The sequence below is a fragment of the Thunnus albacares genome, chromosome 5 (genome assembly GCF_914725855.1).
Source record: "Thunnus albacares chromosome 5, fThuAlb1.1, whole genome shotgun sequence".
Taxonomy (NCBI): domain Eukaryota; kingdom Metazoa; phylum Chordata; class Actinopteri; order Scombriformes; family Scombridae; genus Thunnus; species Thunnus albacares.
The window spans coordinates 33,539,693-33,611,781 of record NC_058110.1 but is presented as its reverse complement, the minus strand read 5'-3'; the positions used below and the strand labels follow the sequence as shown (position 1 = coordinate 33,611,781).

Here is a 72,089-nt window from a genome sequence, read left to right as displayed (position 1 = left end):
CTTCGCCTTCCCGTCCTCCCTCCTCCAGCTACCACATGTAAGTCTTTGTTGTGTCGATTTGGCTCCCCGTCGCCTCCTCCTCCCTCTCCCCGCCCTCCCGCTCCTCCTCCTCCTTGTCGTCCTTGTCCTTCTCGGCCTCGCTCTCCCAAAGCGTGATGAGCGGCGGGTACAGCTCGTTCAGAGGGATGGACGTGGCGTGCTGCATGTACTTCTTCAGCGAGTGGCCGCAGGATTTGTGCTGCTGCACGCGGCGGCCCATGTAGACCACCAGCAGCGCCATGATGGACAGAGCGAACATGGAGCCCATGACGGCCGCCAACGCCACGCTGCTGCGCCGCGACGCCACCAGCTCCACAGAGAAACCCGCCTCTTTAGTGGTGACGTTGAGGCAGGAGGTGTGAACAGGAGAGGAGGAGGAGGGGGAGGAGAAGGAGGAAGAGGAGGAGGAGGAGGAAGTGGTGGCGGTGGGGAAGGAGCTGGGGGAGGAGGAAGGGGAGGTGGGGGAGGGAGGAGAGGAGGAGACGGTGAGGCAGATGTGGTACTCTGTGGCAGGAAGGAGGTGAGTCAGGTTATACTCCTGAACATCCACAGGAACCTGGAAGACAAAAACAAAGTTACGGGAAATGGTGCAACTGGTTAAGCAGGTAGGCTCTAATGAAAGACACTATCCAGTTGCATTATGGGAAATGTAGTTCCGGTGTTTTGGGAGTTTAAAAGTCAGGACATCTTGACCTCTGCTGCAGAAATTTGTACAGTTCTTCCATCTTTCTTTAGTCAATCTCTCACAAGTAAATAATTAGAAATACTAAATTACTGGAATGGTAGAGTAAAGTAAAGTAAGTTGAGTTAAGTTAAGTTGAGTTTAGTTATGCTGAGCTAACTTAAGTTGAACTAAGTTAAATCAATATAAGTAGAGTCATTTTTTGCAGGCAAAACAGCAAAGCAATGAAAAATATTAGCAGCTGTTGGCCTGAAACCTGCCATCTTACAATCAGGACAAAGAGCAATAAAATAGCATAAAGACAAGAAACAGAGAAACATGTTGGACAAAATATTCTTCATTCTTCATTCTTCATACGTATGGGCTGAATCACAAACATATTTTTTTTAGAGTGAATACTTGAAAGAATTTGGCAGAAAATAGCAGCAAAAATCATGTAAATGTATACAAACAGGATTTGAAGGTGATTTGGTTATTAAAACATTCTGTTATTGGTCACAATTTTAATTAAGAAGACGGAGTATTTCTAATGTAATATGAGATTTTATTCTTAATTTTAGTGATATAAAATATGTGCAGAAAAATAAAATTTGATGTTGTAATAAACTTCAAATAACGCGGAATGATCCTTTAATTTTGACTCATATCACTTGAAAATTTTGATTCGCTCTCAGGCCGGATGTGTGCTGCATGGAAACCAAACACAGACTCGGTTTTATAAGTCAAATGAACGAGCCAATCAGAGCCGCCTGTGGCTGTGATGCAGTCGATGTCAGACAGATGTGAAGTCTCTAATGACCTTTGAACTTTCATGAGATATTTGCTCTTATTTCTCCATCTGAAGTGATTCTGACAGTACTGGAGCTCCCTCCAGTGAAGCGACAGCATTAGTTCACATGTGGACAGGTGGAGGGAGGGCGGATGCGTTCACCTTGGCGGTGTAGCTGATTTGAGGATTGTCGATGTGCACGGTGGCGCTGGTCCAGCGGGGCAGAGGTAGGGGGGCGTCCTGCTGGTTCTGACCCACAGATGAAGCTCCTCCGCTGGGATACAGCTTCCACTCCAGCACCACCGACTGGGCGTGCACCACCTTGCACAGGAAACATGTTAATCTCCACTGATGAATTCATTCAAGGAGCGTTAATGATGTTAATAACATTATTAATTACATACAAAAAAGATTAAACACAATGTGCTTCACAAATGCTGAAAAACACACAGCAGGTACCTTCGCCAGCACGACCAGAGAGGCTGCAGCGCTGGACGAGTTCCCCAGCCAGGGCTGCTCTCGGCCGGGCTGACCACCCTGCCAGCTCCCCCTGTCCGACCACGAATCCAGAGACCCCTGAGAGTCCACAAACACCGAGACGCTCTTTGTGTCTGCTCCCTCTATGTTCCACGCTACACAGGTATACACACCTGAGACACACAGAGAGAGTTTTAATACCACAACAAAACTGATACTGATCGGCTCCAGTTGGTGTTTCATTTACATGTGAGACTTTGAGTTATATATCGTTAAAAACTTTATTATTTTTAATGTGGAAAACGGTATTTTGCTTCAGCATGCAGCTTTAACCTCAACACAGGACAACGGAGCAGTGAAGTGTGAGGAGTCGCTGTTCTTCCTCATTCTGCATTCACATCGAACACCGAACATAGAAACTCTCCTAAACATGTGCTTTAGTTCCTGACCTGCGTCTGAAGGCTCGGCGTGTTCGATCACCAGCGCTCCCGGCTCAGACACGCGATGCTTCTTCTTCTTCCTGCTCAGGCCACGCCCCTCCTCTGATATGATTGGTGCAGCCACGGCCTCTGAGCTCACCTGACCAGGAAGACAGAGGAGGAAAGGTTTGTTTGGGTGATGAACATGATTACCAACCAAAACACACACACACACACACACACACACACACACACACACGACCCCGCTCACCTTGTCTCCAGTGGGCGTGACCCAGTAGAATTGGGGGGCGGGGTCAGCGTCAGCCCAGCACTCCAGTGTGATTGGCTGTCCGCCGCTGACGTTGATCGCAGGTGGAAACGCGTGAACAGAGATGTGCGGCAGGCAGCTGTTGGCTCCGGGTCCTCCGCCGTCGGCCCCGCCCCACGCGACCGCCACCACCTCCTGCAGCTCCCGACCAATCAGGTGAGGCGGGGAGGAGCAGATGGTGACGGAGGACTCGAGCAGCTTGAGATGTGATTGGTTGCCGAGGTGAGGACCCCAGGAGGAGAGACAGTCACAGCGCAGAGGGTTGGAGTGAAGAGACACCTCCTCCAGGGAGGGGAGGGAGGAAAGGAGGTCTCCAGAGAGGAGGCTCAGCTGGTTGTTATGGAGGAGGAGAGTACGGAGGGAGGACAGGTCACTGAGAGGGGGAGGAGGAGGAGAGAGGAGAGGAAAGAAGAGAAGAGGACGAGAGGATGAAATTAGAGGAGAGGGGAGGAGAAGAGGAGGAAAGGGATGAAGGGAAGGAGGAGGAGCAGCAGAATGAGAAGCAGAAGAGGAGAAGAAAATGGAGAAGAATGAGGAGGACAAGGAGGCGATAAGAAGAAAATGAAAAATGGAGAAAAAGAATAAGGAAGAGAGTTTAGATCTTCATCTTTATTTGTGCAGATTAGTTTCTTCTTTCATTTGTTCTCGTGTAAAATTAGTTGTAAACTTTGTGAATTTGTCTCCATGTGACGAGACAGTTTCTCCAGTTATTTCCCAGCAGTCACCTGAAGGCTTGCGGGTCGATGTAGGACAGTCGGGGGTTGTTGCAGAGCTCCAGTTTGGCGATTTCTGGAAGGTTCTGGAAAGCTGCTCGTTCCACCATCAACAGCTGCTCCATGTTGTTCAGACTGAGTCAAACACAACTAACAGTTATTACTGAACACAACACGCACAACACTCTGAAATAACACGACATCACAGCAGAATGTTTAATTTATTTAATATCATCACGCACCACCACCACCGCCTCTGGGCAGAGATACAGGTACCGCAGGGTAAAAAGTAACAGGTTTAAATTTTCCTTTGTTCCAAGTGCAATAAACTGGACTATACTGCTAAACAGCACATTAATACGACTAACACTCCAGTGTTTGATACTTTTAACGAACAGATACCTTCTTTTTTGGTTGTCTCAGGTCTTCCCACAGGCCCTGAACACTGCCGTCATCAAGCCACTATTAAACACTGTAGACACTTCACTAATGAGCAACTATAGGCCCATATCAAACCTTGTGGCACTAAACAACTGTTTTGATGTCTTCCAGTCAGGATTTCGACCACACCGCAGCACTGAGACTCTTGTTTAAGTCTTCAATGACACACTTAAACACTGACAGTGGCAGTACAGTATTAGTATTACTAGATCTCAGTGCCGCATTTGACACGGTCGACCACAACATATTACTAGACAGACTGGAGAACTGGTTGGGACTTTCTAGCACAGTGCTGGTTTGAATCCTACTTAAAGGACAGGGACTACTTTGTGTTTATAGGTATTTACACATCTCAGTGGACAAAAATGACGTGGAGTTCCCCAAGGCTCTATTCTGGGGCCTCTTCTGTTCAACATCTACATGTTGTTCTCAGTTTTTCAAGTGTCTTAAAACAACAGTCAGGAGCCCAAATGAACATTAAAGCTGTTTTTCTTGCTGTAATCATTCCTCCTGTTCATACTGACCATTAGAAGATCCCTTCATAATGACCTTACAATGGAAGTGATGGAGGACAAAATCCACAGTCCTCCTTCTGTGCAAAAATGTATTTAAAAGTTTATCTGAAGCTAATATGAAGCTTCAGCATCCAAATGAGTCAAATCAAGTAGATATCTTTCAACGTTACAGTCTTTTTAGTGCCAAAGTTCCTCTTTTTGTTACTATACTTCCACCTGCAGCTCAACAGGGAAACACTGTGCGAGGAAACACAAAGAGGGAATTTGATGCTAAAAAGACTGTAAATGTGTCAGATATCCACTTGATATGACTAACTCAGACTGATGAAGCTGAATAGAAGCTTCACAGAGACTTTTAAATGACTGTGTGGACACACTGTGGATTTTATCCTCCATCACTTCCATTGAAAACACATTTGAAGGATCTTTTAATATCCAGTATGAACAGGAGGAATGATTACAGCGAGGAAAACCTCTTTCACTGCTCATATGGACACCTGACTGTTAAATATAGTGAATACGGGGACAGTACATTGTGACTCACCTGAGCTCCTCCAGGTGCTGAAGGTTCTGGAAATCTCCCTGCTGGACTCGGCTGATTGGGTTCTTGTTCAGGTCCAAGAACTTGAGGTTAGGGAGCATGCTCAGAGCGTCCCGGGGAACAGACCTGTCAGGAGGACGGCAGGTCGTCAGTCATCGCTCGGCGTCTCAGTGAGAGAACGTTACAGACAGCAGCTCCGCCGGTCAGACTCACCTGAGCCGGTTGTCGTAGAAGGAGAGGCTCTCCAGGTAGTCGAGGCCCAGGAAGGCGGCGGCGGGGATGGAGGCCAGTCCCATCCCGGCCAGCACCAGGCTGTGGAGGCGGGACAGAGGCAGGAAGTTCTTCTCCTCCAGACCCAGAATAGGGTTCTCCCCGATCATCAGGATCTCCAGGGAGGGCAGGGACTCGAACCAGCGGCTGTCGATCGCCACCAGACGGTTTGAGTTCAGGTGGAGCCTGAGACACAGAAAACACAGTCAGACAGAGAGGAGACCTGCACACCTGCAATGCATGCTGGGTAAAGTTCAGACTTGTCTACTTGTGAGCTGGAACTAACAGACTTTTTACAAAGAAAATATGACCTGACAGTGAGATGCAGTCAGTTAATCTGTAATGTATATTAAAATAAAATGAAATGTAATACAGACCGCACTGCCTCTGTTCATGTTCACGTATTGATTAGTGTGAAATGTGTTGATATCTGTTCATATGAGAAGCCCACAGAGGCAGCCATAATGTTCTGTCCAATAAAAACATGAAGCTTCACTTTATCTTCAGACAAACTAATGTGGCAGCTACAAATATTAGATTTCGTCTGTGAGACCAACATTTATCTTCTTGTTCGTCATCCGGCTGCGATGCAAACTGCGACTACAGATTTGATTTGACTTTCTGACCGAGGAGACAGAGTTGAGTAATCCTACAGTGCAGGAGGCCCCTACATCACCCTGATCCACTCCAAAGATATCTTGTCTTGTTTTCCACAATACCAGCACTTAAAATGAAGTTGGAGCTGAACAGAAGAAGAAGAAGAAGTAGGAGTGCGAGGTACCGCAGCAGGTTGGTGAGGCCGGCGAAAGCTTTAGGTCCGATGGAGGAGATGTGATTGTGGTTTATGTAGAGCTCCTCCAGGCTGGACAGGTTCCTCAGACTAAAGTCCTCCAACTCCTCGATCTGGTTCTCCTCCAGGTAGAGAGTCACCAGGCGGCCCAGAGAGGACAGACCCATAGAGCTCACCTGGACACACAGCAGCGTTTTTTAACACACCTCCACAAAGCAGCAGACAGAAAGATCAGGATTATGTGGACTGAGGATGAAAATTAATTCATTAAAGTAACAGAAATGTAACATGAGGTGGAGACGTAATGTTGCTGCTCTGTGAAAACTGTATTTTCAGAAAAACAACTTGATTAGTTGTTACGGTTGTGATGGTTCAGTTTAGTGCCAAGGAAGGTATCATGTTAACGAGGGTCCTCACAAGTGTAGAAAGACAAACGTGTGTGTGTGTGTGTTACCTGTGTGAAGTGGTTCTGTGATAGGTCGAGCTCCGTCAGGTTCGTCAGACTCAGCAGTTCAGTGGTGATGGAGGAGATGTTGTTACTCTGCAGCAGCAACACCTGAAACACACATACATGACCACTGACATGACAGGTGTGACTGTTACCTGTGTGATGTCAGTGTTACCTGTGTGATGTCAGTGCTACCAGTGTGATGTCAGTGTTACCTGTGTGATGTCAGTGTTATCTGTATGATGTCAGTGTTATCTGTATGATGTCAGTGTTATCTGTATGATGTCAGTGTTATCTGTATGATGTCAGTGTTATCTGTATGATGTCAGTGTTATCTGTATGATGTCAGTGTTACCTGTGTGATGTCAGTGTTACCTGTGTGATGTCAGTGTTACCTGTGTGTCGGCAGAGATGTTAGCTGGGACTCTCTGCAGGTGGAGTTCGTTGCAGTCGACGGTCCTGGCCTGGTGATACACAGACTGCGGAGTGTACCAGGGCCGCGTCTCACACACACACTGCAGAGGACACAGCACGGCGCCACCTGCAGGACAAAACACACAACCAGACTTCTGTTTAAAAACCGATGATTCAAACCAAAAATCATCCGCACAACTTTTAACTGTCCGTCACCTTGGCTGGCCCCGCCCACTCCCACACACACTGATGACGTCACCAGGGAGGAGAGGAGCACAAAGAGGACTGCAGATCCCATGGTGCACTGGGGCCGGGTCAGAGCAGAGAGGAAGTTCTGGCTAAACGGTGACGACGACTTCCTCCGTTAGATCAGAGGGGGGCGAGTCACATCTGCAGCTGGATGGAAACACACAGAGGACAAACAAAAGACTTTGAATAGTTATACTTTTATAAACTTTCATTCCAACCAATTTGTTTCTAATTTGTTTCATGATTACAGAGTAAAACCTCACAAGAATCTTTTTTTTTTTTTTAAATGAATAAAAAAAAATTGAAACCAAAAAATGACCTCAATGGAAACACTTACAATAAAACTATAGCTGAGTGTTTCATTTGACGACAATATTCTTCACTTTTCTGTCACTGATTGCAGTTTCTATTTTCACTTTTGTCAGTTACGTTGCTCACGTGTGGGCAGGTGTTACAGCGCTGCATCCCTATTGGCCAGTTACCTTTTGAGAAGAGATTTAAAGTGAGACAGTGTCTAATGTGCAGCGGTTCACTTCTGAGCTTAAGCCTCGCTTCAGGCACCGTCAGGAGCAGCTGGTCAGCTGACCTGAGAGAGCGGCTGGGAGTGTCTGGGTGCTGCAGCTCAGAGAGGTAAGGTGGGGCTGGGCCGTTCAAGGCTTTAAAAGCAAATAAAATAATTTTAAAATGAATCCTAAAATGGACAGGCAGCCGGTGGAGTGAAGCTTAAATAGGTGAAATGTGCTCGTACTTGCTGTGTGCCAGTTAAAAGACGCGCAGCAGCATTTTGCACCAGTTGAAGACGAGCAATGGAGGACGCACTAACCCCCGTATAAAGTGCATTGCAGTAATCCAGCCGGGTGGTCACAAAGGCGTGGATTACTGTCTCAAAGTGCCGTCTCTGAAGGACTGGTTTAATTTTTGCCAGCTGCCTCAACTGGAAAAAGCTTGACTTCACCACAGCTTTAATCTGGCTGTTAAATGTAAGGTCTGTGTCCACTTTTACCCCCAGACTGTGCACAGTTGGCTTGTGATACTGTGCCAAAGAACCCAGATCAACCAGGTGGGTCACTAAAGTGCCACCAAAGACCATGACTTCTGTCTTTTTTTCATTCAAATTTAGGAAGTTTAGAGACATCCAGGCTGACTAGGAGTCTGACTTTTTTTTAGGGGGACATAGATCTGACTGTCATCCGCATAGCAATGAGAAGAAATGCCATGTTTCCTGAGAATTGAACTGAGTGGGAGTAGATAGAGGGAAAATAAAACTGGGCCGAGCACAGAGCCCTGTGGTACCCCACATGAGAGGGGAAGCAGTGGAGGACACAGAGTCATCAAGGCTGATGCCCACCCACTGCTGCAACCGAGCAATCAGGGTTTCATGTCCACTGTATCAAAAGCTGCAGTCAAATCTAAAAGGACAACACAGTGACCAGAGTCAGTAGCTAAAAAGATGTCATTAAAAACTCTTAAAAGCGCTGATTCGGTGCTGTGCAATGTTTTTAAAACCGGATTGGAAAATCTCAAGAATATTTTGTTCATTTAAAAAGTCCATGAGCTGAGAATAGACAACCTTTTCTAAGATTTTAGAAAGGAAAGGTTTTTTTTAAACAAAGGTTGCACAACGTCATGTTTAAAATGAACAGGAACCGCTCCAGAGGACAGACTGCTATTAATTACTGTGAGAGAAGATGGTCCAACATCAAGTCTAGAAAGGTTCATACTGGCGACACTTTATATTCTATGATGTTTGTGCAATTTCATTTATGTCGGTAAAAACCAAAAAGGTATTTAAAATAAGAATCCATGTGCATAAATGTGCGATTTTGCAACATGGACATGAAGCGTTCAGTCACTTTGCATTTTAATGAGCATAAACATGATGTCAGCCACCTCAGATTTTGGGTGTGTTAAAAGAATTTCTTCATAATGACCGTTAAACAATAGAGACACAATGCATAACACAGGATGAGGTAACAAAGAAAAAGGCTTATAAGAGGGTTTTATACACCTTAAGTGGGCGTTACAGTTCTTCTCTTAATCTATCAAAATACAGACTTATAGATAACGTCATGTCTGTTTTCAGTTCTCCTGTCCAACTGACCCCTAGATGACATGTCTCATCCTGTCTCCAAACAATTTTCATTTTAATTTAAATATAATGCTGAACTTCCTTTAACCTCCACTGATGAGTCTGCTGATGTTGCAGAGTTGCAGGACAAGACGGGAACAATTCATCATGATCTATGTAAAATAGTAACACTCATACACGGTGTAATCATCATTTCTATGACAGGGCGTAGAGGAGATTAATATGTCTAAATGTTGACAGATTGCAGAGCTTCTTGAATAGATTTTGCAGCCACATTAAGTGTTTAAATGAAGATTCCTCTCTGACATCTTTATGTAAAGATTCACAGGGAAACTTTGTATTGATTGTTTATTTCCTTGTGTTGCTGACTAATCAGTCTACTGCCTTTGTACACACTAAACATCACAGGATCAATATGACATCACTGCAACACTGAGTTAACTGTTAACACAACGAGTTTTAACTAAAAACTGTCACAGATTCATTGTTTCTTGATCAGAGGAGAGAAACGATGAATGTTGGGTTTAAAAACAACAACTGAGAAATCCTGCATAGTGCACCTTTAATACAGCTGCACACACACACACACACACACACACACACACACACACAATGTTCATCCTCACGCAGCTCATTAGCAGTAACTGTGTCAAACTCGTGTTGCAACAACCATCGACATGAACCAGCAATTAGTCTGACAACACTGAGTGTGTGTGTGTGTGTGTGTGTGTGTGTGTGTGTGCGGAGAGGAAGAGGCAGACTGGTGACAAATATCATCAAATCAAAGTCTCTCTACGTCTTTCTGCAGCCGACAACAAATCCCTTGTTAATTTCTGAAAAAGACACACACACACACACACACACACACAGCGGGGCAGAAAAAGGGGAGACACCTTGCCTCTAGTGCCATGGCAACCAGCCAGGAAGTGACATAGGAGGAGGGGGGACGGGGTGGGGGGGAAGGGGGGGGGGGAGCAGAGCGACCTCTGAGCTGCTCTGCTATTGGCTGGTCTGTGTTTTCACACTGATTTTAGAGAAACAGTCACATCAGTCAACAGAAGTGACCCACATTCAGCGGAGAAACAGGAAGTGATGTCACAGCTCACATGTGGGTAATAAATAAATAAATATTGACAGTAAACAGTGAGAGAGTGATGTATTTTAGACTTTATTTTATTTAGTATTATTTGAGACTTTATTCTATTTATTATTCTATTCTATTTTATTTATGTTTAATATTTTTATTTTTATTTTTTAAATACATTTTTTTTAATCAATTTTCCTTTGATTGAAGGAAATGAGGAAAAACAAATGAATGTTCTTATGTATTGTATATAATGAGTCATATATCTGCTGTAATTAAATCTTTACTTTGTTCAGTGTTTTTATCACTTTACTCACAACAGCTTGTTTGTGTTTTATGATATTTGTAGTTTGTTTTATAGTTTGTGTTTTATTTCACTTTATTTTATAATTATTTTGTTTTACACACTTAAATCTGTGTTTCTTGTTTTGGTTTTCTTTTTTTGTTGTTTTGTGAATATTTGGACATGTGTGTTATTTACAATAATAATAATAATAATAATAATAATAATAAAGGCTTCACAGGATAAAAAATAAGAAAACACAGCTCCAGATTGAAAACTAAAACAATACAAATAAAGACATGAAATCAACACAGAGACAAAATGTAGTGAAAGTAACAAAAAGAAAGAAGACACATGGTTGTTAATGACAAAACAACAACAACAACAAATGTAAAACATTCTTAATATTCGGAGTAAAAGGCAAAAACAAAAAGCTGAAATCAGAGCAGACAGCTGGCAGGTCAGACAGAAATAATCCTCTACCTGCTGTTCTCCCTGAAGGAGACACACACACACACACACACACACACACACACACACACACACACATGTGACCTCAGACACAAACATCAGCAGAGATTCTTGACCACAGTTGTACTATAAGAGCTGTTTACTGGACTCAAAGATGGCGGCTGATCAGTCGAATAAGAACCGTTTACCTGACTCGTGAGCTGAAACAGTTTCTAGCTTCCGTGTTTTCAGGGATTAATAATCCACAATACAGAGAATAATAATTGACTTTATTTTTTAGAGGAGTCCTGTCAACAGTTTTACAGACGTCTGTTTTATAATTAGACGTCTGTGGGATTTCTTTCACTGCAATTCGAGGGAAAGTTGGTAGCAAAGCTGAACAGCGGCGCCGTGTCCAGAACTCTAAATACATCCACGCTGTCAACGGACAACTGTGACCTGCAAAGAGACATCATGTGACCCACAGGGGGTAGCCGAGCTAGCGCTACTGCTAGTGAGCTAATCTTGTTTACTACCAACTGCTGTGCGAGCTGAAACCTTATCTTATAAACCACACAGACTGTGGGTTTCCAGATGTTGATTTATGAGCTTTTTATTAGAAATGTTATAACAGACACGTTATATCAGGTTTGTTGTGTTTTTTTCCACTTTAGCTTTGAGTTGTGTCGTTATTATCTTGTCTCCTAGAAACTACATTCATATAGAAATCATTCTCCAAATCATGTTGTGTTCGCAAACGTAATCTCTGCCTGGATGATGTTTACAGTAATGAAGCTACATTTCTATGTGTCTCTGCAGTGGGGGGGGGGGGGGGGGGGGGGGGGGGGTCAGGGTGGATGGGGGGATGACAAGATGCAGGACTCTGACAGCAGAAACCCGGATCGAGACTGGAGTCCTGCGTGTGTGAACCGTGACCTTTCTCTGACCTTAACCGAGAGCTGCCAGAGTCTGAACACAAACCACAAACACGTTCATACTGCTGCAGATGTTTTACTGCAACATCAGACAAAAACAACAACCAGCTACGTCGTCTCTGAACATTTTTACAATTTGCCAAATACGTTAATTAACATTTTCTCATCATGTTGAGAGAAAATGTGATTCAGCAGCGTTATTTGAATCAGGCTGAACATCTGTCACATCTGTTGTTGTTTGACGGGCAGTTTGAGGTCACGACGTTATAATCAATCACCTGATCGATCAACAGTCTGACCGTCGATCGGTTGGAGGAGACGCACACACGCTGGTTTTTCCACAATAACATGAATCCAAGTTAACTGATACAAGAACGACTTCTTCACCATCAAAGCCTGATGGGAGATATAGTTGCTGCTGAGCGTTAAAGCGCTGAGGTGTTCAGGTGTTTCTCTTCTGTCAGGAGTCGATCCGAACAAAAAAAACCCCTCAGAAACGTTTCATCTCTTCACAAACACAGATGGAAGAAAACTCTGCGTGTGATGAGCAGCAGCTAACGAGGAGGTTATGTCAGGACTTTATAGAAAACAGGTTTTGATTTTTATGCTTCTCTAGCAGGAGTTTCTACTTTCCCAGGTTGAACCTGAACGCAGCATGGGGGCAGAGCACTGACAGATCGTTAAAACATCTGAACGGTCCTTCTTCTTGTTAACGACAGACTGAAGGCGGGTTTGTCTCTCTGCTCCAACATCTGAACACATCCACCCCCCCACCCTCCACACCCCCCCCCTTTGCTGCTGCAGCTGAGCAGATGGAATATTGATGAGATGATATTAATTATTTAACGAGCTGCGAATGCCTCGTTAAGTGTCCTGCTGCAGAGGCTGTGATTGGAGGAGAGGAGCAGGAGATGCTGGTTAATTAACTCTGAACGGTCAGACGGATGGACACACACACACACACTTACACACACACACACACACTCACACACACACACACACACACACACTCATAGCCTCTTCAGGTGGGTGGAGACTTAAATATAGAACAAACAGCCCACGCTGCTAATGAACTCTCTGCAGCTCAACACAACAAGCTCAGTCTGATCCGACTCCAAACTGACAATACAAAGATTTCTTTACAATAAAACAGAGTCCTGCATTTCTTCATGGTCACAGTATTTCACAAAATTAAACAATAAAACAACATTTTATAGTCTAGTTGTCTGAGATAAATCGTCTAAAAAGTGGATGATGCAGTTTTGTCCACTAACGCTGATTCAGGAGAACCTGAGACAGAAGAAACAACAACAAGAGAAACACTAAATATTTTACACTTTTGTGAAAGATGGATGAAACTATTTTAAAGTCCTAACTCTTTTTAAAAAACACAGAGTCACTTTTACGTAAGAGTCCAGAGTCAGTCTTCCTTTCACTGCAACACATTTATCATCTTAATCTTCATCAAATCACTTTAACAGACGATGAAAAGCTGTGAGAGAGATTCTCCTCCCATCAGATCAGCCTATAAAAACTATTTACAACCACAATAATAATCTATATTTGACATTTTCATTCAGAACAGCCGCAGGATGAATAAATGAATCCTCAGCTTTACAGACACGTGAGCTGAACGTCCTGTCATTCAATGTTTGTGTGCATGTGTGACTTTATAAAAAAAAAAAAAAAGTCTAAAAAATAACAATAAATGATGAAACCGATGTGAAAACGCAGCAGTGGATTCACTGTGAGCAGTGCTGCAGCCTGAAGTGTCGGCTTCCTCCTGATCACAACATTTTAACTCACCGCTGCTCTCAAATATCAGCGAGCATTAGTGTCTCTTTACTTAAATGTTCTGTCATGTCTGAATGAAGCTGTGAGGAAAAGTCTCCTCATGTCTGTCTTTTACTTGTTAGCGGTTCTTGGAGGAGAAAAAGTCACAGTTTTATGGACTGAACTCTTCTACAATCTCACTGAAAATTAAACAGGAAGCAGCAACAAAACAGCTGCGACAAACACGCTGATATCTGACTTTCATGTTTATCTGCAGCATTAATGTCGGCAGTCAATCATCTAAATCTTCCTCTACTGTAGACGTTCACTAAAGAAACATCATATGTGTAAAGAGATAGATCCAGGACATGTTTTGCCTAGCTTAGCACAAAGACTGGAAGCGGGGGGGAAACTGTTAGCCTAGCTTAGCACAAAGACTGGAGGCAGGGGGGGAAACTGTTAGCCTAGCTTAGCACAAAGACTGGAAGCAGGGGGGGAAACTGTTAGCCTAGCTTAGCACAAAGACTGGAAGCAGGGGGGGGAAACTGTTAGCCTAGCTTAGCACAAAGACTGGAAGCAGGAGGGGGAACTGTTAGCTTAGCTCAACATCTCTTCTGATTTACATGTTTTTGTCTTCATTTCCAAACTGCTTTGTGTCTTTTTTTCCTCTCTGCCTCCTCTGCTTCTGATGGAGGACAGAAACTGTGAATCCACAAAAAATTTCCCCCCAATTTCTCATTAATATTCACGTCCTCCTCCTCCCCTGAACCTGCAGGCCAAACAGAGGACAGACAAAGACACACTTTCATTATTCTGCCTCTTTACAATTCTAAAGTCAAATCACTTCATTATATGAAAATCTGATTATCGTTCCTGTTTCAGTCCTTTAGTTCTGCAGACTCATTTGGTTTGCAGCAGAGTTTTAATTGGTTGAACAGACGATAGTATAAATGAACTATAAATCACATACAGAACTTAACATTTCTGTCATTTTTATATAAGTATATTCAACATTTCTCCTTCTACATATCGTGTATTTACATATATATCATATATATGAACGTACTGCCACAGCGTTGTCACACCATAACATTATTCAACGGGTAACTTGCTAATATGCTACGTTTGTAGAAATGTTGATATGATATATAATTCACGTGTTGAAACGTATATATTCAACGTTTTCTTCTGGCGACTGAGTTGACAAATCACAAATTCGCCTCAAGGGGCTTTAAAATCCTTAAACCCTCGATTCAAATAAGGACAAACTCCCCCCAAAGTACCTTTAATGCGTCAACATGATCCTACGTTAAAGGCAGCAGGTGACGGTTACTGCTGTTACCAGCCAAAAGCACTAAAGCTTTACTGTTTACATGCACATCTCTGGACGCAGACACCTGTAACCACACCTGACGACGTGTGATGTCATGACGTACCGGAGTACACTTCTACATCAGTGCAGCCAGGTGAGAAGTTAAACAACTGCAGGTCAACAAAAAAACCCAACTTTCAGCACGTTGAGTTGCTCTTTAAAGTTCGTTGATGATCTTATAGAACATAAAAGAAGTCTGAGATTTGATTGAAACGTTTGGGAAACATCAGGGAGACTCTCAGATACTCAAAGATTAGATATTTAATTACACTTCCTGGTTAATAATTTCACAGTTTGCTGTCTGATCCTGTTTCTTTTTGTCAGTGGTAACTCGGTCAGTACAACGTTATTATTACTGATAGAAACGATGGATACAGAAATAAAACCAGACTATAAATACACCTGATTTATCCTTTAAGACATAAAGAAAGCAGCTCATCGGTGATTACATAAAGCAGAGATGTTGTTACTGTGGAAACCTTCTGAATCTGAAACTCTGACCTACTTTCCTCCAAGAGTTTCAGAACAATTATTACGCAACAACAACTCAACTCACCCTACTTTCTGTCTGAGTCTCCACCCGTCTGTCAAAGTTTTACTTTCAAAACCTCCTTCAATGAATCTGCCTTTCTGACTCACCGTCTCAGAGGAGGAGAGAGGAGGAGAGGAGAGGAGAGGAGAGAGGAGGAGAGGAGAGGAAACAAGAGAGGAGAGGAGAGGAGAGGAGAGGAGACAAGAGAGGAGGAAAGGAGAGGAGAGGAGAGGAAACAAGAGAGGAGAGGAGAGAAGAGGAGAGGAGAGAGGAGGAGAGGAGAGGAGAGGAAAGGAAACGAGAGAGGAGAGGAGAGAGGAGGAGAGGAGAGGAGAGGAGAGGAGAGGAGGAGAGGAGGAGGAGAACTCTTGTTAAAATGCTCCAAATTTAGTTTGAACATCTGAAGCTCTGTGACAACTTAAACTCCATCTACTGATGAATCCTGTGTGACAAAGTCAGAAGATATAAAAGTCTGCAGAGAAACCAGCGATGCTGCAACTGAACCAGACACCAGTTTCATATTCAGTTAGTTAAATAACGTAAGAACAACGAATTATAGAGAAAAAACACAAATCTACACTAAAATAAATGAGTTCTTACAGCCAGCGAGATGAAAGGTTATTTGAGGAATGTTCCACTTTGTTGGAGATTTAATTTCCATGTACTTCAACATCTAAACAACATCTAAACAACATCTAAACAACATCTAAACAACATCCATCAGACAAGCATGTAGTGCAAAAACAGATCAAGACAACAAGATAAAAGATAAATAAATAAACAGAATACACAGACGAACACAAAGAGCAGCAGCAGACAGATACTGAACATGTTTCCAGTACGACGTCCACGTCATGTGACCATGAAACTAAAAAATAAATAAGAAATGCAATAAAATACCATCAATCATCAACACATTCATATCTATGTCTTGGTGCTATTGGTAAGTCTAATGGAGGATGAAGGACAGTTGTTGTTGTTGTTGTTGTTGTTGTTGTTGTTGTTGTTGTTATGTGATCATGGTCCAGAGTCAATAAATAAATCAAAACTGAAACTGAACTGCAGAAGTTAGACTCACTAAATTTAGTGTTTAAGCAGCGTAGAGACACCATCACACTTCCCATCATGCCCCTGTGTGACCTTCATACAGAGAAACCAAACAAAACATCTGATTGGTTCAAATAAAAATAAACGTTTGCTTCCCTCCTGAGATGAAGAAGAAGACGGATATCGAGACGACAGTTTGTGGTTTCAGGGGGAGTTACACGCTGGGACTATTTCTTGACAAACAACAGTGTATCCATCCGCCGAGATCCAGTTTTCAGTCTGTGTAAAAGTTTAGAAGATGTATTTTTAAACTGTGGACAGAGACATGCTAACTGTTTCCACCCGCTTCCAGTCTTTATGCTAAGCTAAGCTAAACACATGAGACTGATTGATCATTTATCTTTATTATTATTATTACTAGTAGCAGCTATTAGTCGTCTTCTTTAAAATCACTTCTTAAAACTCATTTTTATTGGCATAACTATGACTTTTATTATTATCCTCACATCTTTTATTCCTTTGTTTTTATTGTTTCTACTATATAAAGCATGTGATATACAAATAAACTATTATTATTATTAAAGTTTATTTTAATTATTAGTTAAAGTCTTGTAAATATCATCTGTTGTGCTCGTCGTGAGTCTGATGTGACGTTGATATTTGTCTGAAATCAGATTCCACTGACCTGCTCGTGTGGTCATTAATAAATAATTGATTAATTGATTAATAAATGATTGATTGATTCAGTCATTCACTTGTTTTACATCTCAGTTTTATAACATTTGAAACTGAAACACAAACATGTTTATCATAAATTACACTATAATCTGATAGATCAACTGATAAGAAGTTAGCAGCATTTGGTTTATTATAATTAGAAATCTAACTAATTTATTGTGAGTTGTGTTTAAAGAATCCTGCAATAAAAACCTAAAATATTCCAGTTGTGATTCTTTTCCTTCAATCAATAAACAGTTTCAGACTTTGTGCTGTTTTCATCTTTAATCCTCCAGTAAACAGAAACACTTTGTAATCTGACTTTCCACCTTAAACTCCAGCCTTCACACCTGCTCTGTGATACATGTATAATATTCCTGTAGTGATTCTATAATATCCTCATAATATTCTTACAGCGGGATTAAAGCGCTTCACAGCGACCTGAAAGAGTTTTTTTTTTTTTTTTTTTTAAACTGGCGGTTTTGGGAATAACACCGGGATAATCTTCCTGTGTGCGCTGGAGGACAGACGCCCATGTTCTCACCTTGCTCCTCCTGCCTGCAGCTCCTCCTGCTCCGCCGCTCCGAGCCGCAGCAGCGGGACGACAGGCCCGGGGGGGCGGGGGGGGGGACGGTCACACTGCAGCCCGGGGCTGGTGGTGGTGGGGGGGGGGGGGGGGGGGGGAGAGTCTCACAGAAGCCGGTAGAAACAGAGCAGCAGAGTCCGGTGAAAGCGGTTCCCGGTTCCGCAGTTTCTTCAGGTTTCTGATCCAGATGAGGGCGGACTGAGTTCTGCTGCTGCTGCCGCTTTTATCCGAAGCATCCCTGCCCTCCCTCTCTCTCCTGTCCTCTGTCAGGTCCGCAGCAGCTGACCCGGAGTCAGCCAATGGGGTTTATAGGCCACCGGGTGATGGACCAATCAGAGCTCGGATGCTGCACAGAGATGATGGAGGAGGGATGAAGGAAGGAAGGAGGAGGAGAGGGGGGGGGGGGGGGGGGGGGGGGGGGGATGCTACCATGACGTAATGCTCCAGATTCTCCTTATGACTCCATCTCTGTGATTCTCTTGTTATCTCTTTCTACTTCATTTCTTCTCTCAGCGTCTCGCTTCAGTCTGACAGCAAAAACAATAAAAACACAACCTCATATTCTCTGGAGAAAGTCTGAGAGATGTGACTTATCAGAAATAATCAATATTTAAAGAAAAACATGAAGTCGTGACAATAAATTTAAATGATCATGATACTGAGATCATGTCCTGATCATGTAGTTGCACATTCATCACACACGGCGAGTTTTTAAAAGACTGTTTCTAATAACTTTTAGATTAAATATGATAAATAAATAATACAACGAACAGCATTTATATTCTCTAGAGTTAAAGTAGATGATATTTACTGTCCGTCATAATTTTAGAAGATAAAAGTTAAAAAGCAAATGACTGAACATTTAATTAAAGACAAAAATATTAATGTCTGTTGTTTTTTTTTTAATGAAAATGATATAGAGTTTGTTTGGTATCATCACGTATCAGCTCTGCAGGTCGTTGTGGATATTTGGAGCGATGGTCAGCAGTGGAGACTTTTCATGTCTTAATGCTGAAAGTGTTTATTGGAAGCTCTCGGCCAAGTGGAGAACCAAAAACAGGAAACACCAGAGTGTTCTGCTCCGATGCCGTCTCTGAAGGTCCGAGTCCTCGTCTTCATCAGCCTACGATATGAAGAATTAGTCTGATTGGTTCACTAGTTTCTAAACAAGGGACTGCACTTCACCCCTGACCAGCCTCCTCTGATCTCGGTAACCATGGAGATGCTGATATACTCTCTATCAGAGAGGTTCCTGCCTTCCCCAAAACATCACAGACAGCTGGAGTCTCACGGAGAAGATATCTTCATCTCTGATGAAGAATTACAGTGTGACCTCAAGGGCCAAGCTTGACCCGAGGAAACCCGATCTGTAACCTCTGAAGATGTTTAAAGTGTTTTACTGATGACAAAATAAACAGAACTGTAATTAAATCCCCAAATATAGTTGTGAAAACCTGAAGAACTTTAATGCAATAAATAAATGAACAAGGTTGTGTTGATGTCAAATTTCAAAGTTACTCCAACTTTAATTAACAAAAAGTTACAAGTTTGAAGTTTGAAGTTAAAAGCAAAATGTGAAACCGTCTGAACTTCAGTTTTAATCAGTTTGTTTCCTTTAAACTTTGAGTTCTGGCGTCCGAACACTGAAGAGACGTGTTTGTAATGTGAGACGCCTGCTGACATCATCAGCCATGATGTCACAGTGATCCAGTAAATACCGGAGCCTGACTCAGCGTTACTGTCGGAGCGATGAAGAGACGAGGATGACCACGCTGAGGTGAAGAAGGGTGAGATCAGCTGAGAGGAAGGAGGAGGAGGAGGATGGTGGATCATAATAACAGTGATGATGATAATGATGATGAAGCAGAACAGCATGGTGATGATCAGGACGATGATGAGCATAATGAGAAAGATGATGATCAAAAATGATGATGATGAAGCTCAGTGTGTTGGTGGTTCTTGTCAGTGATGATGATGAAGAAGTTCAGTAAGTTAAAGGACGAGTTCACAGTGTTTCATGTGTCTTAAACCAACAGTCAGGAGCCCAAATGAACATTAAACCTGTTTTTCTTGCTGTAATCATTCCTCCTGTTCATACTGACCATTAGAAGATCCCTTCATAATGACCTTACAATGGAAGTGATGGAGGACAAAATCCACAGTCCTCCTTCTGTGCAAAAAATGTATTTCAAAGTTTATCTGAAGCTAATATGAAGCTTCAGCATCCAAATGAGTCAAATCAAGTAGATATTTTTCAACGTTACAGTCTTTTTAGTGCCAAAGTTCCTCTTTTTGTTACTATACTTCCACCTGCAGCTCAACAGGGAAACACTGTCCGAGGAAACACAAAGAGGGAATTTGATGCTAAAAAGACTGTAAATGTGTCAGATATCCACTTGATATGACTAACTCAGACTGCTGAAGCTGAATAGAAGCTTCACACAGACTTTTAAATGACTGTGTGGACACACTGTGGATTTTATCCTCCATCACTAACATTTAAAGCACATTTGAAGGATCTTTTAATATCCAGTATGAACAGGAGGAATGATTACAGCGAGGAAAACCTCTTTCACTGTTACTATGGACACCTGACTGCTGGTTTAACACACACTTGAATAACTGTGAACGTGTCCTTTAATATAGTGAATGATGGATTAAGGAGACTGGATGTTGTGTCATTCATTCCTATGAAGGTAAACCAAGAAGGTTTTTCAGGTTTTCTGTGTTTTTGGGTCCATAGAGTCAGTAGAGTCCTTCTCTGACTTCCTGTTGGTTCCCAACACACATGAATGACTTCACAAGGTTGTTGTCGGATGTTGCAGCTTCAGTTTATAAAGTAAAATGTCTCGTTCAAAAATAACTGATAGAAAAACAAGAGAGGTTGTTTAAGGATGACTGAGCTGAAAAATACGAGTTTGTTTTGCTCGAGGGAAGTAAAACATCATTCTGTTTTATCTGCAATGAAGAGCAGGAACACAGAACGCCACTAAGACGCCAAACATGTCTGTTCTGAACAAAACTCGCAAATCATGAAGGTAAGAACCACAAAACTGAACCAGTTGAAGTCTTGACATCAAGACTTCAGCAGAATAAAAGTAAAATCAAACATTTTCAGCAGTGAAGAACTCACTAATGAACTCTTACAGCAGTGCCTGACATCACAGCTTTTATGCTCAAGTTTAAGGACTTTGTATAAAGAAGGTTTCACGTCTGCAGTTAATACAGAAATGCTGTTTATTTGCAGAGTTCTGAGATTAATCATCATGTGATGCAGCTTTACTGGACCTGTGATGTGGTGGAAATGTGGTTAGTGAACCTCTGAGACTCGTTTTATTTCTATTGGATCAAATTCAGTTAAGAATCATTTCACTGCTGTTAATTCTCTAATGATTGTGGAGGGAAACGACCAGAGTGCATCATGTGATCCTGCAGTACCGAGCGTGACCACTGCGCCAAAATCACCTCACGACCTCGAGAGAGTCCAGTTGTGAGCCAATGAGAAGAGAGAAGAGACGCCAAACATCACACGCCACACAGTTCTGTAACATCTGTGTAAACATCTGCTGCAAGTCAAATAAAAATACAAGAAAGCTACAAAAAGTGAAATGTTCAAATATTACTGCAAATATTACTTGATCTTTTGTTAATAACATAAACATTTTAATATTAAACTAACACTAATTGTTAGTCAGCTAATGTGCTGTTAAAGATGAACTTGAGTTTGGTGTTTTTGTATTTGTCAATATGTTTTTTTACATTTCTATATATTATAATAGTAATTGTATATATGCTGTATGTGGTGGAAGTTTACTGAGAAGCTTCTCTGTTGGGTCGTTCATGACGTTCATAACTGTGTGTTTTCTGTCCTACAGCAGTAAAGAGAAGATGTGTCCTTGCAAAGAATCTTCTTATATTGTGTCACCAGGTCACCGGGTCACCAGGTCACCAGGTCACCGGGTCACCGGGTCAGTAGGTGGGAGGTTAAAGGGAATCAATGAGCCTCATGGAGGAACGTTTTTGTATTTTTATCCTAAAACGCTGACTTTTCTGTGCTTGTACAAATGTTCCAAGTCAGATTCATAAACTCTCTTAAAGGAGCTCTTAAGATTTCTCCTCTGCTCTTGGATTTTTTTTGTGCAACAACTCTGTCAAAGTCCCCCAACCAATAGAAGGCCTGGTTTAGTGTTGACCAATGAAATGATCTCTGCCGCCTTGCGAGCTTGTTCTCTTTACTTCTCAGAGCGTCCTGTGCAAGCACATAATTTGAGCAGAAACAGAGCACTATACACTAATTAAAACATACTTATGAATATTATATTCCATTTCTCCTAAGTCTGTTCCTCTTGCTGCCACTAATTTCTACAAACTGCACCTTTAAATCACTCGTATATGCATCTGAAGAACAAATCTATTCGTACGACTGCTTCTTGCAGGAGGAGATGATTCACTGTGAACATTAAACATCCTGTTTTGTTCACTTTGCTTCCTGAATCCAGAATAAATGTTTTCATATGAGACAACAGAGACCAGAGAGTTTTATTTTTATACATCACTGTAGATACAGTAACACCCTCCAACCCAAAGTTACAATAAAAAGTAAATAAAATCCAAAACATAAAAGACAAGATAAATTAAAGGTGTAAGCAGCGTTGTTCGGGACCTCGCACTCTGGCCCGTCGGGATCAGATCATTTTGCTTTTTAAAAATGAGGGATATTTCTTACAAGTGTAGTGTGCTTTTATTTTGAAAGTTTGATTGACATGTGTACTGTCAGGTGTGTAGAGACAATAAGTAACTGCAGCTGGATACAGAAAAATACTCATATATTTGAATGGAGAGTGTGAGCGAACCCACACCTTTTTGAACATTTACTGCTTCCACATAGTTTTAGATACAAACTTCATTTGAACTTTAAATGAGTCACGAGACTTTGACCTACAAATCTTGAATTTACATGTGTTTTCTATCTTTTATTGTTTTTGAGATATTAGAGTGTGAGTTTTAAAGTCTTTTCTTGCTCCTCCTGTGATTTTATAATGAGTGTGTATTGCGGAATGTTTCACAGCACTGAGGGAGTGACATCACCAGGAGCAGTTGGAGAGGAGGATTTTAGAGTACGCTTCTTGTGAAATATCCTCATAAATCCCATGACTTTGGCCAAATCTAACATTAAAAATCATATTTTAGTAGGAAATTTTGTGGTGAATCCATTGATACAGGTTTGAAAGTGGTCAGACTTATAGTTTAGACGTCAGAAGCCTCTGTTTGACACAAAGTTCATGCCCATTGATTGCCTCCCCATTGGTTTACATTGTAAGGTGTGATGTGGCACTCTCTTATAAAATCCAAACCGTTCGAGTTATTACAAAGTTTTTAACAAATTTTTTTCAGCACAGTGTCATAAGTCATCTATTAAAGTTTGAAGGAGATAGCATTTGTTCGGGGGCCAAAATTGGGGCAAAGTCTTATTTTGAAAGGCTAATTGCGGACTTCCTGTTGGATTAAGGTCAGGGGTGTCAGCGTATGATTTGTAGGTCTTGATGAGACGAATAATTGAGTTTTGGTTTGATCTCTCTACGACATTCCTACGGGCCGTGGCGGCCATTTTAGTTACATAGGTGGCGCTAGAGAGCACATTTTGGCAATTTTGAGGTTCATTTTTACATTTTATCAAATATTTCACCAGACCTGATGTTCGTGCCAAATTTGGTGAGTTTTTGAGCATGTTTAGAGGGTCAAATTAAGGGTTTAAGTGGCATAATAATAAACAAACAAACAAACAAAAGGGGGGCGGTCCCTAATAATTAAATACAATTACACAAACTGACATTTAAGAAAAAGGCATGTATTCATTTTAAAGGCAGTTTGAGTTGAAGACTCTCAGTCATCAGGTCGGGGTTGAGGAGGGTGAATCAAGGGCAACTGAAGACGTTTCACCTTTCATCCAATGAGCTTCTTCACTTCTGACAGGTATTTAACCTCTTTGTGGTCGTTATCAAGGTCACTGACAGAACTTCGTTTGGCTGTTGTAACGACAGTCACTGCAGTCGTCACGAGGCCAAATGTGAATAGTTATTAAATCTCCTGTGAAGGGATGAGAGGACGTTATCGTAGGTGGGGGGGGGGGGATAAGTGGTGACGGAGACCTCCTTTCTCTACTTTGACGTAGACGACCTCCTTCAAACCATCTGTCCTCCTCTTTGGATAAGGAGGACAGATGGTTTGAAACAGGAGTGAAGGAGGTCATCTGTGTCAAAATAGAGAAACTGTTTATTTAAGGTCTGACGTACAGGTGTAGAGAGAACAGCCCACTATGTTTATAATATGTTAATATGTTCTGTTTATTTGTTTCTAATTGATTCATTAAACAGTTTTAGGGTTGTATCTGAGGGCAGATGTCATCATTCCCATTTATAAATTACAGTAGCTTATGTTAACATTCATGAGGCAAAAAATGACTGGAAATGTAGACATTTAATTGATAACTTATGCGCAATAAACAGTGACCTGATTTATTTATAGTTGAAGCAAAGAACTGTAACTGACACAAATCTGTTCTGGTCAGTTTGGCTCAATTTATGTAGATTTGTTATGCAGTTTTGTTACAAGTCATATTTATCGTGGTTTAAATGAGTCAATGAGTGTCTCAATACACTTTACAGCAGTAAACAATGTTAAAACAATCGACAATTATTAAGAGAATCGAGGAGGGATGACACACACACACAAAAGGAGAATAATAATAAAAAAAAAGATAAATTTAAAAGTGGTCCACAGAAAAACACAGAAAAACATCTGAGGTAGCTCATCATGTGAAACATCACATCAACATTATCACATCGCTCAGTGTGGTGAAAGACTATGTCAGTGTTGTTAAGGCGGGTCATATGATCGTAAGAATAAGTATGTTTTGAGTCTAGATTAGATGATTATAAGAGGTAGGGAGTTCAGTAGGAGAACGCAGTAAGATATCCAGCATCATGTGATCGGAGTGCATGAGGGGGAGTATCAGGGGTGATGAGGTCAGGAAGATATGATGGTTTATAAACTAAGAGAAGCACCTTAAAATCAGATCTGGCTTGGATTGGGAGCCAGTGGAGGGAGATTAGGATTGGAGTGATACGGAGAGATCTGGCGGCAGCATTTTGCACAAGTTGTAATTTTTTAATAGTGCAGCTGGATAGACCAGAGAACAGGACGTTACAGTCATCCAGTCTAGTTGTTTACTGCAGATTTATGCAGAGTCGTGTAAAAGATCTGATGTTGACTATAAAAGCGGAAATATTTAGTTAACATGTGACTCCAGAACGACACATCGGAGCGTTTTCTAATCCAGCGTCTCTGTCAGCATTAACGGGTTTACAGGTGAAGGTTTGTTATAATTAACTAGTCACAAAAACCACCTGGTTATGTTTAGGGAAAGATGACGGTTCTTGGTTAAAATGATCACTTTGTTAACTGATCAATTAACAACTATTGTGTTTGTATCAAAGCCTGATGTATCTGATTCCTCCATTGTTGTTCCAGAAAACTATTGAAACACGTCAGTTTGTTAAGAAACGGCTCCAAAGATTAATAACAGCTGAATCAGCTGATAATCAATATGATCGCGACCAGAAAGACTTGATCAATACATCCATATCCATATTAGTTATAGTTATGTAAAGAAAGAGATTCAGCGAGGAGACAAAGTTTCATGCATGTTTTCAATGTTTTGAGAATAATTTTAATTCATTTATTAAAGAGTTTAATGATTATTTATTAGGGCAGATGTTGTTTCCTCTCATCAATAAGTGATTAGTTACTTATTTTAACTCTGATTGGATGAAAATGACAAACATAGACTGTGTAGATGTGATTGACAGGTCGTTCACAGATGATAAACAGAGACCTTATAATAAACTTCATTCCTGTTTGTGTTTAAGACGTTTAATTATCAGTTTGTTATTAGATGATACAAGCTTGTATTTATTGAGCCTTCATATTGTTTTCTACTGTAGATTTATAGACTAACTCCACTTAAAATAACATCTTCTTTCTTCTTGTTCCTTCAGTCGGATGTTTGATGCAGTTTCCATCAGCTGAAGGAGGAACGTTTCTGAGCACTAAATCTGATTTTTAGCAGGATTTGTGACATCACAACTAGTTTGGAGCCGATCGTGATCCAATATGCAACTTACACAAGTGTGATGTGGAGACTTGAAGCCTCCAGAGCAGAAACACTGAAGGAGGAAACATCTGGTGTCCAGCAGGAAAACCATATTTACAGATTCAGACTCTGGATTTTTAATGAGGGAGGAGGGAGAGACGATGTTTTAAGGTTTTTAAAGTTGTGATTAAATCTTATTTGTGGGGGAAAAAAACCATATCAGACACATATTATTGTTCAAAGCAGAGTATTTTTATGTCTTAATGCGCGTCTGAGAGGATCTTTATCTTCAGCTTTCATCAGTGGAAAAATGTTTCTGTTAAACGGACGGATTTGGAACACAAGCTGGTTATTTGCCGACGACTGCTGGAGAGTTTTTCAGCTCTGAAAGCTTTAATACCTGAAACTGTATCACTGCTACACACACACACACACACACGCACACACACACACACACACACACACACACACACACACACACACTCCTGACTGGGTATTAATGTTTACTTCAGTGTTAATCCAAACTAAGCTGGATTTCAGAGGCAGCAGGATTGTTTTCAGTTCAAACTGGGAAACTGTGTCTCTTTCTCTGTGTGTGTGTGTGTGTGTGTGTGTGTGTGTGTTGTCGGGGGGGCAGAAGTCAGGACAGTGAAATCACAGTCACAAGAAAAGAAATGAAGCTAAATTGTGGGATAATTTGAGAAAAGGTTTAACATCTCTCCGTTCTCCCAGGCCCCCTGAACTACACCTGCTGTAAAATATTAACCCCTCCCCCCCAATATCAATTAACCAATCACAGCTCTGAAACTGTAACTAGGCAAAGCATACACGATGAGGTGAAGAACTTTATAATTAATGAAGTTTAATCAACAAAAACAATCATTGTGGAGAAAATCAGTTTGTCGTTTGTAGTTTAATAATCTGCCACCAGATGTTACTAAAGATCCTGAACTGTACGGAGGCTCAATCCTGCCAAGAAAAAATAAAAAAAGATGAAATGTTAAGAAAAATAATAGAACATCTAAATTATAAGAGTGTGTAGTAGTTTTTTAGTCCTTTAATGCTGATTATCTGATAGTTTTGTGTGATATTTAGTTTACAGCAGCAGATACAGAACATAACGCTGCTTTAATATGTATCTGACTCAATAACATACAGCTGTAGTTGTTTTCATTGTTGTTATTATCTGACTTCTGTGTGGTTATTATGCTTTTATTGTTTTTACATTGATATTATGTGTTGTTACACTTTTTATTTATTTTATATTTTTATTCTATTTTATTTTTCTCTCGTTTTTATTTGCATTGTAAAGCACCTTGTTACTCTGGTTCTGAAAGGTGCTTTATAAATAAAGTTTACTTACTAGTTACTAACTTTAACACACCTGATATTTACTATACATGTCACCCAAACACTTTAAACTGTCTGCAGAGGAAAATTAAACTGTAAACTTTGTGGTAAAAATTAATTATTGTCTGTTTTGAGCTCATTTTAGACTTTAGTATTTGTTTTTATGATTATCTCTGCTCTTATTTTAGCCTTCATAACATTAACACCTGTTAATATCAGGCTTTGAGATTTATTGACAAGAAGAAAAATACAGAAAATCACCAGAATTATTCTTTAAATAAAAGATTAAAGGACGAGTTCACAATATTTCCAGTGTGTGTTAAACCAGCAGTCAGGTGTCTATAGTAACAGTGAAAGAGGTTTTCCTCGCTGTAATCATTCCTCCTGTTCATACTGGATATTAAAAGATCCTTCAAATGTGTTTTCAATGGAAGTGATGGAGGATAAAATCCACAGTGTGTCCACACAGTCATTTAAAAGTCTGTGTGAAGCTTCTATTCAGCTTCAGCAGTCTGAGTTAGTCATATCAAGTGGATATCTGACACATTTACAGTCTTTTTAGCATCAAATTCCCTCTTTGTGTTTCCTCGGACAGTGTTTCCCTGTTGAGCTGCAGGTGGAAGTATAGTAACAAAAAGAGGGACTTTGGCACTAAAAAGACTGTAACGTTGAAAGATATCTACTTGATTTGACTCATTTGGACGCTGAAGCTTCATATTAGCTTCAGATAAACTTTGAAATACATTTGGAACTTCATATTAGTTCATAATATTCACTGAAGAAACTTGCATTAGAGCTGGAGACACTCAGGTGAGTCAGTGATGAGACAGACCAGACTGTACAGAACAAAATAGTTTTATTACAGTCCTCCCCATGTGTGTGTGTGTGTGTGTGTGTGTTAGCTTGTAGCTTCACCTCGTAGAAAACAAGAGGAATCATCTGTAGAACATTTACACCAACAAAAAGTAAAGTCATGTCCATAAAAAATAGCTTTTCTTCTTGTTTTTTTTGTTTGTTTTTTGTTTCCAGTAAATACAGGTAGAACATGTAGAACTCAGTCTCAGAAAAATAAAGGCAGGCCCCGCCCCGTTACATCAATAAACTCCTCGGCCAATCACAGCCGCCGAGGAGGGGCGGGGGCCCTCGCGGGATTATGACAGCGACAATAGGCCACGGAAACAACACGTCATCATTAACAATCTTCAGCCATTGGTCAGGCCTCTCACATGTACAGAATATATTCATTTATATGTTCAGACGATATTTAGATTTCATCTTTGTACAGAAAACATCCTGCTGATAGAAAAGCTCTTTACAATTAGAAGAAAACTCTGGACAGGAAACAGCTGCTTCCCAGAGCTTTCTGTCTGATCCCCACACCGCTGCAAAGGATCATGGGACATTTTGAAGATTGTCAGGGCTTTCTGAAAAAACAAACTGATACTGACGGATATCTAAAGTTCGTTTGGATATTAAAAGGATTTGGCTGGTTTGGATCAAAACTAACAATGAACTGATCTACTAACAAGTATTGTGTGTGTATCAGAGCTGATGTATCCGATTCCTCTGTTGTTGTTCCAGAAACTATTAAAAACACGTCAGTGAGTCACACCGCTGCACTGGGTCACATGTTCCTTCATGATGAAGAGTTTGGTCACGTTAGTTTGTTTATAAACGGCTCCAAAGACTAATAACAGCGATCAGGTTTTCAGTCTCTGGACAGTATTTGTGATAGACTGTATAAAATATGGACGTAGTTACCGTGACGTCACCCGTTGGTTTCTGAAGAGCGGTTTTGAAGCTCAAAGCGAGCCACGTGACGCTGCCTAACTCCCGGCCAATCAAAAATGGGCAAAGAGGCGGGCCGAATGGCTGAAACAAGCCACCTAGCGGCTGGCGGACCTGTCACTCAAAGCAGCCATGTCCTTCATTATGCAGAACTTTACGCCTTAATAAAATTTAAACGGGTGAGTTATAAAAAAATTCACCCCCCGTACAGTTGTCATGAAAGAGGAAATTAGCTCCAGAGACCAAAACCGTTGTTTGTACCAGACTGTAAACATGTTTATTTCTGCTGTAAAGTTGATATTTTATGGGGATTGACTCGCTTTTGGAGCCTCAAGTGGTCGTTCAAGGAACTGCAGTTTTTGTCTTCATTTACAGCCGTGGAGGTTGCTGCTGGGGATCCAACAGGAAGTCAGTTCGTCTCTACTGAACAACATCCAGGTTAATTCTTTACAGTCAGAAGATGATTTTTTTGGCTTAACGCACCACTGAGCAACTCTCATAGGAATGAACAGGACGCCATCTTTGAGTCCCGTATCCAGTCCTCCTTAATGCATCCATGGTCCTCATGGACAGGTTTTAGGATTAGACCTCTTCCTCACACAGAACTACTCTCCTGAGACTGAAAACCTGATCACAGTTATTAGTCTTTGGAGCCGTTTCTAAACAAACTAACGTGACCAAACTCTTCATGATGAAGGAACATGTGACCCAGTGCAGCGATGTGACGTGTTTTTAATCATATATATCAGCTGATACACACACAATACTTATTAGTAGATCAGTTCATTGTTGGTTTGGATCCAAACATGAAGAAAAATATAGAAAATCAGCAGAATTGTCCTTTAAATTTTAGTGTTTTTTAGTTTGTTGTTTTTTACAGCGTTGACAGAGTTCAAATAAAAATATACTATATGGCCAAAAGTATGTGGACACCTTGAAGCAACTGATTATTTCAAGAACTTGTCAAATAAATTTAGAACTTTGAATAAAACTGACTTTTGGATTCTCCGCAGTAACAGCAGCCGTGTTGACGTCTGATTGGACAGAAAGCTCCAGATGTCAACAGATGTTTCCCCTCACCGGACTTTTACAAAGATCTACTTTTGTAAACGTCACGATCTCAAACATCAGTAAGTGGTCGGACCGGCAGCAGAAGGGGGCGAAACGCGAGCCGAGATCTGCGACATGAAATCATTTTTTTGGTCTTGCCTGTGCGTGAAACGTGCGAGAAGACTCGCACAGAAGTTTGTGTTTGTTTTTTTGCGGTTTGTGAGTGACAATCATTTATGAAACGAGACGCTGCGGCGCTGGATTAACGAGGATTATTAAGACGACTGTGAAAGATGATGTGCCGGTTTTAAATCTCCGTCGTCACGGCAACTTCCAAACTTCATCTCAGTGTCGATAATTCAGAAAACATGAAAGATTTTAATGTGCTTCTGCTGAATCATGTTTAACTGCAGAAGTTTTTACATTTTACAGGGAAATTTTCATATTTTGTGACTAATAATATTTGTAATTCAGTCGTTTTGTTTCATGGAAAATTTACACATTTTATTATAATAAAAACGGAAACACTGAAGTTTTAGTGTGTGGTATCTGAGCAAAGAGCTGATCAATTATTCAATATTATTGTTTATAAAGTTTCCTCTTGAATTCATATTGTGATGATGTCATCGCAACATTTTATATATTTTTCCATAAAGTTTCTAAAACTAAATTTCTAAATCAATCATTCTGAACAAGAATGATTAATAGAGCTGCAACAATGAGTTGATCAATCGATTATTTGCCAACAATTTTGATGATCGATTGATCGTTTGGTGTCATTTTATAAGAAAAAAACGTCTAAATTCTCTGATTCAGCTTCTTAAATGTGAATATATTCTGTTTTTTTTAGTCTTTATGACAGTAAACTGAATATTTTGGAGTTGTGGACATTTGAGGGACGTCGTCACCGTTTTACAGATCAAACCGCTAATCGATCAATTGAGAAAAGAATCACCAGATTAATCAATCATTAGTTGCAGCTCTAATTATTTAAATGTGTCGTCAGAGACGTTAATGTAACGTTAATATTTCTGGTTATTATCAGATCATTGTGGGAAATGTTTCAAATCAATAATCAGGATTGATTCATGGTGACACATTTAATTGATCAGATAAACCAGATTCATTTATTTCCTATAAAAATACGTTCATACTGATATCATGATCTTTACATGTTACATATATATGTTAATGTATATTAATGGAAAGTATCCTGATCAATACTCTGATCATGTTTTCAGTCATTAATCAGCAGCAACATGTTTGTGCTGTTTAACGTGACACATCATTTTTTACAGCGTACTTCCAGCAACAACTAAAAAAACTGACATTTCGCTCAAAACGGCGCCTCGAGTCGAGTGGCGGCGGGCAGGTTTTATAAAACGGGAGTGTGGACATTACCCAGAATGCAACGCTGTTCAACCTAATGAATATAAAAACATTCTTCATGTTCTGCTGGTGAGAGAAACGTTAGCTTGACGTTAAAAGATGCGGAAACCGTCGTCCGAAGCGCGTAAAGTTAACTGAAGTTCACCGTAAATGGCTTGTTTGTTCATCACACATGCTGAAAGATGCACAGCCACGATTTACTTTTTACTTTTCTTTAATATAAAAACGATGAAGATGCATCTTTCTTCTGCTGCTGCAGCTCTAAAATCTTTAAGGCTTCGTCGCTCTTTAAACTTTATATATATATATATATATGTATATATACACTCAATATAAACCACGTCGTCATCTGATAGAAAAATAGAGTCATGCTGTAAAAGGAGAGAACAGTCGAACACGATGGCTTGGTGCTGCGTTCACGTCACTGCTGAGGGCTGGGAAATCACACCGCCGGGAACTGATCAGAAGCTCAATTCACACTGAAGTTATCTGATTTTATATTAACAATAATTATGATGCTATATTCTAATTAGGCGTCTCCTCTTACACTTTTTAATACATTTAAAGAATAATAACCAGATTCAGGCTCTGATGGTTGGTTAAATACCAGGATTCTCATGTTAATTTAAATGTCAAACATCATAAACTGCAGATTATATCAGCTGTAGATCATTAAAAAATAATTCAAATAAGTGCTGGAAAATGACGTCTCCAAAGATCATCTATTGTCTGACTGACTCATCACTCTGTCGGTCTTTCCGAGCAGCAAACAGACACAATCTTCTCTAACTTTTGTGTCCCTCTAATGTTTATGTTTTGTCATGTTTAAAACCATTTTAAACAGTTTTCCAGAGAGCTGAAACTCACTATAAAGCTCCGTAAAGCCGAGGAAAGCTGCAGAGTCTCTGATAATTCATTTAAACATTATTATAAAAATATCTAACAGCTGTTTTTAAGTGTCAGTTTCATAAAATTTGAGGAGAAAAAAAAGAGATTTTGACCAACGTGGTGAGAAAAATAATCAGACCTGCTTCAGTTTAACTGAATAAAAGCTTCAGTCAGTTCCTGATGGTCCAGCTGTGTGTGTGTGTGTGTGTGTGTGTGTGTGTGTGTGTGTGTCAGCAGCCGTCGTCGTCACACACACACAGAGCATAGAAACACGTTAACAGCGTCATCACAGGGAGCTTCAGCTGCTCCGACAGCGACATCAGCAACGACATTAAACCTGCAGGTCAGCAAAAAACAGTCGGGGTGTCAGGTTACCGTGGCAACCACAGAGCTCTGCTAGCATCACAAACAACAACAACAACAACAACAACAATAACAATAATAACAACAGTCTCTTTACAGAACCGTAACATGTCAGTTTGTGTCCTCGGACGCTCTGACGGCTCAGCCTCACTTTGGATTTGTTGCAAAATACAAAAACAAAACAAAACAAAACAAATAAACAGAAACTTGGTGGTTTGTAGAAAACTGCATCTGTTGTTGGGTTTTTTATCATTTCTGCAGTTTCTGATGTTGCCACAAGTCGCCTTCACAGTAGTAACTTTTGTGCAGTTTTTCTGAAATGTTTCATCGTCAGCAGGAGAAAAAAACTGCAAAACAGAAAATTACAAAACGATTCTGGGAGAAAAAAAACAAACAAACAAAAACAAACAAAAACAAACCAAACCAGGAGCAGCAACAGTTGAGTCGTACTGGTTCCCAGTCAGACCACTAACAAACCTGCTGCTGGTTTAAAGGAAAAGCTGCTCAAAACAAATATTGATCTCATTTATGTTTCTTCTCTTATCGAGTTAATTGATCAATAAAATCTATTCATGACGTTAATTTTAAAGCTTCCTTTACTTTTAATGCCTGAAACCGTTGAACAGGAAGATAAATCTGAAAGATGCAGGTTTGTAAAACAACCGTTTAAGAACCTCGAAACAAAGACGCAGCTGCAATAATCAGTCAATCAGCAGATCAATAGAAATGGATCGCCTGTTTTTGATCAAATAATCGTTTTTAAGAAGAAAAAAATAGTTTTGTGATGATGTCATCGCCTCATTTTATAATTTTTCCATAAAATTTCTAAAACTAAATTTCTAAATAAATCTGAACAAGAATTATTTATAAAGCTGCAACAATCAGTTGATTGATCGATTATTCGCCGACAATTCTGATGATCGATTGATCGTTTGGTGTCTAAATTCTCTGATTCCAGATTCTTAAATGTGAATATTTCTGGTTTCTTTCGTCTCTGTGACTGAAGATCTTTGTGGACAAAACAAAACATTTGAAGACGTCATGTTGGACTTTGAGAAACACTGATCGACATCTTTCACTATTTTCTGACATTTTATGGACCAAACAACTAATCGATTAATCAATAATGAATATAAGTGTATTATAACTGATAGTTGCAGCCATAAATCAAACGATCGTTTAAGTTGTTTTTTACACAAAAATTCAGCAGCTTTCAAAATGTCCAAAATGTTCAACATGTTGTGGTTTTAATCCTCTTCTATGATAATAAACTGATTATTTTGGGGTTTTGGACTGTTGGTTGTTTGGATCAGTGGTGGAAAGTAACTGAGTATCTACTCCACTACATTTATTTAACAGCTTTAGTTACTTTCCAGATTTTTATTACAATAAAACCATGTGATCTGTTTATATCTCCACACTGAAGAACGACAGCATTAAAACTCTCTAACGTTTATCTATAAACACCTGTTATAATAATATAACAGCCGGTCTGCATAACCAGTACTGTTACTTTAATATTTGAAGTACATTTTTGCTGATAATACTTCAATAACATTTTGACTTCATGACTTTTCCTTGTAAAGGAGTATTTGTAGATGACAGTGTTTCTACTTGTATTAAATAAAGGATCTGGATGTTTCTGGGTAGAAATGACCACTAACAGAGGAAACTATTGTGAGATTAATGGATAATAAAAACAACGGTTCAGGTCGCCGTCGCCTCTCAGTTTGAGTCCCGGCAGGAAGGATTCAAATCTAACAACAGATGATTAGTCGAGAGGAAACTTGTGGCAACATCACCGCAGACCGACAGCACGACGACAGCGACGACAACGATGAGGCTTTCAGGAACCAATCAGAGAACAGATCCCTCCAGCCAGAGGTGCTCCATCAAAAAACACACATCTGGAATGAATTCAGATATCTATGAAACCAGTTACTTGTCAAATACAACAAACTATTTCTTTCAACATTTTTGTTGTTTTTTTTTTAAAGCCAAAAGGAATGTGACCACGTCCTCCATAAAACCTTGAAAAACACCAAAAACACCGTCTGTTAAAGTTTAAACTCGTCACTTTCTTCTACTTCAAAGACTCTTTTAGAAAATATACAATCTGTAACACGTCGATGCTTTTATAGAGAAATAACTTGGCTGAGTAAAAGCTCCCGACCAGGGCTAAAAATCTGCATCATCATCATCATCATCATCATCCCTCCTGTGATTAGTCAGTTCAAAATGATGCTGAGGAGTTCAGTCAATAACAGGCCATGCATATAACTGGAGAAAGGCGCGGCCTTTTAAAAAGCGGCCAATAAGAGCGAAGCAAAAAAAAAAAAACTCCCTAAATGGCTCTAAAAGTCATTTCTGAAGGAGTTTTTTTTTTTAAATCCAGCAGATGTGAGTTTACAAAATGACAAACAAGAGAAAGTCATCGGGGGAGTGCTGCAATCAACACACACGCCCGTTAACGGTCGAGGAGCCGCGGCAACGACCGCCGTCCGTAAAAACAGTCAAGAAACATCTGAAGAGGAAGGAGCAGGAACTGAAATAAATAAACACTTTCTTTAAAAAAAAAAAAAAAAAAGATCCAACGAGAAACATTTGAGATTAAATCAGCGGTTTCCCCGTCGAACGTCCTCATGAATATTTAATGAGCAGGAGGCGGAGCTGCAGCGATTCATGAAGATTAAAATGTTCTTTTCAGGAAACATGTCGCGTCCTTCAGGTCCTCAGACAATCAGATGATCGATTAGAAAATTAAAAGTTCTGATATTAAATGTTTATTATTTCCTCATTTCTCCAGTAAAAACACACGATTTGGTTCCAGTTTGCTGCTTTTTCTCTGTTCGGTCTCCCTGTAAACTGAATCTCTTTGTGTTGTTTTTTTTCAAACCCGACTGTAATCAGACAACTACAAAGATATTTGTTGTCGTTTTTCACAGTTTACACACCGACATTTACATCAAACAATCGTTGTTGGTTTCAGCCCTCAGTAGCAGAAGAAAAAAACGTTTTTCGCTGTCGGCTTCTCGTGATGCGTTCAAGTCAAGAGAATCTGTCCGGTTTTATAGCCAACTGGCGCCAAAACCTCATCGTAGCAACAACAACAGAGAGAGCAGCTCTCCGCAAAATATTCTGTCAGTGTATCAGCGAAGGTGATCGACATCTCCGACATTCACCAAACTGTGATTCCTGTCTGGTTTTTTTGGACGATGATGATTCTCCACCAGTGAAAGGCTCCCGTAAAAAACCCCTCAGATTTCCCAGTCTTACCAGTCAGGCCACGGCGGTGCCCCCCCCCCAAAAAAACTATGTGGTTCCTGGTTTGAGTGGAGAGTTTGAGAGTCAGTGCAGGCAGGTCCAGTTCTCTTTCCAGCCCTCCCCCAAGGAGGAGGTGAGTGAAGGGGGACCGTCAGGCGAGGCTGTGTCCAGTGGAGGAGCTGTGCGAGGCGGGTAAGGGAGCTCAGGGTTTCTGGGGGCCGGGGGACAGGACCACCGGGGTGGAGAGACCGTCAACGCTCAGGGCCGGGATGTGGATCTGATTACTGCCGTTAGTGGGGAACTAAAGAGAGACAAGAGAGAGAAGGAGTTAAGTTAAGTTTATTTATAAAGCACCTTTCACAAACACCAAGTGCTTCACAGTCAAAGAAATAAAATCAAACGCATCAAAATAAATAAAACAAAAGACACCAGATAGAAATATACAAGGAGAGAGCAGATCAAATAGACTAATTAAGAGACAGAATAGCACAAACTATCCAAACGCCTGTCTAAACAGGCTGCTTTTAGCTGCTTTTAGAGGCTCTAATGTTCCAAAGCTTAGCGGTTGCCGACTGGAAAGCATGATCACCCCGGTCTTAAAATGTGTACGAAGCACACTTAGAAAGTCCTGGGTGGAGGATCTAAGAGCTCGGCTGGTGGTGTAGGGGTGCAGAAGGTCCGTAATGTGGAGCCATGTAGGGCTCTATGAGTGAGCACCAACATTTTAAAATGAATTCTAAAATTGACTGGAAGCCAGTGCAGTGAGGTTAAAATAGGAGTCGTATGTGACCATCTAGCGTCTTAACGTGTGCTTCAAAACTCATTGATCGGTCAAAAATTACACCAAGATTACGCAAGGAAGGCTGAGAAGATGAGGATACGGTACCGAGGTTCTGTCTGATTGGTGACTGAAGATTATCAGGGCCAAAGATCAGGACTTCAGTTTTATCTGCAGAAAATTATTTGCCGTCCAATTCTTAATTGCATTTAAACAGCTGTTAAGTTTAGAGGATGTCATCAGCGTAGAGATGGTAGGAGATGTTCTTGAAACTGCTGATGATTTGTCCCAGTGGCAGCATGTATATGGAGAATAAAATGGGTCCCAGGATTGATCCCTGAGGGACACCACATGACACAAATTCACCTACAGAGACTGACAAGGATCTATCTGTGAGATACGAGGAGAACCGCTCCAACACAGTCCCAGAGATGCCCACCAGGTGATTTATCCTGTGGATCAGAAAGTGGTGGTCCGAAGTATCGAACGCTGCGCTGAGGTCCAATAAAACTAAAACAGAACAATCTCCAGCAGCTGCAGCCATTAAAATGTAAAGTGAGAACTAATGTTTCAGTTTTGGGAGTCAAACTATGGAAGGGTCTTAAAATGTAAAATAAAGGATTATGATGTAAAATTATAAAGATGTAAAATAATTAGGATTACAAGTTAGAGTCATTTTTTTTTCTTTATTTCATACTGCTGATATTCTGGGTTATCTAGTGGATTGTGGGTTTCAGCTTGTTCCTTTTTCAGTCATTGATTGTGTGAAATGAATCGGTATAAACATGTATGATGATGTTTTTGTCAGTTGCATACCCACACAAATTGTTGTTTTGTTCCTTATTTTATGTATGATCGAAATAAACCATTCAGTCATTCATTCATTCAGTCATTCATTCATATATAAAATATTTTCTTTCATTAATTTTTTGCACCGCAGCAGTTTCCTTTTCTCACGTTTTTCTTCCAGCCTCGTGATGCCGTATATCAATTTTTCCTTCAAGGACAAGTTCTCAGTTTTTCATGTGTGTCTTAAACCAACAGTCAGGAGCCCAAATGAACATTGAAACCTGCTTTTCTTGCTGTAATCATTCCTCCTGTTCATACTGAAGAAGGAGATCCCTTCATAATTGATAAAAAATCTGTACATTGTGTATCATGTATGGTTATATATATATATATATATATATATATATATATATATATTAGACTGCAGGGTCCCGAGGGTAACAGCAGGACAAAGTCATATGGATATCATGTGGAAGGCAGAGCTCTGTAAAGCTTTGTCTGGGTCTGGTAGGAGTCTGTAAACAAGACTCTGTGGACTCTCCGTGTCTGTAACATGTGTTCTGTTTGAATTAAAGAGACGCTTGACTTCAACCAACCTCAGCCTATTGATAATTTATCTATCAGTTTGGTCCTTTGAGCCGGATTCCTGGATGTGCTTCTCGGCCCTCTCTCCCAGCCGGAGCGGAGTAAAGTGCACGACAGAGGTTACAAAATCCTTTTCCTGTTACGTTCAGAGATAAAGGCGCTCATGGATTCCTTTGTGAGGTGAGAAGTTCGTCTTTCATCAACATTGAGTTGTGTAAAAGGCCTGAATTTGTAAGCCCAACATTAAGCTATGTGGGAGAGAGTTTAGTGGTGATTTTGAACGGCTGTATCAGACTGACAACCGTTGGGAGAGTGAAGGGAGGATAGGTGTGTCTACCGAGGTTAAAAGTGTGAGAAATAAGAAACTAAACAGAAAAAAGGGGGGGGGGGGGGGAGTCTGGGATGTGAGGGTTTTGTTGTATATGATAGTTATTAACAGTGTCTCAGTGAAATGAAAACTTACAATGTTAGTGATGGAGGACAAAATCCACAGTCCTCCTTCTGTGCAAAAATGTATTTAAAAGTTTATCTGAAGCTAATATGAAGCTTCAGCGTCCAAATGAGTCAAATCAAGTAGATATCTTTCAACGTTACAGTCTTTTTAGTGCCAAAGTTCCTCTTTTTGTTACTATACTGGATGTGTATATCTTTGTAGATGCCCCATTGGTTGATAATGTGTCTGGATGTACATGATTGGTTGTCTTTTATAATTATTTACGACTCTATTTAATGTTCTATGATGACCCTGATGAAGGCAACAAGCTGAAGAGCGTTGGACTAACAATAAAGTTGTTCTATATACTACTAAGTGTTGCTGGAGTTTTGACCTCTTTAGATTTATTAGAAGCAGGTGAAGTTGTGCCAGAAACTCTCGACTCTGCTTCTAAATGCTCGACCGATTTTTGTTAAATTGAGGAGGAACAGCTGAGTAACGAGCATCAAGAGAAGGTAAAAGACGTGACGGAGTAACACGGCTGGAGATACAGGGAGGAGCAGATCCATTTAAAGCTAATGCAGAGACATCAGTACTGGTTTATAGGACGTATCTTCTTATATCTTGTGAGGAAACTGGCAGCCAACTGGAGACCTTTTGTTTCTGTCTTCAGAGGGCCAGAAAAGACCAGAGAGATTTTATATACATCAGGAGATTTGCGAAACATCAGGAAAATATTAAAACCCTTTAATCCTCTGCTTTTATATCACACACACACAGATAAAGAGTTAAGTGAAGCTGAGTCTCTTTATGTTCATCATGTTTCTGTATAATCTGCTCTGAGTGTTTTTTTTCTGTCTCCATAAAAGCTGTTTTGTATTTTTCTATATTTATTGTGTCTTTACTGACTTTACATCTGACAACCAGAAATCAATTTTCAATCAGATACACGGATACAAATTTATGGAACTACTTTCCTCATCAAGGTTAAAATTTATTTGTCTTTAAAAAGGTCCTTTAGAGCATATTTTAAAAAAAGGCTTTAATTTTGGTTTTATAATCCTAATTGGTGTTTTGTTGTTTTTTTTAATAGTTTGACTTTGCTTTTCTTTTATATTTATGTATGAATTTTATTTATTGTGAATATTATTTAAATAGAGGTTTTTTTTCTTGTTGTTTGTGTGTATTTGTTTGATTTTAACCCGCACAAATAAATAAACTGATGTGAAAATGAACTGAACTCTGACGTTAAAGTAAAACATTGTGACTAAACCAGGATTCTGGATCAATCAGTGACTTTATTATTAATAATTACTATGATTATTTGATGGTTTCTTTATCTGAGGCTTAATAAGTCTCATCAGAATCAAACTGAATTGAAATAAAACATAGTTGAATAGTTGTTGATTCAGGGTTTCAACATGATCAACAGCTTCAGTAAACAAACATGTTTTCATTTCCTGCAGTTTCCAGTTTCACCAGAAGGAGGCGACACAGAACCACAAAACCCAAACACATCAAACCATCACACATGTTCAACCAACAGCTGCAACTATGAGTCGCTTAATCAATCAGTTGTCAACTATTAAATGAATCACCAACTATTTTGATAATCGATTAATTATTTTGAGTCATTTTTTAAGAAAAAAAAAATCCAAATTCTCTGATTCCAGCTTCTTAAATGTGAATATTTTCTGGTTTCTTTAGTCTTTTATGACAATAAACTGAACATCTTTATTCATAGAATGAAGCTGCTTTCAGACAGCGAGCGGTTGTAGCTGCCCCCGGCAACAGTGGTGTTCTGTATTCTGATTGGACGGCAGCGGGGGGGTGCACCTCCACGTCTGCATCAGATCCCACTAACGACCTGCTGCTGCCATCATCTACTGTACCGTCATCAAACAGCCGGTGTGTTTGGCTCCTCGACGTCTCGTTAACACACTGAAGAACATCACGTACACCTTTTTTTTCTCTTTTTTAACATAACATTAAATGTAGTTTTTCAAGCAGCACAAATTAAGTTCCATTTGGCAAAAATCTCAGAGTGTTTTCAGTGTTTGAAATGACAGATGGAGTAAAAACTGTGAGCCAGAAAACTGCAGAGACACCAGCTCTGTGTGTGTGTGTGTGTGTGTGTGTGTGTGTGTGTGTGTGTGTGTGTGTGTGTGTAGGACATGGATCAGGTACAGGTACATGCGGTGCACAGTGTGTGTGTGTGTGTGTTGTAGAGGAGCTCTGATTAGTTTAATAAATATTCTGGATTCAGAGTCACATTAAAACACAAAAAAAATCAACTTTTCTTTTTTTTGAACATTTTGCTGATAATCTTGCAGATTGATTCCCGGCCGGTCGTCTTTCTGCTTCTGCTGCGACAGACAGACTGCAGAGGACACACCTCCCACCAACCTGAGTCAGCTTAACACCTTAACAACACCTGCTGCTGCTGAATAACAGTCAGTATGTGAGCAGAGACGTGGAGATGATTTATATAAACCTACTAAGAAACGAATCAGTGCGTCTTACATGATAAAATACACAGTAACATTATCCACTTCTATGTGATTATAAGTGTTGAGTAAGATCAAGTTTACAGTCTGTTCATCAGGACTAATTTGGAACACGGCAGGTGGCTGGAGGTGCTGCAGCTCATCTGACAGCTGTGATGATACATCAGATATAAAACGCTGAGAACCGCTGAGAGTTTTGGGGAATCCCAGAATATAAAGTAAAGTCCCCTTCAAAGCCACAACCTCTCAGGTGAATCATTTTCATTTTAACATATCAAGAGGAGTCTCAGTTCTCCTCCATGTTGGGCTTTTTGTGTCTGTGTTTTCCTCTTATATGAAATCGGAAATATATTCAGTAATGATTATCATGAAGTCTTGTTCACACATTCACTTTCCCCTCAGGATGAACTGTAATTACTCATCTATCTACATCATCAGATGAGAATTTTAATTTGTGCATTTACTTTTTTGTCCTTTGTGTTTAGTGCTGATTAGCAAATGTTAGCATGCTAACACGCTAAACTAAGATGGTGAAGCATTACTAAATATCAGGATGTTAGCATGTTGAGTTACATGACTGTAGGGTCTTCCACACTACAAACTAATTCTATTCAGTATGAACTACACGCTACTCGTCACGGTCATAGACTGTATAAAAATATGGACGTAGTTACCGTGACGTCACTCGTTGGGTTCTGAAGAGCGGTTTTGAAGCTCAAAGTGAGCCGCTCCGACCGTCGCCATCTTGGCAGTGCTTGACGCTGCCTAACTCCCAGCCAATCAAAAATGGGCAAAGAGGCGGGCCGAACGGCTGAAACAAGCCACCTAGCGGCTGGCGGACCTGTCACTCAAAGCGGCCATGTCCTTCATTATGCAGAACTTTACAGCTTAATAAAACTTAAACGAGCGAGTTATAAAAAAATTCACCCCCGTCCAGTTGTCATGAAAGGAGAAATTAGCTACAGAGACCAAAACCGTTGTTTGTACCAGGCTGTAAACATGTTTATTTCTGCTGTAAAGTTGGGCATTTTAACATGGAGGTCTATGGGGGTTGACTCGCTTTTGGAGCCTCAAGTGGCACTTCCGCATTGGCTTCATTTTACAGCCCCAGAGTTTGCCGCTTGGTCACGGTATGCGGTTTTTGCACCAAGTATACAACAAATGAAGTCGACTACACGTCTCATACTAAATGGAAAACAACACAAAACCTCCTGTGATGGATCTCATATCATCTGCGACTTCAGACAACCAGCCACCGCCTTGTATTCTGACGATTATTCCAGATGTTTAGGGTTCAGAATTAGTAAAAATCTCCATCAGGGGTGGCGATCGTTTACGCAGACTTCTCCAAAGGGAAACTTTTTGGATTTTCAAACTTGATGCAATGCTATATCCTGGTTTAAATGAGGAGATTGATTACACGCCTTTTCTATAAATGTAGAATATTATCCAACAATTTTCAAACCCAGAGAAATCTGTCATTTAATCAAAGTAACGGACCGTTTCATTTGGTCGCATGTCAATGACGTCATACCTCCTCTACCAAAGAGTAAACACGCACCAGATGCATACGGCGGCGCTGTGTTTGTCCGCTACAATGGCGTCTACCAAAGAGTAACTTACACACATACAAGATAATACATTGGCGTTGTGGTTGTTCCACACAAACTGTTATAAATGGACTTTTATTCAGTTTTAAGACACATTTTCATGATAAATTTAGGTGGCTTTTAACTATATCTTTTAGCCGGAAGATTTTAGTCATTGGACGTCTGGATCTTAAGTTATCAGAGAAATAAACTGGACAAACGTTAGCAGCAGCTCGGCTAACAGCCCCTCCAGGAAGTCCGGTGGTTGCCGAACATCGTCGGAGAAACACTGATTTTTTAGGTAAAACAGCTTAAATTAGTATTTTAACGATTTTAATCTGTGTGTACGTTTGTTTTTGGAGAGGAGGAGACCTCTGCGGGTAACTCGGCTCCCGGGAGAAACCGACCGACCGTTATAGTAGAAATAAACCGAACAAGTGTTAGCAGCAGCTCGGCTAACGGCCCATAACGGACGTCCGGTCGTCGCCGTACATCGTCGGAGAAACACTGATTTTTTTTTTTAGGTGAATCAGTTTTATTCAGTGTTTTTACCTGTAATCTCCGGTTCCGTTTGTTCTGGAGAGGAGGAGACCTCTGCAGGTAAAAACATCCTGAATGATGAACACTGGAGTAATCCTATCCCGGTCAAGCTGGTTATTTAACGAGGAAGACAACAACTCCCATGATCCCTTGCTACTTCACACCGTCATCACACTCCGTCTTTTGTTATTGTTTTGATTGAGACCCCTAGCGGCTGAAATTACATATTGTACGTTTAATCGCAGAGTTTTTCCATTCCTGCTCCAGTTTGTTTTTGTCCTTCTATGTGATGACCCTTATCTTCAAGAGCATTTTTCTTGAGTTTTATATGATCCAGACAGTCCTCGAGCACACCACTACCTCTTTTTCACAAGTTTTTATTCCAGATGTTTCTCGTCTATTTTTCCTCTTTTGATGTAATTCCAGCAGCATCAATGTACACTATGAGACGTGTAACGCTGCCCTCCACATGTGCAGGTTTACCCTCGCTGTGCGTTGATTTGTAGAACAATAATGTTAAACCACAGTGTCCATTTAAACTGAAATCAGGCTGGTCTGGTTTGAGTATATTGAATTTTGCCTCTTTTCCAGAGTCAAAACCTGCTTATAATAAATGTTTGGAGGAGAGTCTTCGTCTGTAGTATCCAAACTGATGATGACGCTAGAATAGAAGGATCACTGAGGTCATTTGGATTCATCCTCAACATATCTGTACCAAACTTTATGATAATTCATCCAGCAGCTGTCTGTCTGTCTCACAGACTGACATCTACAGAGCTGCTCTTCTAAAAACCTGACAGTTGCACCGCTGTGATAATAATATGTGTGGTTCTAATTTCAACTGCAAAATGTGTTGCACAAAAAAAATCTACATATTGCAGCAATGTGTGATGATGAAGAGCTGAACACGTTTGTGCTTTTGATGTGGTTTCAGTTCACAAAGCTGCACACACAAACCGGTCAAAGATGTTTGTGGTTGTGAGTAACGGTGGGAAACCTGTAAACAAGTCACAGGTGACATTTTTTTTCTTTTTTCAAGGAGATTTGAAAACATTTGATATTTTGTTCCAAACCTGCAGTCACACGCTGAGATCCAACAGGTTAATTATACACTTTAACTCCTATAATTTAAAACCTTCATTTATATTCTGCTGTTTTATATTTGATTACATTTTAGTAAAAAGGCTCCCTGTTTTCTGCTCCTGTTTAGTATAATGTTAAGGTTAAAACAGTCCTATCATACTCAACGCTCTGCTTAAAACAATACAGTTATCTATCACCTCGACTTTTTTTCTTTTATCACTATCTTAAATGACATTTCCAGTGAAGGTATCTCATATTAAAATCTCTTAAGCATAACGCCTCCCTTTCCTGTTTTCACTGAGAAAACTCAGCAGGGTGAGTTGAGTTTCACTGACAGCAGCTTCAATGGTAAATGGGCTGCATTTATATAAAGCCTTTTTCTAGTCTAACGACCACTCGGAGTGCTTTATAACACACGCCAGCATTTACACACACACACACACACACACACACACACTCAAACACTGATGGCAGAGGCCACCGTGCGAGGTGCCAACCTGCTCATCAGGAGCGATACAACGCTTTACAGTGTTTCTAATACTCATTCACCCATTGCTTCCTGTCTGTTAAAGAACTGACTTTAAGATATTGCTGTTGGTTTATAAAGCAGTGAATGGTTTGGGGGCCAAAATACATTTCTGATCTGCTGCCTCCTCTCAGGAGGTCTGGATCAGGTCTGGATCAGGTCTGCTTTCTGTCCCCAGAGTCAAAACTAAACATGGAGAAGCAGCGTTCAGTTTTTATGCTCCACATATCTGGAACAAACTCCCAGAAAACTGCAGGTCAGCTGCGACTCTCAGTTCTTTTAAATCGCAGCTGAAGACTTTCCTGTTTGCCTTTCATTAAACCACATTGAGGGTTAATATCTTACACTGCACTGTTACTTTTCTTCTCTTGTTTTATCTGTCTTATTCCCTTTTAGCTTCCTTTTATTTCTAAATGTAACACTTTCTAATTGTTTTTATATGTCTTTTTACTTGTGTTGCTTTTATATTCTGATTTAATACCTTTTGTGCTCTATGTAAACCACTTTAAATGTGCCATACAAATAAACTTGCCTTGCCACTAACACACACACTTTGGAGCAGTTTGGGGTTCAGTATCTTTCACGAGGACACTTCAACGTGCTGACTGGAGGAGCCGGGGATCGAACCACCGACCTTCCCGATAAGTGAACAACCACACAGCAACTGAAAAACTAAACTTCCTTCAGAGTTTCTGCAGATAAATTTAAGTTAAATTAACACCACATGCTGTTGTTGGAACGCGTTTCACAATCATAGCGGTCAAAATATGAAAGTATGACGGTAAACCAGCAGGGACGATACGACCTAGAATAATTTTTATCAGACTTCCCGGCAGTTTATAACAGTAATTGGACCCAGATAAGCAGCAGAAAAATGCTAAACTCTCTTCTTTCCCACAATGACTGGATGCTGCTGGAGCTGCAGCAGCGACAGTGTTTGCTGCAGGTCTGATGCTGCTGACTGAAACTCTAAACAACTTCCTGCAGCACCTTCTCACCTACAGTCTATAGATGTAAAACGTCTCCCGACGGTCGACAAATGCACACAAAATAATCTTATAACTAATCTTTGGACAGGTCTTTATAAAGGGACCGGTCTTTATTTGTTACTGCCAGTTACAGTATCTGGATTTAGACGGTTATGATAACCATTACACGCAGCGGGCTCGGTGTATTACCTGGAAGGAGAGCTTGGCGGGGGAGCGGGGAGCGATGGGACTGAGCGTGCTCCAGAAGTGGATGGTGGAGGGAAGAGGACTGGGAGTCAGCAGGACCGGAGTCTGGACGGAGAGAAAGAGAGTTTCATATCAGATGAAAAAACAACGAAAAAAGTCAGAGAACAAACACAACGTTTCAACACAACAACAACAAGCGTCTTCTTCGAGGGCGTTTACCAGAGCGTGGGAGGTGATGACGGTCGGCGTGAGCGTGTTGGTCGCTGATCCGGGAGCCAATAAACTGTTAACAGCTGCGTTAACCTGCAGAGGAAAACAGAGGATGTGATGTCACAGGCTTCACAGCTGGAGCCCAGTAAGGCGCTGCCAGGGTCGAGGGTTCGATTACCAACCGCATCAGTTCATTTTATATTCAAGAAAAATTAAAAATAATTGATTGATGTTGTTGAGAGTGCAGGCTGCGGACCTTATCCAGGGAGAGGCCGGGAGGGAGGGAGGGGGAGGAGGGCAGCTCCAGGCCCCGCGGCTTCTTTGGTTTGGGAGGAACGGCGTCTGAGGTCGAGGTCACCGCTGAGGATGATGTCACAGGAGGGACGGAGGTATCTGAGAGAGAGAGAGAGAGAGAGAGAGAGAGAGAGAGAGAGAGAAAAACTGAGAAAAGAACTAATGTGAACACAGAGACTGACGCTCCCACGCTGCTCAAATACAACAAAGTGAGACAACAAGTCCTCCCAAATTCTGCAAAAACATCTTCTTCAGATCAAAATCCTTCTGATTCGTTTATTCTCAGAAACAGAATAATTTATAACTGCCAGTAAAGCAGAAAATTAATCACCAACTATTCTGAGTCTTTTGTTTTTTAGAAAAAACGCCCAAATTCTTTGATTCCAGCTTCTAAATGTGAATATTTTCTGGTTTCTTTCGTCCTCTATGACAGTAAACTGAATGTTTTTGGGTTATGGACAAAACAAAACACTTAATATTGTAAAACAAGGCTTGTTCTAACCATTTTCTGATATATTATAAACCAAACTAGTAATAAATGAATCAATACAGATTATTGGATAATAAAAACAATCATTAGTTGCAGCCATTAACTGCCAGTCATAAAAAACACACCAACAACTGAATGAAACTGCATGCAAACAGACTCATGAATGTTAAAAGTGACTTCCTGCTGCTCGCTGTATGAAACAAAGCTGATAAATCATCTGGGTGAACGTAGCTGCTCATATTAGTTTATCACACATATATCAGCACCAGCGTATCTGTGGTCTGATCAGTACCAGTAAATGCCAGTAAAGAAATGTCAAAGATAAGTTTGAGGTCATTTGTCCTCCAGAGAGTGTTGACAAGTTTCTTTTTACACTATAAAATATCTCAAACACTGCAGTTTGTATTTTGTCTTTATGTTAAAAAAAAGATTTATTGGACTCTGAAATTTGGTCACAGGCATCTGCCTTAAAACTCCAGTAGAGGCTGGGCTGCAGAGAGGACTGACGTCAGCTGGGGAGTGTTGTTGTTGATATCTGAAACACCCTAACAACCGCCCAGAACTAAAGGACGGGCTCATAATTCGTCAAGTGTGTCTGGAGCCCGAATGAACAGTGAAACATGTTTTTCTTGCTGTAATCGTCCCTCCTAAAACCCACCGCAGCAGCCATTTAATAGCTCCTTTATAACTGTCTGTACACACACAATAGCAACTCCTTATCTGCTCCCATAGCAAACACCTACTGACACCGACAACAACCACCTTGAAATGCCCTCAGATATCTCCCCGGTTACTGCTTAGCGACAGCAGACCTGCCAACCCTGGACGAATTTTTTGAGTACCACTTCCCCGACCTGGATGCAAATCACTGCTGTTCACACAATGAATTATTGTACATAATTTGCAAACATACACATAACATGTGTACACATGCAGCAAACTGACAACAATGTGAAGGATGCCTGTAACAGATCGTTTACAAAAATATGTGCAGATGCCAAAACTGTTAGTTGGTCATTTATGCCTGTTTGTCCATTTGTCTTTCACCTGCCTAAACACAGATAGTAATAATAATAATAATAATAATAATAATAATAATAATAATAATAATAATTCACTGTATTTGTATAGCACCTTTCATACAAAATGCAACTCAAAGTGCTTCACTTTTAAAATAAATAAATAAATAAAACTAATACATATACATACATACACACACACACATATATATACACATACATATAGATAGATAAACAAATAAATAATTGAGAACATTAACAGGAAGAATAAAAGGAGGCAAACAGGAAAAATGAATGAATCTTAAGTAAAAGACAATCATTCATCAATAAGAATACAAATGCCTTAAAACGGATTAAAATGTTTGAGTATATGATATGGTGTAAAAGTCATATAATATAAAAGTCATCTTCATGTCATATCATGAAGAAAGGCTCGGTTAAAAAGATATGTTTTTAAGCATCGTTTAAATCCTCCTGCTGAGGATGATCTAAGGGCTCGTGAGGGAGCATAAGGAATAAGGGAGTCTCTGATGTAGCTCGGCCCTGACCCAGTGAGAGCTTTAAAAACGAGTAACAGGACTTTGAAGTCGATGTAACGGGACGGAGTGAACTCAGCAGCCACACATTTCCCTGTTTTGCGTCTTCAGGTTATGCTAACCCATTGTTGCTAACTTTAGAGCTAACCCCCTTCACTACTCCAGCACTTAAGGAAACAACAGACTTTTTTTTAGCATTTATTAACTAGCACACCATAGTCTGCACTGTATATTTACTGCCAGACTGACAACTTACTACTAACCTTTTCCTCTGCCCCGCTCGCATCCACCGTCACTTCTCTGCCGCTCACTGTTTCCCGCTCGCTACGCAAACATACTACGCAATTACGTATTCCTTAACGGAGTTACGCTACCAATGGTTTCCAAGGCAACGACACAGAGGTTGACTCGCGTACCAGAGCAGCGCTGCACAGAGACTCCCAAACACTATTGATTCCTGAATGAATGGATATCTGACGTTATTTTTGGCATTAAAAATATTTTTTGGGCCTGGCGGGAGTTCTTATTGTTATACTTACAGGAGAAACACAGATTCAGTAAACGCTCAATAAACGTTGAGTACAGTTAAACCCAGCAGTCTCCGTTAGGTTGGGCGAGTTCAAAGTTGTGAAAACAAGGGGGGTGTATTCAAAACACCCCCCTTGTTTTCACAACTTTGAACTGAGGTAATTTGTTAGTCTGTCCCTCCCGCCGCAGGAAATAATGGATTAATCCTGGAAAGCTGTTGAGGTAGCACTTTTCTTCTTATGAAAGTAACACGGAGATTATTCGACCAATGAGAATTTGGTCGGATGAGAGCATATCGACCAACTAATCGACCAGTCGACTGGGAGACTACAGCCCTAAAAAAGTGCATTGCAATAGTCTAATCTACTTGAAATAAAAAAAGCATGAATTAGTTTTTCAGCACCTTGTTGAGTCAGGAATGGTTGAACCATGGCAATATTTCTGAGATAAAAGAATGCTGTTTTAGTCACTTTGTTTATATGGGATTTGAAGCTTGAGACAGAATCTAAAATGACTCCTAGGCTTGTTACTTCTGGTTTGATTAAGGGAGTCAGGTTGCCAAGTCTTTGAAGGATCTCAATTAATAAGATTTCTGTTTTTTCCTCATAAAAAGTCATCACTCATCCATTTATTGATTGCGGACAGACAGGTAGTCAGAGAGTTTAGAGCAAGTGGATTGCTTAGTTTTACAGATATATATATAATTGTGTATCATCAGCATAGTGTGTGGAAGTTAACATGTTCTCTGATGACATCACCTAGCAGAAGCATGTATATTGAGAATAGCAGAAGCCCGAGGCAGCTCCCTTGTGCAACGCCAGAAGTTATGACACACGTTCCCCAAGACTAATGAAAGACTTCCTTCCTGTAATGTATGTCAGGAACCAGTTTGAGAGGCCGACCCAGCTCTCAAGGCGATTTATGAGATGAACACAAGGAACACAATTTCACTCAGGCTACATACTAACCTCCCACTACTGCTGCATTTACATAGTTTATATTGTTTTCACCTTCACAATAATCAAACTGTAAACCGATTTGATTTTTGAAAATATGATTTTCAGCTAATTTGAACAGATGATGACAATGTAGCTGTAAAACCCAAACCAGCCTTAAATAAATATTTTAGAGACAGTTCTCATTATAGGAAGGTTATAACTCAGTGGTATGATGACCTAATGACAATACAGGCTGAATATAAACATGGCTGCTGAAACTATAGAAGTCATCACATCCCTCCTTAAATATTGTACTTAATTTGCAGTGAGGGGTTGTTTCCTTGAAATTTTCCTGGAGTAGGCAAAGTTATAGACTACAGTGCCAACACACACACACACACACACACACACACACACACACACACACACACACACACACACACACACACACACACCTAGCAGGCCACAGGTCCATCATGCCACTGCTCCTCTCATTACAGTTACGGGTTTAGCTGCAACAATAATTATGACTACACACAATGAAAAAGTCACGTTTTACAATCTGCGACATACGGACAATATATCCTAACGTTACTTTGCCACTTTAAATGCCTGGTGAACAAGCAAGCTAGCTTGCAAATTATGTAACTTTAGGCTAACGGTATTAACGTTAAATATTTTCCCAAAATTGGAAGGTCTGCGTTAACATAACACAATTCACAATTTCAACTTTCCACATCCACCCCAGTCCGTTTACGTTTACAAAGGAAAAGTTAAAAGTAGCGTCCTCACTTGAGGAAATAACCAGCTGGAATGAGAGGGGGGATCATGAGGGTTAAAATCAGTGACATGTATTTGTCAAGTGTGACCGTATCATGGATGTATGGACCATATCCCCGCTGATATTTGGGTGAAGGCTGGAGGAATGAATCCGGTGCTATGATTGGTCGAACTCCTATTCTTCTGTTGCTTTTCGGCAGGCTACAAGCTGCTGCCTCTTGCTGTCGGACTTGAGTTCTGCATGTGCACAACTGAACCATAGATTTATGAATCGAACTCACAGGTGTCACCAGCTTTTGCGTAGTTTAGAGTGACAAATCGTAGCAGCGCACTTTGATGTCAAAATGCGTAGTACAGGTGACTACGCATTTTGCAACAGATGACTTTGCTGTGATGTAGAACCTGTGTTCTTTTTCCCCTGAAGGTGAATGTTAATCCCAGTTAGAAACTAGTACCGTCTTTCTTTTTCTTATTGTTATTCACCACAACTGACTGATCCCCTCCAGACATGTATTAATATAAAAATACTCTGCTTGGAATGATAAGGAATGTGATATGGGTGATACATATGTTCCACAAACAAGTGTTATTACCACGTTAAAATCCTAAAAAAATGGCATCTACTCTTTCTCCCTCATTAAAAATCCAGAATATATATATATGCAAATATCATTCTTTTCAGAGGTTTAACTCCTGGACACCAGATGTCTCCTCCTTCACTGTAAAGTCTGTTCTCAGTGTGAATACTGGACCATGATTGGCTTCCAAACTAGATGTGATGTCACAAATCCTGCTCGTAGGCCCCGCCCCTTAAAAAATCTGATTTTCGGTGAGCTCAGAGAAACTTTTCTCCTTCGGCAGATGAAGGTGAAAACAAACTGAACATAATATCATTCTGCACAGTGAAGCTCAAACACACAACTGAAAGAAACAAGAATAAAATCATCATCCGCCCTGCAGGGACCAGAGAGAGAAGTGAACTTTTAGTTATATCTGGTACAATAACTGTATTGTGCATCGTCCCTGTTCAATGAACAATGAAATAAAAAATACTCCATAAAATCTCCTCTGATGTTTGGGCAGACAGTCTTCATTTAGGAAACAAGCTAGTGACACAGCTGCTATACAAACAAGCCAAACAGTATCTAATAACACCTTAGCAGCTCCATAGAAACCACATAGCAACGCCTAAAGAAAAGAAAGAGTTACCTGTTAGCGAGTCCTTGGCCTCCCCCTTTGCTCCCCACTCCCCTCCAGGTTGTTGACCTTCGACCCCAGGCTCCAGGCAGGAAGGGGGCGGGCTCTCCACGATGGTGAGGGGGGGCTCTGCTTCCCCGGAGCCACAGATCAGCTGAGGAACCTGTAAAGACGAGCACAGACGAGTCAAACAAATCAACCAGTTAATCAAATCATGAACTGATGATGGTTTATCTCCTCCTCCTCTCACCTGTTTCTCCTCCAGAGACACCATCTCCAGCAGCTCCTCCCTTGATGGCAGGTTCTCCTCCTTGATGACGATGGGGGGAGGAGGAGGACGTGTGGTGGTTGGAGCAGAAGGAGCAGCGACGGAGGGAGGCGCAGCCGCCATGGCCGCCTGCTGCTGCTGTTGTTGCTGCTGCTGCTGCTGCTGCTGTTGTTGTTGCTGCTGCTGCTGCTGTTGCTGCTGCTGTTGTTGCTGCTGCTGCTGCTGCTGCTGTTGTTGTTGCTGCTGCTGCTGCTGCTGAGGAGGAGGAGGGTTGATGATGACGAAAACGGGCGGGGGATGATTCTGGTGAGGAGCAGCGTGGGGGTGAGGAGGGAAGCTGGCAGTGTTGGCGACTCCCCCGCAGTCATCCTGTTGCGGCACCTGGGGGCCCATGGCGACGTGGGGCGGAGGGACGGGACTCACCGACCCACCGACGGGACCTAGGGGGATGAGGGGGGTGAGGGAGGAAGGATCCCCGATGCTGGTGAGATAAATCTGGGGAGGGTCGTTCAGCGGAGGAGCAGGAGGATTCTGGGAAAGAAAGAAAGAAAACTGTTGGACATACAGCAGTGGAGCTAAAATTGTCCTGATGGTGGCGCTGGAGGACAGCTAACAAGGTTGTTAAAATGTGACCCGTGAGGGGGCGTGGCCTATTACTGACCTGTGATTGACTGGAGGTGCTGGCAGGTATCTGGGGGCTGAGAGCTGGAGTCGGACAGGGAGACGGCTGAGTGACGATCACCTGGAGAGCAGGATCAACAGCGCCGCCTACTGATGGAGAGGATTTAGACTCCGATAATAAACAGACCTGAGAGGAGGAAGAGGAGGAAGAGGAAGAGGAAACAAAGCCAGGAGAGAGATCAGAATATTTTAATGCTTTGAGTAACAGCAGAACTTTGTGTTAAAATGTTTTGTTTTTGTTGTTTTTTTTTTGTCAAACTTGTGTGCGGCATCACCTCAGTGTTTAGTCTATGGGACCAAAGCACAGCCCACTATAGTTACTGTATCACCTGCCGTTGTATCTGTGTGTCTGTGGACAGCACACAGCATGAGTTAATGTATCTACCAGTGTTTCCCAGAGGTTGACTGCTTTGGCCTGGCGGTGGTGCCGGAGGGGTTGGGCACACATTTCTTCTTTCTCTATTTCTCTATTTAGCGTCTGCAGGTTAGGCTAACCCACTGTCGCTAACTGTGGAGCTAACAGCAACAGATATGTCTTGAGAAGCTGCAGTATTTATTAACTGACACACTGTAGTCTGTACTGTACATTTACTGCCAGATCGACAGCTCACTGCTTACCTTTTCCTCTAATCCACTCGCATTCACCGTCACTTTTCTGCCGCTTGCTCTTTCACTCACACTGCTCACTCACCTGCTACGCCACATTTTATGCACTACCCTGTTCCTTAAACAGAGCTGCACTACCACGAGTTTCTCAGGCAACGACACAGAGGTTGACTCACATCTCGGGGCTCCCAAACGCTTTAAATTTCCGAATGAATGGATATTTGGCTTTATTTTGGGCATTAAAAATTTGGCAGCCCGCCAGTCCTGTACTATTATAAGGGTGTCCTCAAAATTCCACAGTGCAATGATATGTTCACCAATTTCTAGGGTTGTGCAATCATTTTTATTTTCATATCAACCTACTGTCATAACCAGAGATCTCTGATAGACGAGCCCCATCACCTCCTCCATCACTCCACCAGATTTAGATTTTATTTTCTACAACAATTTAGTTCCTTAATATTGAAAACAACTATGACCACGACTATCAATCAGATTGACTATCTGATCGATAGTCACAAGCCTATGAGACACACTAGAATACAACAACGTGCAAAATCGATTTTGCGTAGATCGAAGCGTGTTTGTTCGCATGTTTGGGGTCAGTCTCTCTCTCTCTCTCTCTCTCACCTCTCTGGCCGTAAGGTCCACCTTGGAGGCGGGGTCTTGTTGCAGCAGCAGCTCTGTTTTGATTGGCCGTGGGTTGGGCGAGGCCTGCAGTGATTGGATGGTGAAGGTGGAGTAGAGGCCAGACTTCATGTAGTCGTTACGGGAGCTTTTCTGGGAGCTGCTGGGTGAGGAGCGCTGGGGATCCACATAGAAACCAATCAATCAATCAATCAATCAATCAGTGCGATCATATCAGTGTGTTTCTCCATATCCTGCAGAAATCCACAAAAGGAAAATAATGCCAAAGTGTACCTGTGGTAAACCCTTTGATGGACAGGTTGAGGCCACGCCCACAAGGCCTTTTGATTGGCCGCTTGGGTCGGCGTTGTCCCTCCTCTGGCTCTCGTCTCCGTTACGTATCCCGTCAGGCAGCGAGGGGTCGGGCTGACTGACGAACTTGTAAACAAACTTCTGACCGCTCACCTTCTTTATGATGTTCTGAGAAACAACAGCATGTAGATTACCTTAACAATAATAATAATAGTAATAATAATAACAATAACAACAACAACAACAACAACAATAATAATAATAAAGTCATATTTTTAAGTATTATTATTACTAGTATTATCAGTATTATTATCAGTAGTATCATCAGTATTATCAGTAGTATTATCAGTAGTATCATCAGTATTATCAGTATTATCAGTATTATCAGTAGTATTATTACTAGTATTATCAGTATTATTATCAGTAGTATCATCAGTAGTATTATCAGTAGTATTATCAGTATTATCAGTATTATCAGTAGTATTATTACTAGTATTATCAGTATTATTATCAGTAGTATTATCAGTATTATCAGTAGTGTTATCAGTATTATTATCAGTATTATCAGTAGTATTATCAGTATTATCAGTATTATCAGTAGTATTATCAGTAGTATTATCAGTATTATTATCAGTAGTATTATCAGTATTATCAGTAGTATTATCAGTAGTATTATTACTAGTATTATCAGTATTATTATCAGTATTATTATCAGTATTATCAGTAGTATTATCAGTATTATTATCAGTATTATCAGTAGTATTATCAGTATTATTATCAGTATTATCAGTAGTATTATCAGTAGTATTATCAGTATTATCAGTAGTATTATCAGTATTATCAGTAGTATTATCAGTAGTATTATTACTAGTATTATCAGTATTATCAGTATTATTATCAGTAGTATTATCAGTATTATCAGTAGTATTATCAGTATTATTATCAGTATTATCAGTAGTATTATCAGTATTATTATCAGTATTATCAGTAGTATTATCAGTATTATCAGTATTATCAGTAGTATTATCAGTAGTATTATCAGTATTATTATCAGTAGTATTATCAGTAGTATTATCAGTAGTATTATTACTAGTATTATCAGTATTATTATCAGTATTATCAGTAGTATTATCAGTATTATTATCAGTATTATCAGTAGTATTATCAGTATTATTATCAGTATTATCAGTAGTATTATCAGTAGTATTATCAGTATTATCAGTAGTATTATCAGTAGTATTATTACTAGTATTATCAGTATTATCAGTATTATTATCAGTAGTATTATCAGTATTATCAGTATTATCAGTAGTATTATCAGTATTATTATCAGTATTATCAGTAGTATTATCAGCATTATCAGTATTATTATCAGTATTATTATCAGTAGTATTATCAGTAGTATTATCAGTATTATTATCAGTATTATCAGTAGTATTATCAGTAGTATTATCAGTATTATTATCAGTATTATCAGTAGTATTATCAGTAGTATTATCAGTATTATTATCAGTATTATTATCAGTAGTATTATCAGTAGTATTATTACTAGTATTATCAGTATTATCAGTATTATTATCAGTAGTATTATCAGTATTATCAGTAGTATTATCAGTATTATTATCAGTATTATCAGTAGTATTATCAGTATTATTATCAGTATTATCAGTAGTATTATCAGTATTATCAGTATTATCAGTATTATCAGTAGTATTATCAGTATTATCAGTATTATCAGTAGTATTATCAGTAGTATTATCAGTATTATTATCAGTAGTATTATCAGTATTATCAGTAGTATTATCAGTAGTATTATTACTAGTATTATCAGTATTATTATCAGTATTATCAGTAGTATTATCAGTATTATTATCAGTATTATCAGTAGTATTATCAGTATTATTATCAGTATTATCAGTAGTATTATCAGTAGTATTATCAGTATTATCAGTAGTATTATCAGTAGTATTATTACTAGTATTATCAGTATTATCAGTATTATTATCAGTAGTATTATCAGTATTATCAGTATTATCAGTAGTATTATCAGTATTATTATCAGTATTATCAGTAGTATTATCAGCATTATCAGTATTATTATCAGTATTATTATCAGTAGTATTATCAGTAGTATTATCAGTATTATTATCAGTATTATCAGTAGTATTATTACTAGTATTATCATTTTATTATCAGTATTATTATCAGTATTATTATCAGTAGTATTATCAGTAGTATTATCAGTATTATTATCAGTATTATCAGTAGTATTATTACTAGTATTATCATTTTATTATCAGTAGTATTATTACTAGTATTATCAGTATTATTATCAGTATTATTATCAGTAGTATCATCAGTAGTATCATCAGTAATATTATCAGTAGTATTATTACTAGTATTATCAGTATTATCATCAGTAGTATCATCAGTAGTATTATTACTAGTGTTATCAGTAGTATCATCAGTAGTATCATCAGTAGTATTATTACTAGTGTTATCAGTAGTATCATCAGTATTATCAGTATCATCAGTAGTATCATCAGTAGTATTATCAGTAGTATCATCAGTAGTATTATTACTAGTGTTATCAGTAGTATCATCAGTAGTGTCATCAGCAGTATTATCAGTAGTATTATTACTAGTGTTATCAGTAGTATCATCAGTATTATCAGTAGTATCATCAGTATTATCAGTATCATCAGTAGTATCATCAGTAGTATCATCAGTAGTATCATCAGTATTATCAGTATCATCAGTAGTATCATCAGTAGTATCATCAGTAGTATCAGTATTATCATCAGTAGTATTATCAGTAGTATTATTAGTAGTGTTATCAGTAGTATTATCGGCGGTACCTTGTCGTAGTAGTATCTCAGCGCTCGGCTCAGTTTGTCGTAGTTCATGTTGTGTTTGTTCTTGCGGAGGCCCCACAGTCGCGCCACCTCCTCGGCGTCCAGCAGCTTGAACTCTCCTTCGTCGCCCGTCCAGGAGATCAGGTGACGCTGCCGCTGGTCCTCCAGCAGGTGGAGCAGGAACTGCCACAGTGTGATGGACGGGTCCATGGCTGAAAGACACACAGACACACAGACAGACTGAGTTTTGGGATCAATACTAAATCGATACTCCTCATTTTGAGGAATAAAAAACAAACAAAACCCGTTTTTAGTGTAACAAAATAAACCAAACTTCTTTAAAACACACAATTCATCCGTCTAACAGATGCAGGCAGATTAACAAATGCAAAGGTGGACAGACAGACAGATGAATGAAACGGTGACTGAAGTCTGGTGTAAAACTGCCACAGCATCATGGATGAAGAGACAGAAACACACACGCACACACACACACACACACACACACGCACACACGCACACACAGTGGATCGACTCTAACGAGTGCTCCTCATGTCAGACTGAACCCCTGACCAGCCCTCCTGGAAAGGTCACCATAAAACAGATTACAGTGAGAGAGATGCCGGTCAGGCATGCAAATGAGCCTCATTACCATCGGCTGACCTGTTACGTAACTAACCTATCAAACACCTAGGAAACCATCGCCATGGTGAGAGACCTTTTATCAATGGTAACCAAGGGGAAAAGTACGGCGTGCGAGAGAGACGTATAAAACAGACAAGAGAGAGGTTTGGAGAGGCTGCAGCAGTTCGTCCTGAAACAGGCAGGACAATATTAAAATATACGACTATTCTGGCTCCGTTCTTCCTGCTCTGTGAAAACCGCACAGCTTTCATTCATTCAAACCTTTATTTATACAAGGTAAGACATTGAAAGAGAGCTCGCTTTTTCCAAGGTTGCCCAGATTACAAGTATAAAATAAAAGAAACAATAAAAGCAAAAGCACATAATATGAAACTTAAACACACACATTCACACAGCAGCCATATGTCAGCTAAAAGATGTTTGTAATGATTAAAAGAGATCAGACTATCTCCTGCAAGTTGTTGCATGTGTGTGAAACATCATATTTAAAAGCCATTTTCCCAATTTCAGCGCTAACCAACACATTGATATTCAAGGACCAAACAGTTTTTGGGACCCAGTGCGGTGTGAAATTGAACTAAAATTAATAAAACATGTCAGGTACCCAGGAAGTTTGCCAGGGAGAGCTTTGTGTATAAATAGGATGCAGCGCTGTTGTCTTCTCACAGCTCACATAAAGAATCTAACGACGCGCTCTGAAGTCGTCCCCGTTATGAACCTGAATGATAGACTGCATCCAGAGGTCTGAGAGGTGCAGATAAATCACATCACCACAGTCCAGAACAGATAAAAAAAAGGCTGACTGAGCACTTTGCTTTCTATAATTTTTGGTTAATACCAACCTTATTTCTATAACAGATGCCAATTTTGCTTTTAAAGACTTAGTGTTGACATTTCATCAGTGTTTTTTTTTTTTTTTTAAGTAAAGCTTGTCGTCTATCCAGAAACAAAAAGGTATTTATGAGAGGACGCTCTTTCAATCGGTGTCAAATTAAGCATGATGCGATATTTACTTCAGTACATGATTTAAGGATAATATTGTAAGCTTCAGCATGCAATATTACAACAACACAGTCCTCCTCCTGTGCAAAAAATGTATTTAAAAGTTTAGGGAGGAGGACTAAATAGTTGATTTGGCAAACGTCAAAAGGTTAGAAGTGTTGATCAGAGAGACGTACAAATCAAGTTTATGTTTTGCAGACCTGTTACGAATGTGTTTTTCCGTGCTGAAAGTGCACTAAAGTTATTTCAGAGTGAGTAAATATTGTTCAGTATTTGATTTTCAGGTGTATTATTTGTCCAGGATGTTTCATTTTACACAAAGTCACAAAGTCATCTTGATTAAACAATCTTGATCAAACATCTTGGGTCTGTTTCACATGTATTTGCTAAACAACTGTTATAGCAGAAACAAATACTTTTTAATTAAGACTAAAAATAAGAGTGTATAGAACATGTAGAGCTGATGATTTACATACTGTGATTATAACAAATACATACATACATACATGAAATGTGTAATAGAAAAGCTGCTATTTCTGCAGTGGCTCCTGACTGATAAACCTGCAAATAACACTGTAATACAAAGGTTAAACACTGAAAGAGGTTTTTCTTGCCATAATAATTCCTACAGGCAAAAGTCTAAGCTAATCTGAAGCTAATATGAAGCTTCAGCGTCCAAATGAGTCAAATCAAGTAGATATCTTTCAACGTTACAGTCTTTTTAGTGCCAAAGTTCCTCTTTTTGTTACTATACTTCCACCTGCAGCTCAACAGGGAAACACTGTCCGAGGAAACACAAAGAGGGAATTTGATGCTAAAAAGACTGTAAATGTGTCAGATATCCACTTGATATGACTAACTCAGACTGCTGAAGCTGAATAGAAGCTTCACAGAGACTTTTAAATGTATTTTTGTCCTCCATCACTTCCATTGTAAGGTCATTATGAAAGGATCTAATGGTCAGTATGAACAGGATTGATTACAGCCAGAAAAACAGGTTTCAATGTTAATCTGGGCTCCTGACTGTTGAAAAACTTGAAAAACTGTGAACTCCTCCTTTAAATCGGCTTAATTCTAAAATGTTGTTTTCGAGCAAAAAAAATACATATTTACACGCTCTGGAGGCCGCAGTTTACAGGGGAGAAAAACACAGTTTTAGTCTGGATGGAAGAAGAAAACGGAGAGAGAAGGATGTGTTTATGGATTCAGGCGGCTCAGTGTGGACGTGGTCTGTGTCTGGAGGGGAGGGGAGGTTTGAACACCACCTGCTGCTCAGTGATTTTAATCCAGTCTCTCTCTCTCTCTCTGTTTACGGCTCATTTTCACCTCCAACCCAAGAATAATTACAGCTGCAATGACCCGACTGTTGTTTTTTTCTTCCAGTGAACTCTCTGCTCCTCCGTGTAATTTAAATCCCATCTGGAGTGACGTCCTTGTGTTTTGAAAACGAATCTCTTTTATCATCTTGTTGTGAAATCTGTTTTTATGTGAAAAAGAAGGAAATTTAAGAAATGTTTTTGCTAATCTGATAGATGGAAAACACGCTAACACTAACATTAGAGGAATGTTTGGGAACAAATATCAGGAGAACAAGACCGTAATTGTTCACATTTTGACTAATAATATCCATAAATAGTCTGCTGAATCAGCTGTTAGCAGCTCCTGTTCGCAGTGTAACATGGATGTAGAGACAACTATCATTAGATTACTGTGATACTGAAGAAAACAAGTTCTGCAACCTCTTTTTTTTCTCTCTGATTTCTAAGAAGATTTATGGAGGTTTATTGGCGATAATGATATCCTCCGGAGGCATAAGTCACACTGAATGATATGAATATGTGTTTCATGGCTGTGTGTTAAGATTTATTATGACTCAGAGAAGAAGAATGAATGTTAATCTCATGTGAATGAGGCTTAGACGTCACAAAACTTACGATGTCCGGTCAGTTTTCATTGACTAAAAATAAGTTAATTTGACTAAAATTTACACTCATGTCAATGTCCTGATTCTAGTTAATAAAAACCAAACCTGTAATCTTATTATTATCATCTAATGTGGACAACAAGCAGCGACTGACATATAATTAGAATCCAATCAACTGTGACGCCCAAATCAAATTTATAACCAGCCTGAAAGATGTCACGAATGTTTCCGCCTTCGTAAACCCGCGGGGCTGACAGCTCGGCTTGTTCTCCTGCATCTGACTGACAGTTTGTCTTTGTGTTTAAGCAAATGTTCGGTTTGTTCAGTAATAACAGAGTAGAAGCGTCAGTAGAAGCCTCGGCGTGTCCTTTACTTCCTGTCAGTGAGAGAGAGAACCTGAACCTGATCTCTGCAGCGAGATTCACACATGAAGACGGAAAAACACATCAGATACAAGGACACAGTGTGTGTGTGTGTGTGTGTGTGTGTGTGTGTGTGTGTGCGTGCATGTGTGTGTGTGTGCAGCAGCTTATCTCTGTCCTCCAGCCGTCTCTATGACAAAAGGTAGAAACTGTTTATGTTTTACTTCCACAGAGACAGTTTATGGAGCTGCATGCTGCTTTTAATCCCAGGCTGGTTCACCTCATACTGGGAGTTGACCAGTACAACTGTACACAGCTACAAACAAACAGGAAATCTGATTAAAAAACAAACTGGGGTGAAGACTGGTTATCAAGACCCAGTTCTGAGACAGCTGCAAATTTATAACAACAATAAAGCTAGTGGTATAAGCTTGCTTTATTCAAAAACAACAAAACTACAAACACAATCTACAAAACTACAAACACAATCTACAAAACTACAAACACAATCTACAAAACTACAGACTAAAAGAGTACAGAGCAAAACTACAAAACTGAAAACAAAAACTAAGGAGAAAGACTATAAAACCACAAAAACTACAAAACTTCAGACCTAAACTACAAACACAGCCTACAAACCTACAGACAAAAACGACAAAACTACAGACACAGACTACAAATCAGAAACACGTCTTGTGCTTGTTTGCCTCCACAAACCAGTCATGTTGCAGTTTACATGTCTGTAAAAAAACTCACTGATTTTCTCTGACAGCTGTTATTACGAACGGCTGCACATTTAAAACATCACAACTCAAATTAAAGATGAAGTCAACCATCATCGCCGTGATATGTCAGGGTTTTCCCTGCCTATCTGACTCAAAGGCCTTTCATTACTAGTATTATTAGCCGCCGCTTACTGACTATTTGTTTTATTATTTGATTTTACTCTATCATATTACTTTATTACTTTGTTATTAGTTTATTATGTATTTGTTTTGTCTCTAGGAGCCTCCAGTGTCTGAGGACTACGAGGTAACTCAGAAACGGAAATGGCTTCCTGAATGGAAACGTCGATACTCCTTCACAGAATATGATGCTGATGCCGAGATAATGCTGACATGTGCCAACAAAAGCAAACGACACATTGTTTGTTGGTGTGAACGGAAACAAAACAAGGGTGAGAACACTACCGAGTCATCTTCTGACCTCAGCTCACATTGACTGTGAAAAGGTTCTCAACGTACAGGTCAATCCTGAGAAAGCAGCTCTGCCCGTCTGTCCTTGAGGGATGGACGAAGACGTTAAAGAGACACTAAAACTATTCAATATATCCTACTGGTGTTATTTTCTGAATGGTCAGAAAATAACACCAATAAAAACAACCACGCTTGAAGCACATTCATTCAGAACGTCGCTCAGACAGAAGATCTGGAGGACAAGAACAAGTCTGCAAGATTTTTCTCCATCATGTCAGATACCTCCGTTGGTCCACGCAGGGTCAAGAGATCATTTACATCACCTTTGTGGACAACAGGCTACCTGATAACAACATCGTAAACATGGTGACTACAGCATGCCAACAGCCAGAGCATCATGGACGCCATCATTACTGGTCTTACCCAAGGTTTGTTGGGTTTAGATGTGATGGTGCCTCAGTAACATCAGGTCAAAAGAACGGCGTGGCTGCCAGATGTGGATCCCTTGTGAGCATATGGTCACCGTCTTGAGCTTGCAGAGTTAGACAGCATGAAGTCTATCCCGCTGCCAAACACAAACTGTGAGCTCATGACTGTGGCAAACGCACTAAGAATCCATCTAGTCAAACCATGAAGCATCGATGGTATGAGGTGACACACACTGCACGCCTTAAAAGCACTTCTCAGGAACTATCTAGTCATCCTTGTCCATTTTGAGAACCATCCAACCCAAGAGGTCTGAAACAGTACAAGATGGTCCTCTTCATCCATCTTCTTTTGGGCATCCTCAGTGAACTGAAACACCGGAACCTTCTCTGTCAGATACAGATGGTTTCAGACGGGCTGCAGACGACTACTCTTGTAGCCGTGCAGGTAAACAAAATAAATAGTTGGGAAAATAAACTCCCCGTAAGCTGATTCTGTGCTACATGTTTATCTTCATTGATTGTGACAGTGAGGTTTTCATGTGTTTCAGACAGCTCCAGGCCAGCGGCTACAGAACTTCCTGGAAGAAGTGGGACCACTTCCTGGGTACTCTGACGCGCAGCTCAACAGGAAACAGGTGGATGATGATGACGACTTCCACAAGGTAAAAAAAAAGAAACTAATCGATACCTTTGGTGACTATGTCCCGACACAGTTCAGCAGCCTTAATGAATGACCCTGTTTGACCTTTGCAACTGGCCAGAGGACATCGCTGACCTCGCTACCTTTGTTCCTGACTGACCTCAAGACCTTTGTCACTCACTTTCAGGACGTCCTCGAGGCATGCACAGACTTTAAGTCCATTAAAGAAGCCAAACAGGAGCGGCTTGACCTCAAAGTAGTCGTGCATCAACATTTCAGGCATCAGGAGTTGAGCCTCAGGTGTTGCGGCAGAGTTTTCTATGAGGTGCTGAAAGACGGCCTGAACAGTTTCCCCACACAAGGTCGATCATGGAGGTCACGCTCGTGTTCCTTATGTCAACATCTTGCTGTGAGCGTAACTTCTCCTGCATGAAAAGGATAAAGTCTGACTGGAGAGGGTCACTGTCTAATGAAATGCTGAACTCTCTCCTCCACGTCTCTATCCATGACCCAGAGGATGAAGACTATGATGAAGACTATGAAACGGTGAAAGATAAACAGCTGTAATAATTTCCCAGGTGACTTTTTTGCTTTACTTAAACGATAAAGGCTTTCTTACCTAATATTGAGACCCCATTAGAGCTGCAACTAATTAATCTGCTGATTCTCTTCTCAATAAATTGTTTTGAACAAAGAGGCGGAGGTTTGCACATCCCTTCAGAGCCGCAACTAACGATCACTTTCATTATCAGTTAATCTGCAAGTTGTTTTCTCAGTCAACTGTTTTGTCTCTAAAACATCAGAAAACAAAGGTGACGTCTTCATTCTTTGTTTTTGTTTGACCAACAGTCTCAAACTCAAAGATATTCAGTTTATTGTCATATATGACAAAGAAAAGCATTAAATCATCACATTAAAGAAGCTGCAACCAGCAAATATTTGGATTTTTTTAAGTTAAAAAATGATTAATCCACTATCAAAATAGTTGTAGATTAATTTTCTGTCAATCAAGTAATCAATTAATTGACTTATCTAGAGCTGGGATGATTAGTCGATCAAAAGAAAATTAATCAGCTGTCTGAAACAACGTTATTGATAAAATGTGTCATATTTGACAGTCAGTTGAATCGACTAAACTAAATCACTGCAGTTGGAGATGAAACTGTTCGTTTGTAGTTTTTAAGGCTGTGAAGTGAACATGAAGCAGAGAAAACTGAAAGTCTTTAAGTGACAGAAAGACAGAAACACTGAAAGACAGACAGAAAGACGGAGAGAGGAAGTACCAAACCGCCGAGAGTACTTTCCCCACCAGAGAAGAAGAGTGTGGTTTCCTGTCTACTTCCTGTCCCACTGTGGTTTCTCTGCTTCCTGACATCCATCTGTCAGTCAGTCGACACAAATCTATAGAACAGCAGGAGACCTGAACACACCAGGGACTGACAAATACTACTGACAGTACTACTACTACTGATGGTACTACTACTGATGGTACTACAATTCCCCGTCTTTCCTTGCTGTCCTCTTCCTGTCTGCAGTTTTTCTGTCACTCCTCGGATCTTCCACACACATGAGATGTGCCGTCGCGTCATTTCTCACGAACACTATTTTAACACTCACATGAGAACACGTGTCAGCGTTGCCATGACAACGTGTGGATATTACACCCCTGACCTGAATCAGTCTCTGTAATGAGGTCGGGATTCACATATTTCAACACCAGTTGGTGATTAACCGAGTTTCAATCCCATTTCTCAATAATGTACATTAATAAACTCATTTTTTCCATTACATAAAAAGGACGACACGTTTTTTTACTTTACAATTCAAATCTAACACTCTTGGACAGTTTATGAGACTCATTTAGAGCAACAACAATTAATTGACTATTTTTATCAGTCGAGCGACATAAAATTAAGTATTTTGATGACTGAATAACTGTTCAGTGAGTCGTTTTTTAGTCTTTTTTTAAAAGAAAAATGTGAATATTTGGTGGTGGCAGCTTCTCAAATGTGAATATTTGAATCCTTTATGTGTCAAACATGACAGTAATCTGAATATCGTTGGGTTTCTGACAGTTAATCAGACAGAACAAGATATTTACATTTTAACCTTATTGAGTCTTTTCAGGTAGTTTGTTTAGTGCAGAATGAAAAACATGTTCTATTTTTATTTCACTCAGCGTAGGAACAAAATTAATTTATACTGTTTTAAGCAACAATAGATATAACTAGAACTATGGCTCCAGTTTTTCCAGGTGAATTTCTACTGAACTAAACAGACATGTTAGATGTTTTAGTGAAGTCTACGTGTCTTGACTCATTTTCCTTTTTTGCTGCAGGGAAAAAACAGTGTTTGTTCTTCACTGGACAGCTGTGCTGCAGCTGCAGAAGCTGAAGTACAAACAACACAGTGGAAATAATGTTAACTCTATTTTATCATCCATCATTTATCTGAAAGTGAACTTTACTGCGGTGGTGGCGGCGGAGGCAGGCGCGGGCAGAGCGCTCCTTCTCGAATAGGGCTGCGACAAATAGTCAATTGATTAATTAGTTGATCGGGAGAAAATTAAATGTGAGGTTTTACTGCTTTTCTTTGCCATATAGGATAATAATATAAATGTCATTATGTTTTTAGGAGGACAAAAAAATACTAAATCATGCTCTTGATTTATCAGATTTCACCCTCGCTGTGGATCACTTGGCTTTCATAAGGCTTTATTTTTATCTTGGACTCAGATATGCGGATATACTCTCAACATAACACTGTGTTATCTCTGAGCCCCATTATGTTATCAGATAATGGATTTTTTTGGCGTAAACTCAGCTTCAGGGCTGTGAACATGGATGTGTGTTATACTCTCTGACGGAGCGCTTCATGGATCAGTAACTGACACGTACATCCATGAACTGATGCTAAAGTGGAAACGTCTTCTTTGTTGGCTTCTTTAAAGTTAAGGCTGACTGATAAAATTATAAATTCGAGAGCACAGACTCCAAAAGGTTTTGAACTGTTGGTCAGAAAAAACAAGGAACTTAAAGCCATCACCTCGGACTTTACATTATTACGGGCATTTTTATACATTCTGACATTTCACAGACTAAATGATTAATCTACGAAATGTCATAAAATAATTTCCTAACACCCGAGGTATTAGTAATAGAGCTGCAACAGTTAGTCAATTAATCAATTAGTCAACTGGCAGATCATTATGATAATGGATTTATCATTTTAGATGAAGCCTGTTTCCCAAAAGTCCAAGATGACGTCCTCAAATGTCTTGTTTTGTCCACAACCCAAAAGATATTCACTTAACTGTCATAGAGGACTAAAGAAACCAGAAAATATTCACATTTGAGAAGCTGGAACCAGAGAACTTAGACACTCTCTTCTAAGAAAATGACTCAAAATGATTCATTGATTATCAGAATAGTCGGTGACTAATTTAACGGTTGGCAACTAATCGATAAAACTAAACCATGTTAGGAGACATAATCTGACCTCAGTACTCCTAAAATCCTGGTTCAGGTGTTTCACTGTGAAATCACACCTGTAGCCACATTCACAAACTGACCCGGTTTAGTGTAAACCTGCTCTCATGCTGCAAGTTTCAACACGCTGCTGTCTGGATCCAAACCTGCAGTTAATATCATGAGAGAACCTGCTTCAACATCCCACCTCAGCACACACACACAGAGCTGCTGCAGGCCTCAGCTGCTGCCACACACCTGTTGCAATAACACTACCGCTGCTGCTGATTCTTCCCTCCAAGCTGCACAGCAACACATGCAGGGCTGCAACACAAACACACACAGCATGAACCCTCCATCAGCAGCACATCTCTCACCGTTTATCAGCGGGTTTGAATCCATCTTCAAGGGGCAATGTTCAGTCTTGTTTCTTCTGTTTCCTGTGTCCCAGCAGACTCACACCTCCTCCATGCTGCTGTGTTGTTGTCTGTCTGTGTGTTTGTGTGTCTGTCTTGTTAGCGGGGTTTGTCGGAGCAGTTTGCAGCTGTCAGAGCCGGGCTGAGGAGGCTGAGGAGGCGACGTTCAGCAGCTTCTGACCCGACCTGCTGGCGTTATGTAACCGCTCCGAGCTGCTGCCAGGCTCCCCTGCCTCCATGCTAACAACACACTACACCGACAGCACCGAAAATTAAAAGTTAGCTCAGCTATTAAAACAAACAAACAAACAAAAAACCACCCAAAAAGTATGTTTCAGAAATCAATTAACTGACGCGTTTACAGTCTTTAGCCGCACATAAGTTGGTGCCAATTATAACGAACGGTATAAATTGATGTCTAATTGCTTTGTATTAACATAAAAATCTAAGTTAAGTCCTTTTCTGCGGATGTTATCTACATGTTGGGGTGTTTTTCTCTCCGCTGCATCCCCGCTGTCAGAGCCTGGATGAGAGCTAACTAGCAGGCTAACTAGCAATGCTAACGCTGCCGGGCTAACGCGTATTTTGGCGGTTAAATTGTGCTTTTTGTCTTCTCGTTGGATTCCGGAGCAGCCATTTAAACGTCAGTCTGCTGGTGGTCTTTTTAAACTTCACAAAGTTTTCTCCAAGTCCATGTTTCCCGGGGGATAAAGCTGTTAGCCTAGCCTAGCCTAGCCTAGCCTAGCCTAGCCTTGCTGCTGTGACAGCTCCCCCCCCCCCCCGCCTTCCTCTCCTGCGTCAGCCCCCAAACAGCGCTGCCGACTGCGGACAGGAGCCGCAGAGTTCACCGGAGAGCCTCCAGAGTCCTCCGACGCGGAGAAAAAGTAGTTTGTAAAATCCGCCTGATTGTTTATTCGCGTCTTGTGGACTAAAACATCCACCATTAGAGGCTAAATTCATCACTTAGGAGTGTTTTCCCAGTTTCTTCCTGTTTGGACGGACGCCCCCTCAGTACTTTTTACCACAGTCAAGCTAACTGTGATGTAAACAAACAGACTTCCGGTCATGAGTTTGTAAGGAAAAGTCTCCAAATTAGTCAAAAAGGTCATGACCTTCATCCTTCACCTCAGTAAAAGTATTATGTATTATGAGCTTGATGTAGTTAAAGTATTGCAGTAAAAGTACATAAGTATTATGAGCTTGATGTAGTTAAAGTATTGCAGTAAAAGTACATAAGTATTATGAGCTTGATGTAGTTAAAGTATTGCAGTAAAAGTACATAAGTATTATGAGCTTGATGTAGTTAAAGTACTGCAGTAAAAGTACATAAGTATTATGAGCTTGATGTAGTTAAAGTATTGCAGTAAAAGTAGTGGTTTGGTCCCTCTGACTGATATATTATTATATATGACATCATTAGATTATTAATAGTGAAGCATCAGTGTTAGAGCAGCATGTTACTGTTGTAGCTGCTGGAGGTGGAGCTAGTTTACACTACTTTATATACAGTTAGCTAGTTTAGTCCAGTGGTTCCCAACCTAGGGGTCGGGCCCCTCCAAAGGGTCAGCAGATAAATCTGAGGGGTGGTGAGATGATTAATGGGAGAGGAAAGAAGAAAAAAAAAGATATAAAGTAAATATTGGATCATTTGAACATTTATTGAAATGAAAGCATGTTTAGAAGTTTAGAGGGAAAAATCTGTCTCCAAAATGTAATTTTATGATTATAATAACAATCATTGATGAGCATTGATAGTGTTTTAAATATAATCAGATCACCCCCAGGATTTTAAACAGAAATCCGAATAATGAATCAAAAATATAATTTATTCTCATCAGCAAATGTGAACTTTACTGACTTGTTGAAAAGCCTGCAGAGTTTTTCTTTTTCCATTTTGCTTCTTTCAGTTTTATTTAAAACAAACATTTGACCACAGCTGGACTCGATTTAATCTCAGAATCAGAATAACTTCATTGATCTCTGCAGGGAAATGACTTTGTTACAATTGCTCAACATGCAGTTATGAAAGAGGAAGTAAATAAGTAAAAAGGTAAAATCTGCTATGAAGTAGAATAGTAATAATAAATGTGCAAAAAGTAATGCGTGAGGTAGAATCACAGTCTGGATAAAAGAGCAAAAACCAAAACGTGCAAAGTAGATGAACAGTAATTTAACAATAAATTAACAGTAAATTAATAAAAATCACTATTTGGTGGAGCTGTTAACAACTCATAGACATGTGAAATGTGACCCCGACTACACACTGCTTTTTGTAAGACGTCAAAAGACAAAAAGGTTGGAAACCACTGGTTTCATCTTTAACAATGTGTTGTATTTTAAAAGCTTGTTATATTATCCATTGTGTCAAATCTTCATCTGAAAAGTAACTAAAGCTGTCAAATAAATGTAGTGGAGTAGAAAGTACAATATTTCCCTCTGAAATGTAGAAAGTAGCATCACATGGAAATACTCAAGTAAAGTACAAGTACCTCAAAACTGTAGTTAAGTGCAGTACTTGAGTAAATGTACTTAGTTACTTTCCACCACTGTCCTGCAGGTACTTTCAGGTGTTAAACTGAGATTTTTATTCATATGATTTTTTTAGTTTACAAATAGTCTGTTTAAGGACTCATTTTGATATCTTTTATATATATTTTATATAGTCCTCGAGGTGCTCAGAATCATATAAAGTGTAAACATCTACACTTCAGTGACAGCTCACATGTGATAGGGTCAAAAGCTCCAGTAAGAGGACCTTGAGTTGAGATTGTTGTCAAATGCTGTTTCCAGGGTGACGAATAAACCTCAAAAAACACTAAATAATTGGAAATGAAATTAAAGGAGTTTAGACATTATTGACCTTGGAATAGTTGATGAAGTTTGTTTAGTGACTGAAAACCTCACGAATGTTTCAGTTAAGATTTTCTGTAAAAAGATGACACCGAGGTCACGTCCACTGTAATGTTTCTGTGGGAAAAAAAGCGAATAACAGTTAGAATATTTTCTGAAACTTTGGTACCTTTACAGATATTTAGATTGTTTGTGTTCTGGACTTTCTTTAACAGCTTTAAAAAAAACATTGTTTCATCGACACTCTGACTTTTACTGATTTCATGAAGATTTCTTATAAACATTATTTTGAATTTATGACGTTTGTGATCTCTGTTGTTTTATAAGTTTGTTGAACAGGCAGTTAAACCTCTCTGAACATCTGTATCATCACTCTGTAGCAAAACATACTGAACATCTGTTTATTAATGACTTTTAATCAACTAAAAGAATATATATTTGTTTGTGTATATCTCATATAACATATACAACATAAGATGTAGTATCATTACTTTATGGTCACTTTTGTATTTTATCACCTTCATCAAATATTCAGTTTATGTCAAAGTGAAGATTTTCCACTTCAATACTTTTCTACGTGTCAGTTTTAATGAGATCACAAAACAAAACAAAACATATATTTAAAGTTTTTTTTTTAACCAATGTTGATTTTAGGATCAAATTTTTATTTTTTAAACAAACATCAGTCTGTTGGTCTGTGGAATCCAAAACAATGAGAATTTTTTTTTTTTAATGAGATTCTTTATTTTGAAGGCAAATTGTCGCACTCTCTCTGACTTCCGGTATTTTTCTATCTTTTATTTTGTGTAACTTGACGCACGCGCTGTAGTGTTTCTGCAGCAGAGACAGCAGGGCGGTGACGTCAGAGCGCGCTGTTCCTTTCACACGCTGCCGAGGAGCCGCTGAGCAAAGTCATGTGATTCACATTTCTCTGACAACAATCTCAACTCAAGGTCCTTTTACCGGAGCTTTTGACCTTATAACATGTTGCGAGTTGTCACTGAAGTTCAGATGTTCATGATTCTGAGCACTTCAAGGTTTCTCATTTTTACATTTTTGCCTAAAGACACTTAAATTTAGTCTAAAATATATCAGAACGAGTCCTTAAACAGACTCTGTGTCATCTAAAATAACATTAGTACCACTGGTGGAAAGTAACTAAGTACTTTTACTCAAGTACTGTACAATTTTGAAGTATTTGTACTTTACTTGAGTATTTTCCATAAGTAATAATAAAAAAATAAACTAAATAAATTAATAAAATACAATTATTCTCCACCACATTTAAATATGTGACACTGGACCATAATAAAAAAAGACAAAAATTCACAGAGAATGTAATTAAACAGTTAAATTAATAAATGAAATGTGAATTGTTTTTAATTTTTATTTTTTAATAATAATAATTTGTAATAATCCAGCCTGTCTGTTTTATGTGGAGAAATAAAAGTGCTAACAGCTTTCTCATCTGGAACAATGAAAATATTTACTATAAAAACATATTAATTTTCTTTATTCAGCGGTTCAATGCCAGAACTTCACTGGTTAGTCGGCTTTTAAGTAAACTGAATAAACTGTCTGCTGATGAAGAACATGAGATGCAGTA

General features: G+C 39.8%; 2 protein-coding genes across 4 annotated transcripts in view; both read right to left on the bottom strand.

Moving 5' to 3' along the window:
* si:ch211-180f4.1 (uncharacterized protein LOC100144405 homolog) overlaps positions 1 to 7,244 on the bottom strand; it is an 8,354-nt gene extending 1,110 nt beyond the window's left edge. The window contains exons 1-12 of one of the 2 annotated variants that reach the window (XM_044350458.1): positions 7,063 to 7,244; positions 6,828 to 6,973; positions 6,439 to 6,540; positions 5,976 to 6,160; positions 5,138 to 5,380; positions 4,928 to 5,050; positions 3,440 to 3,562; positions 2,658 to 3,087; positions 2,417 to 2,546; positions 1,950 to 2,140; positions 1,653 to 1,811; positions 1 to 595 (exon numbers count right to left, since the gene is read on the bottom strand). The exon at positions 1 to 595 is cut by the window's left edge and continues 1,110 nt beyond it. In XM_044350458.1, coding sequence (XP_044206393.1) covers positions 29 to 595; positions 1,653 to 1,811; positions 1,950 to 2,140; positions 2,417 to 2,546; positions 2,658 to 3,087; positions 3,440 to 3,562; positions 4,928 to 5,050; positions 5,138 to 5,380; positions 5,976 to 6,160; positions 6,439 to 6,540; positions 6,828 to 6,973; positions 7,063 to 7,144 — 2,481 coding nt within the window. In that variant the 5' untranslated portion in view covers positions 7,145 to 7,244 and the 3' untranslated portion in view covers positions 1 to 28. Of the gene's footprint in view, positions 596 to 1,652; positions 1,812 to 1,949; positions 2,141 to 2,416; positions 3,088 to 3,439; positions 3,563 to 4,927; positions 5,051 to 5,137; positions 5,381 to 5,975; positions 6,161 to 6,438; positions 6,541 to 6,827; positions 6,974 to 7,062 lie in introns of both variants that reach the window. The other variant, XM_044350457.1, reaches the window with a different exon arrangement.
* Positions 7,245 to 34,487: 27,243 nt separating this feature from the next.
* elk1 (ETS transcription factor ELK1) lies at positions 34,488 to 68,690 on the bottom strand. Of its 2 annotated transcripts, XM_044350489.1 has the most exons (11): positions 67,595 to 68,687; positions 57,557 to 57,765; positions 54,681 to 54,866; positions 54,390 to 54,563; positions 53,134 to 53,280; positions 52,455 to 53,003; positions 52,217 to 52,367; positions 46,679 to 46,815; positions 46,432 to 46,515; positions 46,216 to 46,317; positions 34,488 to 36,508 (listed from the first exon to the last, which is right to left on the bottom strand). In XM_044350489.1, the coding sequence occupies exons 1-11, from the start codon at positions 67,617 to 67,619 to the stop codon at positions 36,410 to 36,412; spliced, it is 1,863 nt and encodes a 620-aa protein (XP_044206424.1). In that variant the 5' UTR covers positions 67,620 to 68,687; the 3' UTR covers positions 34,488 to 36,409. The 2 variants fall into 2 exon arrangements, with proteins under 2 accessions (XP_044206424.1, XP_044206425.1); XM_044350490.1 differs by lacking the exons at positions 34,488 to 36,508; positions 46,216 to 46,317 and having other exon boundaries at positions 52,445 to 53,003; positions 67,595 to 68,690.
* Between the last annotated feature and the right edge of the window lie 3,399 nt (positions 68,691 to 72,089).

Coding starts and splice junctions, on each gene's coding strand:
- elk1 (XM_044350489.1), bottom strand. CDS start 67,619: ATGGATTCAAACCCGCTGATAAACG. Junction 53,281..54,389: donor TGGACCTTACGGCCAGAGAG/GTGAGAGAGAGA, acceptor TCCTCCTCTCAG/GTCTGTTTATTATCGGAGTC. Junction 36,509..46,215: donor CCGCCAAGCTCTCCTTCCAG/GTAATACACCGA, acceptor GTCTCTCTTTAG/TTCCCCACTAACGGCAGTAA.